The sequence below is a fragment of the Pongo pygmaeus genome, chromosome 20 (genome assembly GCF_028885625.2).
Source record: "Pongo pygmaeus isolate AG05252 chromosome 20, NHGRI_mPonPyg2-v2.0_pri, whole genome shotgun sequence".
In the NCBI taxonomy this organism is placed as follows: domain Eukaryota; kingdom Metazoa; phylum Chordata; class Mammalia; order Primates; family Hominidae; genus Pongo; species Pongo pygmaeus.
The window spans coordinates 52,321,289-52,373,688 of record NC_072393.2 but is presented as its reverse complement, the minus strand read 5'-3'; the positions used below and the strand labels follow the sequence as shown (position 1 = coordinate 52,373,688).

General features: G+C 50.0%; 1 protein-coding gene and 1 non-coding gene across 6 annotated transcripts; one reads left to right on the top strand and one right to left on the bottom strand.

Annotated features, from left to right (window-relative positions):
• Positions 1-2,280: 2,280 nt before the first annotated feature.
• Positions 2,281-50,070, bottom strand: HIF3A (hypoxia inducible factor 3 subunit alpha). 5 transcript variants are annotated; one of them, XM_054466280.1, is made up of 15 exons: positions 50,002-50,070; positions 43,070-43,260; positions 41,776-41,921; positions 38,885-38,969; positions 38,411-38,523; positions 37,826-38,034; positions 34,937-35,043; positions 34,550-34,697; positions 26,599-26,717; positions 25,193-25,383; positions 21,596-21,700; positions 17,749-18,020; positions 15,826-15,943; positions 11,640-11,721; positions 2,281-6,176 (listed from the first exon to the last, which is right to left on the bottom strand). In XM_054466280.1, exons 1-15 carry the CDS (start codon positions 50,025-50,027, stop codon positions 6,079-6,081), a joined length of 2,010 nt encoding a protein of 669 aa, XP_054322255.1. In that variant the 5' UTR covers positions 50,028-50,070; the 3' UTR covers positions 2,281-6,078. The 5 variants fall into 5 exon arrangements, with proteins under 5 accessions (XP_054322255.1, XP_063514991.1, XP_054322258.1 ...); XM_063658921.1 differs by lacking the exon at positions 50,002-50,070 and adding an exon at positions 43,471-43,539; XM_054466283.1 differs by lacking the exons at positions 41,776-41,921; positions 50,002-50,070 and adding an exon at positions 48,594-48,725.
• Positions 40,576-40,680, top strand: LOC129021270 (U6 spliceosomal RNA). Its single transcript, XR_008496000.1, has one exon. It is a non-coding gene; the product is annotated as a U6 spliceosomal RNA (small nuclear RNA).
• Positions 50,071-52,400: the final 2,330 nt, after the last annotated feature.

Here is a 52,400-nt window from a genome sequence, read left to right as displayed (position 1 = left end):
TAGTCCAACCCCATCTCTCCCACTGGCCCCCAGCACAACCAACAATCACCCTAAAGGGCAGATATTAGTATCATCTCCATTTTACAGATAAAGACACAGATTTGCAGAGGTGTTTGACCAAGGTCACAACAACATAAGAAGGTGACAGAGCCAGGATCAGGAATCCCAACTAATTCCTATGTCCTTCATTGCCACTCTACTGCCTCTGTAGGTGCCAGAGCCCATCTTGGTGGGTTAGTACATTTTTCTTTTGTTTGTTCGTATTGTTTGCTTTGGGGTTGGGGGAAAAGGAGCTGCCATAATGGATTTGAATTCTGGGTTTGAGTCCAGCGGAATCCTTTCCTGACTTTGTGACCTTGGGCAAGTGATCACCCTCTTCTAAGCCTCAGTTTCAACCTCTGTAAAGTGGGGATAATAATTATCCCCATCATACAGGCTTAGAGAAGAGTTTGATAACATGAGTACAGCATTTGTCAGGGAGCCTGACACAGAGTAGTACTTTTATATTCACTCCATCACAAATACTCAAAGTGGGCTGGGTACGGTGGCTCATGCCCGTAATTGAAGCACTTTGGGAGGCCAAGGCAGGCAGATCACTTGAGGTCATGAGTTCAAGACCAGCCTGGCCAACATGGCAAAACCCCATCACTGCCAGAAATACAAAAATTTAGCTGGGCATGATGGTGCGCACCTATAGTCCCGGTTATTAGGGAGGTTGAGGCAGGAGAATTGCTTGAACCTAGGAGGTGGAGGCTTCAGTGAGCCAAGATTGCGCCACTGCACGACAGCCTGGGCTACAGTGTTAGACTCAGTCTCAAAAAACAAACAAACAAACAAAACCAAACAAATATTCAGAGTTGGGCAGAGTGCCTAGTGCTGTGATGGGAGGGGGCTTCCAAGGCGAGCTTTTAAGGGCACTTTACCCAATTGGAGCAGGCAGGGAAGGCTTCCTGGAGTAGCTGGTACCTAAACCAAGATGTGAAACATGAGTAGGAGGTAACCAAGTTGAGGGGAGAGCGGAAGGGAGACAGGCATTTCAGGCAGAAGGAACAGGAAGTGCAAAGGCTCGAGAGTGTTTTTCTTCCCTTGAAGAGATTCCTACGCGCAACCCTGTATGGGGGGTTATGAGAGTGACGTACATGACAATAAATGCACCCACCTGCACATGAGTCCACAGACACACACTCTTGCACACACATGCTCACTTAACTATGGGGAATCATGTCACACAGACACACATTGGTACCCAGAATTACAGCATCAAGCAGTCCCACACATGTACACAGAATCACATTACACAGACATACATAGGTTAAAAAAAAAAAAAAAATCACAGCACCTTCCACACTCAGAAACACAGAAACCCAAAATAACCAGAAACACACATAAGGAAGAATCACTTCACCCAGATACTAATGTGCACTTGTAGAAGGAATCACAACCCCACCCACCCGCCACAACACAGGTTCACAGAATGTCACGAAGACCCATACACATACACAGAATGACAATGTGCGTGCACACACACACACATACAGATACACAGAATCAGAAAGTAACATGGGGCTGGCGCGGTGGCTCAAGCCTATAATCCTAGAACTTTGGGAGGCTGAGGCAGGAGGATCGCTTGAGCCCAGGAGTTTGAGACCAGCCTGGGCAACATGGAAAGGCTCTGTCTCTACAAAAAAATGAAAATAATTAGCTGGGCCTGGTGGCATGCACCTGTAGTCCCAGCTACCGGGAAGGGTGAGATGGGAGGATTGCTTGAGCACAGGAGGCTGCAGTAAGCCGTGATCACACCTCTGTACTCCAGCTTGGGTGAGATAGTGAGACCCTGTCTCAAAAGAAAGAAAGAAAGGGCCTGGCATGGTGGCTCATGCCTGCAATCCCAGCACTTTGGGAGGCCGAGGCGGGCAGATCACCTGAGTTCAGGAGTTTGAGACCAGCCTGACCAACGTGGTGAAACCCCGTCTCTACTAAAAATACAAAAATTAGCTGAGTGTGGTGGCACATGCCTGAAATCCCAGCTACTTGGGAGACCAAGGCAGGAGAATCGCTTGAACCTGGGTAGTGGAGGTTGCAGTGAGCAGAGATTGTGCCACTGCACTCCAGCCTGGGCAACAGAGTGAGACTCCAAGAAAAAAAAAAGAAAAGAAAAGAAAGAAAGAGAGAGAGGGAAGGAAGGAAGGAAGGAAGAAAGAAAGAAAAAAAAAAGACACTCAGCCACCAGTGCACCCACACTCCCAGAGGAGATCCAAAAGATGAGTCAACACACAGAGCTCTGGTGCCTACCAAGGTGAGGTCTTTATGGTGTATAGAGATTGGTGAGTTTCACAGCCAGTGTGGCCGGTCTAGTCCCTCCCCTTTCCCTAGCCCAGCACAATTCCCTCCATTGAGGGCCCACATCACCTCCAGAGGGAGGAGGGAGGGGTTGGACCCCCCCATAGCACCGATCTGGATAGGCCACCCCCTGACAAAACAGAGTGAGCAGTGCCTTCCACAAAGGGGGTAAATGGGGCTAAGAAGGGAGAGGCCTTTTCCTGTGGGAGACCAAGAGTAGCACCATTTGTAGAAAGAAAGAAAGCTGGGGGGTAAGGGAGGCACATAGATGGTGGCAGAGAGCTGAGCAGTCCTGGCCTCTCTCCTCACCCGGCAATATGCAGACAGTGCCGTGCCTGTGCATGTGCCTGTGCAGCTGGAGAAGTCTTTGGATTGCAAACCACCCAAGGGGTGAGGGAGCCCCAGGTGCCCCAAACATGTGGGGTAAAGTCAAGGTAAGTGCATGTCTGGAGGGCTGGGGTGGGAAGTGGAAGGGGTTCTGGGGCACAGAGATTGTAGGCAATGAGAATGGAGAGGCATGAAGACCAGGACCAGCGCAGCCTAGAGGGTAGGGGTCTAGAATGGGAAGACTTAAGACTGAAAGAAGGAATTGGGTAAGTTCAGTGGGGTGGGAAGCCCAGAATAGATTTAGGAGGGTGGGGTCTGGAATTAGGGAGTTGAGGTTATAAGATTCAGAACCAGAGGAATCCTTAGGGAAAAGTCTAGATTCCAGAATCAGAAGCATTTGGAGGCTGAATTATAGAATCAGAGGAATTTGGATCTGAAATCAAAGGCAGTTGGAAGCTGTGAGGCTTAGAAGCAGAGGAATTTATAGAATAAGGCATAGAATTAGAAAAAGCCTGGCTGGGCTCCGTGGCTCATGCCTGTAGTCCCAGCACTTTGGTGAGGCCAAGGAGGGAGAACTGCTTGAGCTCAGGAGTTCGCGACCAGCCTGGGCAACATGGCGAAACCCTGTCTCTATTTTTTTTTTTAATAAAAAAAGGAAAAACAAAAGCCTAAAATCTGAATTCTAGAACCAGAGAGATTTTGGAACCATAAGATCTAGAATCAGAAGGAGTTGAGGGTGGTAAGATCTAAAACCAGAGAAATGTATAAGGCAAAGTCTAAAATCAGAAGATATTTGAAGTCTGAATTCTAGACCCAGGGTAATTTGGAGTCAGATCTTGAGTGAGGAGGAGCTGGAAATGATGAAGTCTAGAGCCAAGGGAACTTACGGAATGAGGTCTAGAATCAGAAGGCACTTGTAAGTCAGTTCTAGAACCAGAGAAACAGCAGATCACCAGATCTTGAATCAGAGGACCCTGGAGATGCACCTTCTAGAAGTTGTGTAGTCTGGAACTAGTGAGTGATACAGGTCATGAGGTTCAGAATCTAAGAGAACTAGAGCGTCGTCTGGTTCTAGAAGAACTGATTATTATAAGATAAGGACAGGGTCGGGCACGGTGGCTTATGCCTGTAATCCCAGCACTTTGGGAGGCTGAGGTGGGTGGATCACCTGAGGTCAAGAGTTCAAGACCAGCCCTGCCAACTTGGCAAAACCCCGTCTCTACTAAAAAATACACAAAAAATTAGCAGGATGTGGTGGTGGGCTCCTGTAATCCCAGCAATTTAGGAGGCTGAGGCAGGAGAATCGCTTGAACCCAGGAGGCGGAGGTTGCAGTGAGCCTAGATGGCGCCACTATACTCCAGCCTGGGCAACAGAGAAAGACTCCATCTCAAAAAAGAAAAGAAGAAGAAGAAACAAAGATAAACACATCAAACTCTCTGTACTTGTCTTTGATGAGAGAAAATGAGTCTTGGTTATAGAGAACTGCAGAAGAATAAGCTGAGCCTCATAAGGTCTAAAACAAAAGTGATTTAGAAATTAAGAAGTCTGGCCAGGCATGGTGGCTCACTCCTGTAATTTCAGCACTTTGGGAGGCTGAGGCGGGTGGATCAGTTGAGGTCGGGAGCTCAAGACCAGCCTGGCCAACATGGTGAAACACTGTCTCTACTAAAAATATAAAACTTAGCTGGGCATGGTGGCACACGCCTGTAATCCCAGCTATTTGGGAGGCTGAGGCCCAAGAATTGCTTGAACCCAGGAGGTGGAGGCTTCAGTGAGCCGAGATTGCGCCACTGTACTCCAGCCTGGGTGACAGAGTGGGACTGTGTCTCAAAAAAAAAAAAAGAGAGAGATTAAGAGGTCTCGATTTGGAACCAAATGTATTACCGATCAGGAGAACTGGAACCAACAGGAAGCTTGGAGTTGTGGGGTCCAGAACCAGAGGAAATCACTGAGTATAAGATCTGGAACCAGAGGGAGTTGGAGGGTGTGAGATCTAAAACAAGAAGGATGAATTTATAGGAAGAGGTCTAGAATCAGAGGAAGTTAGTGAATTCTAGAACCAAAAGAATCTGGTAGTCATAGACTGTAGAGCCAGAGGGAGTTAGAGGTTGTGAGGCCCAGAACCAGACAATTTTTGGGGATCGTGAGGTTTGAAAACAGGCAGAATGAGAGGCTGGTGAGGTCCAGAACTAGAAAGAGCTGAAGATGGTGAAATTTGAAGCAGTGGGATTTGGAGAACGTGAGTTCTAGCCGGGTGCAGTGGCTCACGCCTGTAATCCCAGCACTTTGGAAGGCTGAGGCAGGTGGAGCACTTGAGGTCAGGAGTTCAAGACCAGCCTGGACAACGTGGTGAAACCCCATCTCTACTAAAAATACAAAAATTAGCCGGGCATGGTGGCACATGCCTGTAGTCTCAGCTATTTGGGAAGCTGAGGCAGGAGAATCACTTGAACCCAGGGCGCGGAGGCTGTAGTAAGCTGAAATCGCACCACTGCACTCCAGCCTGGGTGACACAGCAAGATTCTGTCTCAAAAAAAAAAAAGAAGAAGAGGAAGAGGAAGAGGAAGAGAAGGAAGAGGAAGAAGAAGGAAGAAGAAGAAAGTGATCTAAAGCAGACCACATTGGAGGTTGTGTGGTCTGGAACCAGTGCAGGTCAGAGGTTATACAATCTGGAACTGGAGCAGGTTGGAGGTTGCACAGTTTGGAAGCAAAGGAACTGGGAGGCTGCCCCTGAAGTAGGAGGACCATGAATGAAGTCAGTGTCCAGGCAAAGCTGGGGCAGCAGGAAGCCCAGAGCGCAAGGGGCAGGCAGAGCTGGCGGGCAGCTTGGGAAGTCGCTGGGGGTGAGGTCTGGCCCAGAGCCTCCCCGCACTGACACCTGAGGAGGGGGGAAGATCAGAGTCCCACATTCTTACAGACCCCAGGCAATTCATCATGATTAAAAACCATATCACGAAATTGACAAAAATAAAAATAATAATACAAGAAGGATAGAAGGAAACGTGATCACGTTGACCTGTGGATCATTGTTCTCCCCAGAACCTGGAAACACAGATCTGACTCCCCCAACCCTCCCCACCCCTGATTCCCCGAAATAAAGCCGAGAGAGGCAGAGAAAGGGATAATGAGGTAACCAAGTATTGAGAACCCCAAGAGAAATCCTGAGAGAAGGAGGAGGGGGCCAGGGACCCCCTCCCAGAGGTCACTGAGCTGAGACCACCCCAAAGAGCCCCCAGATTGGGAGCAGGAAGAGGGGTGAGGGCTGAGGTAGGCCCGAGGTGGGCAGAGGGCACATAGAGGAGAGAGGGGCCCCTCTCCTGGCGCCCCCATCCTGTGCGTTGGCTGCCGGCTTGGAGTGTGGTTGAGGTCCTTTCTCGGGGAGGAGAAGGCGGATGGGGAGAGGAGCTGGCTTAGTCGGCCTGGGCTGAGCCTGCCCTTGGCTGGAAGGGGCCCCCGGGCTGGGTAGTGTCCTCGTCTGAGTACGGAGAGAGCAGTGAGGGGCCCAGACCTGCAAAGATGAAAGATAAATGATAAATGAAAGGTAAAAGACAAAAGATAAATCAGAGGACAACCATAACCCCAATGTTAGGAATAATGTTTAAAATCTTAAGGAAATTGAACACTCGAACAAAGGATTTTTAGTAATTTTACTTTTGCGCAGAGGGGTGCCTCTTTGGCTAGTTGCCATGAGAGCACACTGGAACAAAGGGGCACAAAAGCCTTTATTTTTTGACGCAAGTCTTGTTTTTGTACTTTTTTTTTATTGGCTGGGGTCGGGTTATACAATTTAAACTAATTTCGGTTGGCTAAACATTTGATTTTTTTTTAGATAAGGTGGGCACGTAAAAGAAAGCAGAGAGGAAAGGGGAAGGGGTGTCTGTAATGAGTTAGAAAGTTAGTCCTTTTTTTAAATAAGGAAAGGAATGTGAGCTGGTATTGATAATGCCTGGTATTGTGGCGTGTCTGGGCATTTAACAAAGGCAAAAAGGAAAAAAAGGAGAAAAAGGGAAAAAGGTGGGGGGTACTATGAATTAAAGAATAAAAGACTGATCGGATTATTTGAGGAGGAACCTCATCATATCCCACACCAACCCGTCTCCCCTTCCTGGCAGTTAAAAGCCTGGGTGGCGAGGCAGGCCTGCCTGGACTCAAATGGCAGTGACATCTTGGGCACGTTCTGCTCTCTGAACCTCTCTGGGGTGTTCAGGGCTGTGGTGAAGAACCCGAGTCCAGAGTCAGATGCTGCCCTAGTTTGAATCCAGGCGTTGCTATTTACTTGCTGTGTGACCTGGGGCAGGTGGCTTCACCTCTCTGTGCCTCAGTTCCCTCATCTGTAAGACGGGCTAATAACAGCACCTCCCTCTTGATTTACTCCTCTGTTGTGAGGAATAAATGAGTAAATCCATGGAAGGTGTTTTGAACCATAACTAGTACTGGTGAGAAAGCAGTTAAGTCAGCTGTTGTTACTTGGGAAACCAGGATACTCACATGTACTTCATTTATGAGAGTTTATTCATTCAAAACATATTTTCTGTTGGGTGTGGTGGTTCATGCCAGTAATTCCAGCACTTTGGGAGGCCAAGGCAGGTGGATCGCTTGAACTCAGGAGTTCAAGACCAGCCTGGGCAACATGGTGAAACCTCGTCTCTACAAAACATACAAACATCAGCCAGGCATGATGGCACATGGCTGTAGTCCCAGCTACTTGTGGGGGCTGAAGTAGGAGGATCACTTGAGCCCAGGAGGTCGAGGCTGCGGTGAGCCGTGTTTGTGCCACTGCACTCCAGACTGGGTGACAAAGGGAAAACCTATCTCAAAAACAACAAAAAAACCCAACACATTTACTGAGCACCTACTTTGTGTCAGGCACTGTGCCAGGTGCTAGAGACACAGCAGTGACCAGGATGGATGAATCTCCCTGCCCTTATGGGGCCGACACTCCAGTGAGAAGTGCCAATTGGATCAGGTGCACACAGGATTTAGCACAAAGCTAGGCACGGCGTGAGTGCGTGAATCTTAGCTCCTCATTCACAAATATGTGCTGAGAACTTCCTCTGTGCTTAGCCACCGCCCACCCATGTGCACAAAGAAGAGAACAGCAGGGACTCAGACAGCCCTGGCCCCTTCCCTTGAAGGTCTCATACCCAAAGGAGAAGACAGACAGTCATCAAATGATGACACAAAGGCCTGTGTAATTATGGAGTGTTAAAAACCATGAGCGTATGAAGTCAGGGAGGGCTTTGTGTAAGGAGTAATATTTGGTTTCAGATCTAAAGGATGTGGTAACATGGCGAAGAACAGAGGGAAAAGTATTCCAGGCAGCAGGATCAGGATATGCAAAGGCCCTGAGGCAGCCTCCTCAAGCAAGGTGACTTCAAAGCCAACACAATGCCCCACAGAGGCTCCATGCAGTCAGCCCTCACCTTTCTCTCCTCTCTGCTTCAGCTACATTGGCCTTGCTTTTCCCCAAATAAGACAGAGACAGCCAGGCACAATCTCAGCACTTTGGGAGGCTGAGGCAGGAGGATCACTTGAGCCCAGGAGTTTGAGACCAGCCTGAGCAACATAGCAAGACCTCTTTCTCTACAAAAATTAAAAAATTAGCCAGACGTGATGAAGCGCACTTGTAGTCCCAGCTACTCGGGAGACTGAGATGGGAGGATCGCTTGAGCCCAGGAGTTCAAGGCTGCAGTGAGCTCTGATTGCACCACTGTGCTCCAGCCTGGGCAACAGAGCAAGACCCACCCTGTCCCCCCACCCCCAAAAAAGACAGATACAGTCTCCACCTAAGGGCCCTTGTACTTGCTGTTCTCTCTGCCTGGGACAGTCTTCCCCCCGATATCGTCAGGACTCACTCCAGGTCTTTGCTCAACTATCACCTTCTCAATGAAACCACCCTGATCATACTGTTTAAAACTGAAATCCCCCACTCCAAACCCTTTTTGCTTGCATGCATTATTTCCCCCTGTTACACTTATTTTCATCTCCCACTCTTTTTTGTTCATTTGTTTATATTTATATTTTTATTTTTTGAGACAGAGTCTTGCTGTGTTGCCCAGGCTGCAGTGCAATGGCGTGATCTCAGCTCACTGCAACCTCTGCCCCCTGAGCTCAAGTGATTCTCCTGTCTCAGCCTCCCGAGTAGTTGGGATTACAGGCGCCTGCCACCATGCCTGGCTAATTTTTGTATTTTTAGTAGAGACAGGGTTTCACCATGTTGGCCATGCTGGTCTTGAACTCCTCACCTCAGGTGGTCTGCCTGCCTCAGCCTCCCAAAGTGCTAGGATTCCAGGCATGAGCCACTGCATCTGTCCTGTTTGTTTAAATAGAGACAGGGGCCTGGTGTGGTGGCTCACGCCTGTAATCCCAGCACTTTGGGAAACTGAGATGAGTGGATCGCTTGAGCTCAGGAGTTCAAGACCAGCCTGGGCAACGTGGTGAAATTCTGTCTCTACTAAACACACACACACACACATACACACACACACACACACACACACACACACAAAGTCGAGTGTGCTGGTGCCCACCTGCAGTCCCAGCTACTTGGGAGGCTGAGGTGGGAGGATCTCTTGAGCCTGGGGACACACAGGCTGCAGTGAGCTGACAGTGTACCACTGCACTCCAGCCTGGGTGACAGAGCAAGACCCTTCTCAAAAAAAAGAGAAAGCCTGTAATCCCAGCACTCTGGGAGGCTGAGGTGGGCAGATCACGAAGTCAGGAGATTGAGACCAGCCTGGCCAACATGGTGAAACCCCGTCTCTACTAAAAATACAAAAAATTAGCTGGGCGAGGTGGCAGGCGCCTGTAGTCCCAGCTACTCAGGAGGCTGAGGCCAGCGAATGGCGTGAACCCAGGGGCAAAGCCTGCAGTGAGCCTTGATCGTGCAGCTGCACTCCAGCCTGGGTGACAGAGCGAGACTCTGCCTCAAAAAAAAAAAGGAGAGAAAGAAAATAAATAAATAGAGACAGGATCTCACCCTGTCACCCAGGTTGGAGTACAGTGGTGCAGTCATAGCTCACTGCAGCCTCGAACTCCTGGGCTTAAGCAATCCTCCTGTCTCAGCCTCCCAAGTAACTAGGACAACAGGTGCGTGCCACCACACCCACCAGGTTTTTAAAAATTTTTTGTAGAGACAGGGTCTTGCCATATTTCCCAGGCTGGTCTCGAACCCCTGGTCTCAAGTGATCCTCCCCTCCATAGTCTCCCAAAACACTGTGATTACAGGCATGAAACACTCACCCCGCCCTCTTGCACTCTTTTTTATTTGAGAGAGGGTCTCGCTGTGTTGCCCAGACTGGAGTGCAGTGGCACCATCATAGCTCACTGCAGCCGTGAACTCCCAGGCTCAAGTGATCCTCCCACCTCAGCCTCCAGAGTAGCTGGAACTATAGGCATGCAGCACCATGCCCGGCCAATTAAAAAAAAAATTTCAGCCAGGTGCAGTGGCTCACACCTGTAATTCCAGCACATTGAGAGGTCAAGGCAGGCACATCACCTGAGGTCAGGAGTTCAAGACCAGCCTGGCCTACATGGTGAAACGCCGTCTCTACTAAAAATACAAAAATTAGCCGGGCATGGTGGCATGTGCCAGCTACTTGGGAAGCTGAGGCAGGAGAATCGCTTGAACCCAGCAGGTAGAGGCTGTAGTGAGCCAAGATTTCACCACTGCAGTCCAGCTTGGGCGACAGGGCAATGTAGAGACAAGGTCTCGCTATACTGTCCAGGCTGATCTCAAACTCCTCGCCCCAAGTGATCCTCCCACTTTGGCCTCCCAAAGTGCTGGGATTACAGGCATGAGCCACCGTGCCCAGCCTCCCTCTTGCACTCTTTCTCATACTCGTTTCTTTGTTATGGTCTGTCTCCTGCACTAGAATGTCAGCTCCTCAAGGGTAGAGATTTCTATACAATTTGTTCACAGTGAGTCCCCAGCCCCTAGAACCATGCCTGGTGCTTACTGCATGCTCCATAAATATTTGTTACATGCACGAAGGAAAGAATAAACCGAACGACAGTGACTGTGGCTGAAACAGAGGGTGTGGAGCACAGTGTGCTCTGAGATGTGGCAGAGACCAGACCCTGCAGGGATCTGAGTCTAAGTGAGGAGCTTGATGTTTCTTTGAAGGGCACTAGGGAGCCATAGAAGGGTTTTGAGCAGAAGAGGGCCAGGATCAGACCCAGGCTCTGAAAAGATCCCTCTGGCTGATACCTGGAGGTTTTAAATGAAGCTATGGCTTTTGACAGCTGCACTGGAAAATGACAGCTTGTCTCATGCTCTGTGGAGGGGCTGTGGGAAGCAGCATCACCACCATAGCAACATGGGAAGAAATTTCCTTTACATTTTTTTTTTTCATCTAAAAACATTTTTAGGCTGGGTGCAGTGGCTCACGCCTGTAATCCTAGCGCTTTGGGAGGCCGAGGCGGGCGGGTCACCTGAGGTCAGGAGTTCGAGACCAGCCTGGCCTACATGGCGAAACCCCATCTCTACTAAAAATACAAAAATTAGCCAGGTGTGGTGGCGCACACCTGTGATCCCAGGTACTTGGGAGGCTGAGGCAGGAGAACCGCTTGAACCCGGGAGGCGGAGGTTACAGTGAGCCGAGATCACGCCACTGCACTCCAGCCTGGGCGACAGAGTGAGACTTCATCTCAAAAAATAAATAAATAAATAAATAAATAAATAAATAAATAAATAAATAAATGTGATCATAGGCGTGCAGGCTCCAGAGACCTAGGCTCGAGCTTCCACCCCAAAGGGCAGCCTTGGAGAGCCCCTGCCGCCCTTAGGGTCTCTCTTCCTCTCTCCTCCACAGTGCCCATGAGAAGAGAGAAGAAACAGGAGCTGCCGTTTCCACCAAGGTCATCTCCAAGCACTGATAGTCCCCCAGCACCTTTGGAATGGCTCCATCCCTCTCGCACCTCCCAGGGGAGAGGGTGCCCTGGGGCTCTGGATACCCAGGTTGCTACTCACCCAGGGGCTCATTCAGGTTCAGGAGTGGGGTGCTGGGGTCCTGCAGGCTCCCTGGGGCTGGTCCTCCTGTCAGAAGGAAACTCTGTGGGAGAGAGACAAAGCCACCACCATCATCATTATCATCATTAGTATCCAAGGAACGGCCGGGCGTGATGACTGTAATCCCAGCACTTTGGGGGGCTGAGGACAGAGGATTGGGAGAATCACTTAAGCCCAAATGTTTGAGACCAGCCTGGGCAAGATAGTGAGATCTCATCTCTACAAAAATTTAAAAATTAGCTGGGTGTGGTAGCATGTGCCTGTAATCCTAGTTACTTAGGAGGCTGAGGTGAGAGGATCCCTTGAGACCAGGAGTTTGAGGTTGCAGTGAGCTATGATCATGTCACTGCATTCCAGTCTGGGTGACAGAGACCCTATCTCTAAAAAAAATAAAAAGAAAAATAAGGCCAAGTGCAGTGGCTCATGCCTGTGATTCTAGTGCTTTGGGAGGCCAAGGTAGGAGGATCACCTGAGGTCAGGAGTTTGAGATCAGCCTGGGCAACATAACGAGACCCTATCTCTACAAAAAATTTAAAAAATGAAATAAGCTGGGCATGGTGGCTCACGCCTGTAATCCCAGCACTCTGGGAGGCTATGGGCGGATCATTCGAGGTCAGGAGTTCGAGACCAGCCTGGCCAACATGGTGAAACTCCATCTCTACTAAAAATACAAAAATTAGCAGGGTGTGGTGGCGCATGTCTGTAATCCCAGCTACTTGGGAGGCGGAGGTAGGAGAATTGCTTCAACCTGGAAGGAGGAGGTTGTAGTGAGTCAAGATCATGCCACTGCACTCCAGCCTGGCTGGAGTGAGACTCCATCTCAAAAAAGAGTGAGATTCCATCTCAAAAAAGAAAGAAAAGAGGCCAGCCGCGGTGGCTCACGCCTGTAATCCCAGCACTTTGGGAGGCCGAGTTGGGCGGATCACGAGATCAGGAGATCGAGACCATCCTGGATAACACGGTGAAACCTCGTCTCCACTAAAAATACAAAAAAATAGCCGGGTGTGGTGGCAGCTGCCTGTAGTCCCAGCTACTCGGGAGGCTGAGGCAGGAGAATGGCGTGAACCCGGGAGATGGAGTTTGCAGTGAGCTGAAATCGCACCACTGCACTCCAGCCTGGGCGACAGAGCAAGACTCCGTCTCAAAAAAAAAAAAAAAAGAAAGAAAGAAAGGAAAGAAAAAGGAAGGAAGAAAGGAAAAAATATATATATCCAAAGACAAGATGGTGCAGTAGTTAAGGGCTGCTGGGGTCCAGTGGCCATCCATTCGTGATGTGACTTTGGGTCAGTCCCTGTCCAGTCATCCTACTTGTGTTCCTCCAGAGCCTCATTCCCCCTTCTCCTTCCTCCTTCGCCCGAGGACCTGTGCACAGGGACCGTAACAGCGTGCAACTTTGCTCCGTGTGTTCCTGTTGGTTGGAGACACCAGCAGGTAGGGTATTTATTCTTCTCTGTGAGTTGGCGGTGTCCCTCCATGGAAAGTTTCAGCCCTCATTAGCTGGACTCCACTCGCTGCAGGATCCGGTGACCACCCCGCGCTGCACCTTCAGGCCAGGGCTGATGCCCACTTCCCATGCTGTGCCCCAAGGTACTGCACCAGCCTTGCTGATTTCCCTACACTATGTTAACATCTTTTTCAACAGTCCTGTTATTAAATTCTCCTCAACACTCCCTCTGAGTGTGCTACCTTTCCTGTGCAGACTCTGATACAGTTGTTTAACTTCTTCTGTGTAAGTGTGTATAACAGTAACGAGAACATTTCAATAGTAGTTGTGGGGATTAAATAAGCTAATCATGCAATGAATTTAGTGCAGTCAGTGTCTGGCATATGGTAGGCACTTAATAAGTGTAAGCTATTATATATATGTGTGTGTGTGTGTGTATACATACACACATATATATACACATATATACATATACATATATGCATATACATATGTATATACATATATGTATACGTATATGCATACATATATGTATATACACATATGGATACGTATATGCATATATATACACACACACACACATATACATATATATATAGAGAGAGAGGTTTTTTTGTCTTTCTGAGATGGAGTTTCACCGTGTCCTTCAGGCAGGAGTGCAATGGCGTGATCTTGGCTCACTGCAACCTCTGCCTCCCAGGTTCAAGCAATTCTTGTGCCTTAGCCTCAAGACTATTCTTGTGCCTTAGCTGGGACTACAGTTGTGCACCACCACACCCGGCTAATGTTTGTATTTTTAGTAGAGACAGGGTTTCACCATGTTGGCCAGGCTGGTCTTGAACTCCAGACTTCAAGTGATTCTCCCGCCTCATCCTCCCAAAGTGCTGGGATTACAGGCGTGAGGCATTACGTCTGGCCTGTAAACTGTTATATTATCAACCATATCTCATATTCAAACAACCCTTTGCAGAGTGAAGAACCAGGGCACTGCTGTAAGCACTAGGGAACCACGAAAGTTCCTAGAGGGAGGCCTTGCAGAAGTGACATAGTCCAGGCTGGCTTTTTTATTTTTATTTTTTTGAGACAGCGTCTTGTGCTGTCATCTAGGCTGGAGTGCAGTGGCACGATCATGGCTCACTACAGCCTTGACCTCCCAGGCTCAGGTGATCCTTTCACCGCAGCTTCCTGAGTAGCTGGGACTACAGGCACATGCCACCACACCCGGTTAAATTTTACTTTTTTTTTTTTTTTTTTTTGTAGAGACAGCATCTCACTATGTTGCCCAGGCTGGTCTCGAACTCCTAGGCTCAAGTGATCCTCCTGCCTTGGCTTCCCAAAGTGCTGGGATTACAGGCGGGAACCATTGCACCTGGCCTAGGCTTTTGAAAAGGGTATTGTGGTTGCTGTTGTGCAGAATGAATAGCTGGGGAGAGACTGGAGGAGGGATACTGCGGGGAGGCTGCTTTTGTTTGTTTAGATGGAGTTTTGCTCTTTGTCACCCAGGCTGGAGTGCGGTGGCAGGATCTCGGCTCACTGCAATCTCCGCCTCCCGGGTTCAAGCAGTTCTCCTGTCTTAGCCTCCAGAGTAGCTGGGATTACAGGCGCCTGCCACCATGCCTGGCTAATTTTTGTATTTTTAGTAGAGATGGGGTTTCACCATGTTGGCCAGGCTGGTCTCGAACTCCTGACCTCAGGTGATCCACCCACCTCGGCCTCCCAAAGTGCTAGGAATATAGGCGTGAGCCACCGCGCCTGGCTCTTTGGTTTGTTTTTATACACCATTTATGGTCAGCCCACTGAGTGTCAGCTAAGGGCCTAATTTCCTTTAATCCTCATGGCAGTCCCGTGAGATGTGTGAGGAAACTGAGGCTCCACGTGGTGATGTCACCTGCCCAAGGTCAGGTGGCAGTTACTGGGTGGCAGACCTGGGACTTGAACCCAGGTCAGTCTGATTCTAGTGTCTGCACTTTGAACTCTGCACTAGTAATCCAAGGCCAAGACCTGTTCTAATTTGGGGAGGGGGTCCCATGGGAGCAGAGAAGATCCCTGCAGATACCAGCTGCATGCCATTTCTCCCCTTAGCCTGCTTAATTTTTCCTTCTTTGCACTTACTGCCTTTTTTTTTTTTTTTGAGACGGAGTTTCACTCTTGTTGCCTAGGCTGGAGTGCAGTGGCACGATCTCAGCTCACTGCAATCTTCTCTTCCCGGGTTCAAACGATTCTCCTGCCTCAGCCTCCTGAGTAGCTGGGATTACAGGCATGCGCCACCATGCCTGGCTAATTTTGTATTTTTAGTAGAGACGGGATATCTCCATGTTGGCCAGGCTGGTCTCAAACTCCCGACCTCAGGTGATCCATCTGCCTCGGTCTCCCAAAGTGTTGGGATCACATGCGTGAGCAACCGCGCCCAGCTGACTTACTGCCATCTTACATGTATTTGCAGAGTTTTTTTTTTTTTTTTTTGACAAGGTCTCATTCTGTCGCTCATGCTGGGGTGCAGTGGCGCAATCTCAGTTCACTGCAGAGGTTTTTAATACCCATTAGTGAAACTAGAAGATCAAGCTTTAGTCTCAGCTGGCCCACTGACTTTCTGTATGACCCTCAACCAGCCCCTGCCCCTCTCTGGTTTCCTATCTATAAAACAGTAGGTTTAAGCCAGCTAGGTAATGAGGGCTAGAGAATCCCATTAATCCCCCAACACACCAGGCTGAGGGGAAACAGCAGAAAGTTTTCGTGTTCTGGGCTGGGGGACCTTTTGGGAGGTCTCACTCCCAGCAGCTCCATTCCCTCGTCCTCGTCCTCTGAGCTCTGGGCCAGGGTCCTGGAGGAAAACAGGAAAGAATCTCAGGACACAGCAAACCTGGGCAAGTGTGGATAACAGTGTAAGCAGGTGATGAGCATTTGTTCACTCCCCTGAGCACCTATTTATTCCTTTAGTCATACACCTACCAGTCCATCCATCCATCCACCAATCCATCTTCTCATTTATCCAATGATCCATCACCCACCCACCCAAACAACCTCCATCCATTTATCCTTCCATTCATCCACCTATTTATCCACCTAGTTGTCCTCCATCTATCCATCTATCCTTCCACCCAGCCATCCCCCATCCATCCATCCATCCATCCATCTGCCATCCATCCACCATCTGTCTGCCAGCCATCCACCATCCATCCATCCATTCATCCACCTATTTATCCACCTAGTTGTCCTCCATCTATCCATCTATCCTTCCACCCAGCCATCCACCATCCATCCATCCATCCATCTGCCATCCATCCACCATCTGTCTGCCAGCCATCCACCATCCATCCATCCATCCATCCATCCATCCATTGATCCACCCATCCATCCATCTGCCATCCATCTGCCATCTACCATCCATCCATCCATCCATTAATCCATTGATTCATCCATCCATCCACCTGCCATCCATCCACCCATCTGCCATCCATCCACCATCCATCTGCCAACAATCCACCATCCATCCATCCATCCATCCATCCATCCGCCATCCATCCATCATCCATGCATCCATCCATTAATCCATTGATTAATCCATCCACCCATCCATCCACCATCCATCCATCATCCATCTGCCATCCATCCACCATCCATCCAACTATCCATCCATCCATTCATCCATCCATCCACCATCTATCCTTCCTTTCAGCCACCCATCAATCCGTTGACCCATCCATCAATCCTTCTGTCTACCCAGACATCTATCATTCATCCATCCATCCACACATACACACATACATACATACACCCTTTCACCTACACATCCATCCATCTGTCCTTCCATCGACCTATCCATCCATCCACCTGTCCACCCATTAAAGTGCCAACTATATTCATTAATAATTCCCTCCCTCCCTCATTTAATAAGTATTTATCAGGTACCCACTTTATAGCCAGTACCAAGCTGGGAGTCTTGGGAGATACCAAGATGCATCCAAAAGGATAAGACCACTCTGGATTCGAAATAAGCACATGCTTGCAATTTAGTTCTATACAGTTTCTTTTCTTTTTTCCTTTCCTTCCCTCCCTCCCTCCCTCCCTTCCTTCCTTCCTTTCTTCTTTCCTTCCTCCCTTCCTTCCTCTCTCTCCACTCTCTCTCTCTCTTTATCTTTTTTTTTTTTTTCTGGTCTCACCGTTGCCCAGGCTGGAGTGCAGTGGCACAAGCACAGCTCACTGCAACCTCGATCTCCTGGGCTCAAGAGATCCTCCCACCTCAGCCTCCCAAGTAGCTGGGACTACAGGCATGCACCACCACACCCAGCTTAGATAGTTTCTCTGACACTGCGGTAATGTCTTCTAAACTCTGACAAAAATTGTCACCAGATCAGATATAACTATGTTCCAAAGGAAAGAGCCCTGGTTGACAGGTGGGATTTGGATAAACAGTGAGAGCAGTGGAGGGCACTCCAGAAGGGGTGTACAGCCTAGGCAAAGGCATAGAGATTGGCACAAACTTGGCATGTGCTGAGCCCACTGAGGACCTGGCTGGAGCAGAGATTAGGGTTAGAGAAATAGTGAGGGATGAGGCTGAAGCAGGAGGCAGGAGCAAGACGGGGTGAGGCGATGCTGCCTTGATGTCCCCCGTTTACCGTGGCTCACCTCTTCCGAGCACCAGCTATGGGAGAGGATGCTGAGGGGTCCCCTCTGGAAGGGCTGGAGCAGCTCAGCCGGGGGTCACTCCCCCAGCGGGGTAGCAGGGAGGGCTCAAGGGCTGGAGGTGACAGGCCATGGAAGCTCCGAGCACGGGGCCGGGGGACAGCCCCCAGAGGTCTGTGGTAGGCCCTGGGTAGCTGCTCGCTGGCGTTGAGCTGGAAGTCATCATCCATGGAGATGTAGGGGGCCAGCATCTCCAAATCCAGAGCATCGGCATCCTGCGGAGAGCAGGAGGGAGGTAAAAGGATGAGCCTTGGACTTGGGGGGACCTTGGCTGAAGTCCCAGCACCACCACTTCTGAGTTCTGTGCCTGTGGTCAACAGTCTGAGCTTCAGTCTCCTCATCTGTAAAATGGGTATAAGGACTCCCTGAAGAACACGTTAGAGAAATCCTAAACTGGGTCAGAAGCATGGTAGCTCACACCTGTAATCCCAGAGCTTTTAGGAGGCTGAGTCGGGAGCATCACTTGAGGCTAGAAATTAGAGATCAGTCTGGGTAACATAATGAGACCCCCACCTACACAAAAAAGGAAAAAAATTAGCCAGGTGTGGTGGCCCATGCCTGTAGTTCTAATTACTCAGGAGGCTGAGGTGGGAGGATTGTTTCAGCCCAGGAGTTTGAGGTTGCAGTGAGCCATGATCACACCATTGCAGTCCAGCCTGAGTGACAGAGTGAAATACTGTCTCAAAACAAAACAAAACAAAACAAAAACAAAACCAAAATGCCTCAAAGAAACCATTGGTCAAAATCTGAACATTGAGAAGACTCAGTGAGGGCTTAGAGATAAGTGAGAAACATATCATTGGAAACCAGAGGAAAGAGAATTTTTTCCTGTAGTGGCTGAAAGTTTAGCAACACTGTTGCCTGCAGTTATGTGGAAAGTAGAAAATATAACAAATACACTAGGTGATCCAGCTAAGATTCCCAGCCACAGTGTTGAAAGGGCTGCCTGATTTCTTCTTGTTACTTATAGTAAAAGGCAAGAGGAGAGAGAGATAAAAAAATATTTCTCCTAAAGGAAGAAATGTTAAACATGAAGGAGACAGTACTTGAAGGTTTTGAAGATTCTAAACCTCCTTGTGTAGTGAATAATTAACTTTACCCAAAGAGAGGTCTGGCTTTTGTCCCAGTTCCTGGAAGGTAACCTCTAAACCTTCAGAATTTTCTGAGTGATAGCAGTGTCTTTGCTATTCACTGTGGGTCCTTTGGATAGTTTGTGCTAACCAGGTGACTCATGGTGAGCCCCTAGATAGTTTTTGCTAATGAGATAACTCAGGATGGAGGCTGGCCATGCAGAAAGAACCACCATTGTGATTAGAGGGTTGGGGCTTTGGCCCACACAAAATCAGCCAGATCCAGGGAAGGCAGAGGTAGCATTGGAGACTGAATTCAATTACATGGGCAGTGATTTGCTCAATCATGCCTATGCAATGAAACCCCAATAAAAACTCTGAACACTGATGCTTTGGTGAGCTTTCTGAGTTGGCATTACTCTGCACATATTGCTACATATCAATGCTGGGAGGACAACATGTCGCTGAGGAGAAGAAAACTTTCCATCTGGGACCCTCCAGTCCCAGATTCCACCTATGAATATCTTCCTTTGTCTGTTTCTGATTTGTATTCTTTCATTATAATAAAACTACAATCTTAAGTATAGCACTTTCTGAGTACCATGAACACTTTTAGCAAATTATCAAATCTGAGGGAGTCTACAGGAGTCTGGGAATCTCCACATTAGTAGGCAGCTGGTCTAAAGTAAGGGTGGCCCTGGGGACCCTCAAACTTGTGTCTGATGTAAGAAGTCTCGGGCAGACCTGGCAGTCTGGAGAACCATGCCATTAACCTTGAGTTTGGCTGACTGCAGGAGCCCTCCAGATGGCAAATGATGCTAACATTAAGAAGTGGTCTCTGAGCCAGCCTGGTGAAACCCCATCTCTATTAAAAATACAAAAAATTAGCCGGGCATGGTAGTAGGCACCTGTAGTCCCAGCTACTCAGGAGGTTGAGGCCAGAGAATCACGTGAACCTGGGAGTCAGAAGTTGCAGTGAGCCAAGATTGCATCATTGAATTCCAGCTTGGGTGACAGAGTGAGACTCCATTTCAAAAAAAAAGAAAAAAAAGGAAAAAAAAAATGGTCTCAGAGCAATGAAGAGCACCCTCGGGCCAGGCACAGTGGCTCACACCTCTAATCCCAGCACTTTGGGAGGTTGAGCCCGGGAGTTCAAGACCAGCCTGGGCTGAGACCCTGTCTCTATTTTTATAATTTTTTTTTTTTTGAGACAAGAGTCTCACTCTGTCATCAGGCTGGAGTGCAGTGGCACAATCTCGACTCACTGCAACCTCTGTCTCCCTGGTTTAAGTGATTCTCTTGCCTCAGCCTCCCGAGTAGCTGGGATTACAGGCATGTGCCACCATGCCCAGCTAATTTTATTTTTATGTTTATTTTTAGTAGAGACAGGGTTTCACCATGTTGGCCAGGATGGTCTTGATCTCCTGACCTCATGATCCGCCTGCCTCAGCCTCCCAAAGTGCTGGGATTACAGGCGTGAGCCACCACGCCCGGCCCCCAATTTTTTTTTTAAGTCCTAATGAAAGAACTTCTGATATTTGCCCACATGGATTTCAAAACTGCTATGGACCAGGGATATATGCATGCCCCTCTTCCCCCTCCTTTTTGAATAGTAGTGGCTATTCCTGTCTCACCACTGTATATTGAGTATGTGGGCGACAGATGACTTGTCTCCATTAGTCCACAAGCCAAAATGTTGAGAGGAATTGTACTCAAGGAGCTTCCCCAGCACCAAGACCAGATTCAGATGATCAGATTCTGGACTTCAAGCTGATGCTGTAATGGGAAGAAACTACAGGAGACGTTGGGGGGCCTTGAGAGGTGGGTGAGTGTATTTTGCATGAGGGAGAGACATCAATCATTGGAAGTTCCCAATGATCCCTGCTTCTTGATGTTCACACTCTTATGTTACTGCCTCCCACAGTGTGCAGGATTGATCTATATGACCAAAACAATATGGCAGAAGTGATGGTTTGTCACTTCTGAGATTAGGCTATGAAAGACTGTCTTCAGTCTGGGACTTGTTCTTTCTGTCTCTCTGCTTCCCCATTTGTCTCTTTCTCTCTTTGTTGGATTGCTTGCCTTAGGGAAGCCAACTGCCATGTTGTGAAGACACTTAGGAGTCTATGTAGAGGTTCACATGATGATGAACTGAGGCCCCCAGCCAAAGCAAAGTGAGGGACTGAGGCCTACCAACAACCTCATGTGTGTGAGCTTGGAAGAAAACCCTCTAACCCCAGATGACTGTAGCCCCGACTGAGAGTTTTACTTCAACCTCATGAGAGACTCAGCAAAAACCAGCAGCTAAGGTGCTCCTGAATTTCTGATACTCAGTCACCACGTGACATAATAAATAGTTGTTGTTTTAAGGTGTTAAGTTTTTAGGCAATTTGTTTCACAGCAATAGATAACTAATACATCATGCTGCTGTCATTTTATGCACTCAATAAATCATCCGTCCAAATATCACCCATCCATTTTTCATCCAGCTATCAAAATATCCATCCAAACATTCATCCACCCACCCACCCATCTACCCATCCATTAAAATATCTGCCTAAACCTCATCCATTCATCCACCATCATCCACCTAATGAATACAATGGTCCATCCATCCATCCATTCATTCCTTTAACCATCCCACTACCCTTCTCTAAAGCCACATATGTGAATCCCCAGAACACAGGGCTGAGGATTACTCCTTCCACGCCAGCCCTTACCTGAGCTATATCTAAATCTGTCTCCACTGCCTCAGTGTCTTTCCCGGAGGTGAAGAGTCTGTGCACATTCTCGGTGCCCACAGGTAGTTCATCTGGGAGATCAGCCTGTGGAGAGATGGAGTAGAAACTTCAGGAAATCTTGAGTCTGGGAGCTATCAACAGTAAGACAGTCTGCAGCTCGAGGGTAGAAATGGAGATCAAATGCCAGGCATCTGGGGCACAAAGGGGGTCCAACGGCAAATGCAGATGAGTTTTGAACCTGGGTGTTCAAAACTCAGAATGCCTGGGTGTATGTAGATGGACGGGGCAAACATGGAAGTTCCAGTTAGAAGGATCAGAGCCTGGCCGGGCTCGGTGGCTCACACCTGTAATCCCAGGACTTTGGAAGGCCAAGGTGGGTGGATCACTTGAGGTCAGGAATTTGAGACCAGCTTGGCCAACATGGTGAAACCCTGTCTCCACTAAAAGGACAAAAATTAGCTGGGTGTGGTGGCACACATCTGTGGTCCTAGCTACTAGGGAGGCTGAGGCAGGAGAATGGCTTGAGCCTGGGAAGCTGAGGCTGCAGTGAGCTATGATCATGCCACCACACTCCAGCCTGGGTGACAGAGTAAGACTCTGCCACACACACACACACACTGTATATATATATATATATATATATATATACACACATGAGCTTGAGGCCAAGACTTTTTTTTTTTTTTTTTGAGAGGGAGTCTTACTCTGTCACCCAGGTTGGAGTGCAATGGCGTGGTCTCAGCTCACTGCAACATCCACCTCCTGGATTCAAGTGATTCTCCTGCCTCAGCCTCCCAAGTAGCTGGGATTACAGGCACCCACCACCACACCTGGCTAATTTCTGTATTTTTAGTAGTGACAGGGTTTCATCATGTTAGTCAGGCTGGTCTTGAACTCCTGACCTCAGATGATCTCCCTGCCTTAGCCTCCCAAAGTACTGAGAGTACAGGCATGAGCCACCGTACCCAGCCTGAGGCCAAGACTTTCAAACAAATCCTCTGGGGTTAAAGGTCTTGAAGCCTGGAGTTTAGCGGGGAAACAATGGAGAGTTCAGCTGTCTCAGGGGTAAAGGATGAGGTCAAAGGTCACAGTCTGTATTTCTCTGGAGAGAGGATATTTTCTTGGGGTGGAGAGTGGGGATGAAGACAGTCAACACTGGATAATATGGACCCACTGAGGTCAAAGGTCAGACTATCTTCACAACAAATAGTGATAGTAACTGGTATGATCTATTGAGCACCAATAGGTGCCAGTCCCCTACTGAGTGCTTCTCATGAATACTCTCACTTAATGCTCAGAATAACCAATGATGTGGTGACATGTTATTATCTTTCTTTTATAGGTGAAGAAATTAAGGCCTCAAGAACTTGCTTGCCCAGCCAGGGTAACGTGGCTGATAAATGGCAGATTTAGGATTGAATCCAGGTCTGTATAAATCAGGATATTAGACATTTTGACTCTTTGAGGTCAAAGTTCAGAGAACTGGATGCTTAGTCACAAGCTGGATTGGGAGGAGGGTCATCTGTGCCAGTTCCAGACATCCCAGGTTAGGGGCTTGACATGGTTTGGCTGCGTCCCCACCCAAATCTCATCTTGAACTATAGTCCCATGATTCCCACACACTGTGGGAGGGACCTGGTCAGCGATAATTGAGTCATGGGGGTGGTCTCTCCCATACTGTCCTCGTGATAGTGAATAAGTCTCATGAGATCTGATGGTTTTATAAGGGGAAACCCCTTTCGCTTGGTTTTCGTTCTCTCTTGCCTGCCGCCATGTAAGACGTACCTTTCACCTTCCGCCATGATTGTGAGGCCTCCCCAGCCATGTGGAACCGTGAGTCCATTAAATCTTTTTTTCTTTATAAATTACCCAGACTTGGGTATGTCTTTAGCAGCAGCGTGAAGACGGACTAATACAGGGCCTGTGGTGTTATTTTATACACACACATATATATATATATGATTTTGTGCATGGTTCCTGGGTCAAACTCTCATGGTCCTTGTCTTTTGTTAGAACAGTCTTTTATTAGAACAGTCTAATAAAACAGTTCTAACAGTCTTTTGTTAGAACACTGGGTGTGTTAGGCCTCAGGAAACAGAACCTCTCCAGCCTTCTTCTGCCCTCCTTTCACCTGCCCAAAGGCAGGTCTCTAATCTTCCCCTGCCTTTTTGATTGTGGGTCATAAGACTGTCCCCAGAGGCCGGGCATGGTGGCTCATGCCTGTAATCCTAGCACTTTGGGAGGCCGAGGCGGGCGGATCATGAGGTCAGGAGTTTGAGACCAGCCTGACAAACATGGTGAAACCCCGTCTCTACTAAAAATAAAAAAATTAGCTGGGCATGGTGGTGTGTGCCTGTAATCTCAGCTACTTGGGAGGCTGAGGCAGGAGCATTGCTTGAACCCAGGAGGCGGAGGTTATGGTGAGCTGAGATCATGCCATTGCACTCCAGCCTGGGCGATAAGAGCGAAACTCCATCTCAAAAAAAAAAAAAAAAAAAAGACTGTCCCCAGAGAGGGTCCTGCCCGATACCCTGGGGGAAGGAATGCTGACATCATGAAGCTTCCATAAAAACCCAAGAGGACTGGGTTGGAGGGGCTTCCAGATAGCTGACCCATAGAGGTTTCTGGAGGGTGGTGCCCAGGGACGGCATGGAAGTTCCAAGACCCTACATTCCTCCATACCTCACTCAATGTATCCCTTCATCCGTATCCATGCAATATCCTTGACAATGAACCAGTAAACCTAAATAAGTGTTGTCCTGATTACCGTGAGCTGCTCCAGCAAATTAATCAAACCCAAAGAGCCAGGTACAGTGGCTCACACCTGTAATCCCAGCACTTTGGGAGGCCGAGGCCAGAAGATCACTTGATGTCAGGAGCTCGAGACCAGCCTGGCCAACATGGTGAAACCCTGTCTCTACTAAAAATACAAAAAATTAACCAGGTGTGGTGGCACACACCTGTAATCTCAGCTACTTGGGAGGCTGAGGCAAGAGAATTGCTTGAACCTCGGAGGTGGAGGTTGCAGTGAGCCAAGATTGCGCCACTGCACTCCAGCCTGGGTGACAGAGTGAGACTCCATCTCGAAAATAAAAATAAAAATAAAAAAGAAATTCTGGAGGCCCAGACTTGTGACTGGTGTCTGAAGAGCAAGGAGCAGTCTTGGGGACTGAGGCCCAACCTGTGAAATCTGACACTATCTCCAGGTAGATGATGCCGGAATTGAATTGGAGGACACCCAGCTGGTGTCTGCTGCTTGGTGTGTGGGAAAACCTGCCCACATTTGGTCACAGAAGTCTTCTTCTGTGTTATTGATTGTTGCATTGTTAGGAGAGCAGAGGAAAAACATAGCTTGAGAGAGTTTTTCCCTAAACAGAGCCAGACTCTGGAAGTCTAACAATTGAAAAATCTGGATCTGCGTCTTAAAGGAAGCTCAACCCCATCTCATCCCAACCTCCCCACTACACAGATGGAGAAGCTGAGGCCCAGAGAACAGTCAGGTTTAAGTCACAGGCCAAGACCACCTGAAGGACTGAGCACTGGATGCTGAGGGCTCACGTGGGTGGGATGGCTTACCGAAAGAGGACTTTGGGGGCGCCGCGTGGCCAGCGGGGTGCTGGGAGTGGCCGCTACTGAAGCCCCATCCAGGATGGGTCCCAGGAGGCGACGGAGGTCAGGGCTGCAGAAACGGCGGGGGTCAGCGGCCAGGGCAGCCTCGCTCAGGGAAGGGGGGTGCAGGAAGGCGAGGATCTGGGGGCCAGGGGCATCTGCAGGACACATGGAGATGGGGAGGACATGGGCTGGTGACTGAGGGCCGAGGGCCAGAGCCCTCCATACCAACCCCAGGAACGCAGTTGACATCTTCAGCAAGTCAGGATGGCCACTGTTCTTAGTGTGAGGGTAAGGAAGGGGCCTGGAGGACCCCTGCTGGGCCAGGTGTAAACTTTATTTTTATTTTTGAGATGGAGTCTTGCTCTGTTGCCCAGATTGGAGTGCAGTGGCACTATCTCAGTTCACTGCAGCCTCTGCCTCCTGGATTCAAGCGATTCTCCTGCCTCAGTCTCCAGAGTAGCTGGGATTACAGGTGCCTGCCATCATGCCCAGCTAAGTTTTGTATTTTTTGTAGAGACAGGGTTTCACCATGTTGGCCAGGCTGATCTCAAACTCCTGACCTCAAGTGATCCGCCCACCTTGGCCTCCCAAAGTGCTGGGATTGCAGGCATAAACCACTGCTCCCAACCCGGGAATGAACTTCAGTGGCCAGATTGTGGTGAGGCTCTGAAAGGTCCCAGGGGAAGGGATTGGTGGCTCAGAACAGCATTTGGCCATTCAGCTCTGGGGAGCTTTCACCTTAGGAGAAAAGACTGGCCCCAAGCCCTCAAGGAGGCTGTAAGGTCCCCAGAGGTTAAGACAAGGCCCAGAGCCAGTTCTGAGCCAGAAAAGGAAAGGATATTATATCAGCAATCCCACCCCACACCCAGGAGCATGGGTGGCCAGCAACAGCTTGGAGAAGGTAAGGTCTTGAAGGACAGACTGGGAGGGAGGCTCATCCAGGATGGCAGGAGAGTGAAGGAAGAGGGAGAAAGGAGCCAGACTTAGGAGGATCGAGATTACTGGAAGCCAAAGAGCAGCAAAGCCAGAACAGGGAAGAGGCAGAAGCGTGGGGGCAATGTGGAGCCACAGCAGGATTTAGAGCAGAGGCCAGCAAGAGACTGAAGCAACTGCGCCATAGCCACAAAAGGGGAGGGAGGACAGGAGAGAGAAAAGCATTCTGGGGAACCTGCATGTGCAAAGGCCCTGAGGCACGAGGCTGGAGTGTTCCAAGGGCTTTTAGGAGGCTGTGTGTTTTGGAGGCTGAGTATGCAGGGAAGGGAGGTAGGAGGCAGGTCCCACAGGGCCTGGTGAGCCATGTTAAGGTGCTTGGGCTTTCTCCCAAGGGCCCTGGGGACACAACCCCTCCCGGCCCCAGCCCTGCCCCATACCAAGGCTGTCCCCAGGGTTAGGGGTGTCCTTCTGAGAGGGGGCGCCCTGCTGAATGGGTCTGCGAGAGTGTTGCTCTGTTTGCTCCAGGGACAGCACCACTTCGGTCTCTTCCACCTGGCTGGGGTACAAGGCAGAAAGGGAGGTGGGAGTCAGGGAGGGTCGTTGGCTCCAGCCCAGAAAGCCTGTTCAGGTGATGTCCTATTACAGAAGGCAATGGCGCCCAGGGGCTTGGAGGGCGTTTTGCAGAAAATAATTGCCCACATTTATTTGTCTCCTATAAGGGTTTCATTTTTGTTGACTGCTTTTTATTCTGACAGCATTTTTTTTTTTTAAGACAAGGTCTCACTCTGTCGCCCAGGCTGGAGTGCAGTGGTGCGATCTTGGCTCACTGCAACCTCCGCCTCCTAGGTTCAAGAGATTCTCCTGCCTCAGCCTTCCGAGTAGCTGGGATTACAGGTGCATGCCCCCACACCCGGCTAATTTTTGTATTTTTAGCAGAGACGGGGTTTCACCATGTTGGCCAGGCTGGTCTTGAACTCCTGACCTCAGGTGATCCACCTGCCTCAGCCTCCCAAAGTGCTAGGATTACAGGCATGAGCCACTGCGCCTGGCCTATTCTGACAGCATCTTTAAAACAAAGTTAAGTTTGTCCCTTCCCAAGCTCCTTCTGTAAAAGGAAAGGCAGAAAAAAGAGCTGGCATTTAGCACAGCCTGGGCAGAGAGGAGGAAGAGTGAGGGAAGGGGGTGGGGCAGCACTGAAAGACAGAAGCGGGAGGAGACCTAGGAACAGAGAGGGGAGGCCCAGGGGCAAAGATGGGGTGAGCGAATGGCTTCAGAATACCTAAATATTCTCTTTATAGATTTTTACTTATAAACATAGTCTTAGAAAGGTATTGATGAAAAAAATATTTTAACATAGTCTTCATTACATGACCAAATAGGAAGAATTCATAGGGCTGTAATTTTTATGAATAAGATTTTATTTATGCTGTTTCTATTCATAGATATTTTTCATATTCAAGGGAACAGGTTTAGAAATACATCCTTATGTCCCCGGCACCTCCCTTCACACAGTCTCTGGCTGCAGAGACAATCTAAATTCTCGCTGGGCAAGTTGGTTTTTGGAGAATTGGGTGGGGCTGAGGATCAGGCCCTCATTTGTATCTCATCTGCATAACCCCCTTCAGGACAGGAGGCAGGTGGGCCTGGTCTTCCCACCAGCTCCTTGAGAAGCTATGACCTCTCCCCACACTCAATAAACCCTCCCTGGGCTGGAAACATCCCAATTTAGGCTGGATCAAAGCCACCCTTATTCCCCTGAAAGATACAAGCACACACAATCGAACTTGTACACACACTCGGTACACACAGGCACAAACAGGAGCGCTCCCATGCACCTGAGTGCATACAGGGACACATATGCTCACATGCTCCATACACTTGGGCTCAAATATGTGCACATGTGACACATTCAGTTCACTCATTCATCATTCCACAAATATATCCTCATCAAGCACTACTGTGTAGTGGTTCATAGCAAGGACTCTGTAGTCAGTGGCCTGGGTTCAAATCCCAGCTCTGCTACTTACACAGTGGTGTGATCTTGAATATGAAAATAAAATGTATTATTAAAATTAGGCCAGGCGCGGTGGCTCACACCTGTAATCCCAGCACTTTGGGAGGCCAAGGCGGGTGGATCACCTGAGGTCAGGAGTTCAAGATCAGCCTGGCCCACATGGTGAAACCCCATCTCTACTAAAAATACAAAAATTAGCTGGGTGTGGTGGCATGTGCCTGTAGTCCCAGCTACTCAGGAGGTTGAGGCAGGAGAATCACTTGAACCCCAGAGGTGGAGGCTGCAGTGAGCCGAGATCATGCCACTGCACTCCAGCCTGGGTGACAGAGTGAGACTCAGTCTCAAAACAAACAAACAAACAAACAAACAAATAAAATGAAATTTAAAAAATAAATAAAATTAATTTCACCTGCTTCTGTTTACTTTTTTTTTTTTTTTTTTGAGACAGGATCTCACTCTGTCGCTCAGGCTGGAGTGCAGTGGTGCGATCTCGGCTCACTGCAGCCTCAATCTCCCAGGCTCAGGTGATCCTCCTGCTTCAGCCTCCTGAGTAGCTGGGACTACAGGCATATGCCACCATGCTGGGCTAATTTTTAAATTATTTGTAAAGATGGGGTCTCTCTAGGTTGCCAAGGCTATTCTCAAACTCCTGGCCTTGGCCTCCCCAAGTGTTGGGATTACAGGTGTGAGTTACCAAGCCCAGCATTCTGTTTACCTTTTTAACGTGCTTCCAGCCTGGGTGGCAGAGCAAGGCTCTGTCTCAAAAAAAAAAAAAAAAAATTCAAAATGACATATGTGGCTGGCATCATGCTTTTATTGGACAACATTGGGTTAGACAGTGGTAATACTAGGGAGGGCCAGGCACAGTGGCTCACGCCTGTAATCCCAGCACTTTGGGAAGCTGAGGTGGGTGGATCACTTGAGCTCAGGAGTTCAAGACCAGCCTGGCCAACATAGTGAAACCCCATCTCTACTAAAAATACAAAAATTAGCCAGGTGTGGTGGTGGGTGCTTGTAATCCCTACTTGGAAGGTTGAGACAGAAGAATCACTTGAACCCGGGAGGCTAAGATTGCAGTGAGCTGAGGTTGTGCCACCGCACTCCAGTCTGGGCAACAGAATGAGACTCTGTCTCAAAAAAAGAAGAAGAAAAAAAAAGATAGTGTTAAGTACTACGGAGAAAATAAAGCAGTGATGGGAGTTTGCAGTTTTGAAAAGGGTGATCGAAGAAGGCCTGGCTGAACACACAAGTTAATAGGATAATTACAAATGGTTTTAAGTGCTCTGGTGCAAAAGTACAGGATACCAGGAGAGAAAATGGGGATGGGGGGCACCTGAACTCATGTAGGGGCTCAGGAAAGAGGGTCTCCAGAAGTGATGTCTGAGCTGAGACTGGAAGGATGAGCGGGCATGACTCAGGAGAAAACGGAGGAGGGAAGAGAAGAGAGCATTCTGGGAAGGAGGGACTGCCTGTGCAAAGGCCCTGAGATTTGGAGGGTGAGTGAGAAGGGGAGGGAGGCAGGAGCTTCACAAGGCCTGGTGAGCCACGCCAATGCCCTTGGCCTTTCTCCTGAGGATACTGGCGAGCTTTAGAAGGGCTCTGAGAAGGGTAGAGACATGAGGCATAAGTTGATTTGTAGGCCTGGCATGGTGGTTCACATCTGCAGTCTCAGCACTTTGGGAGGCTAAGGCGGGAGGGTCACTTGAGCCCAAGAGTTTGAGACCAGCCTGGGCAACACAGTGAGACCCCATCCCTATTTTTAAAAAATTATAGGCTGGGTATCAGGGCTCACACCTGTAATCCCAGCACTTGGGGAAGCTGAGGCGGGTGGTTCGCTTGAACTCAGGAGTTTAAGACCAGCCTGGGCAACATGATGAAACTCCATCTCTACAAAAAAGACAAAAAAAATTAGGCATGGTAGTGCGTGCCTATAGTCCCAGCTACTTGGGAGGCTCAGGTGGGAGGATTGCTTGTGCCCAGGAGGTCAGGGCTGCAGTGAGCCCTGTTTGTGCCACTGCACTCCAGCCTGCATGACAAAGCAAGACTTTATCTCAAAAAAAAATTTATATACATATGTATATGTTGATTTATATTTCAGAACATTCCTCCAGATCTAGAAAAACCCCTAAGAAACCCCTAAGGCTTTAGAAAACTGGTGCATGTCCTATAAGATAACCTTCAAAGAAAAGGTGTAATTCTTTTTTCTTTTCTTTCTTTCTGTCTTTTTTTTTTTTTTTGAGATGGAGTCTCACTCTGTCGCTCAGGCTGGAGTGCAGTGGTCTGATCTCTGCTCATTGCAACCTCCACCTCCCGGGTTCAAGTGATTCTCCTGCCTCAGCCTCCCAAGTAGCTCAGATTACAGCACACGCCACCACACCCAGCTAATTTTTGTATTTTTAGTAAAGATGGGGTTTCACCATGTTGGTCAGCCTGGTCTTGAACTCCTGACCCCAAGTCATCTGCCTGCCTCAGCCTCCCAAAGTGCTGGGATTATAGGCGTGAGCCACTGCACACGACCGAAAAGCTATAATTCTAACTCTGCCTCATAATGTTGTCATGGATACCTCTGCATTTCTAAATGGTGAAAAGCTTCTATGACACATGATGGAAAAAAAAAGCCCCATCGTGATTTTCCCACTGCACATCTATTGGAATGACTAAAAGTAACACCAAACCCAAATACCCAGACAATGCGAAATGCTGGCATGGATGTGGAGCAACTGGAACCCTCACACATTGCTGATGGGAATGCAAAATGATACAGCCACTTTGGAAAAGAGTTTGGCTGTTTTTTTTCCTTTTCTTTTTTTGGAAATGGAGTCTCCCTCTGTCACCCAGGCTGGAGTGCAGCGGCGTGATCTCAGCTCACTGCAACCTCCGCCTCCCAGGTTCAAGTGATTCTCCTGCCTCAGCCTCCTGAGTAGCTGGCACTACAGGCATGCACCACCACGCCAAGCTAATTTTTGTATTTTTAGTAGAGGCAGAGTTTCACCATGTTGACCAGGCTGGTCCTGAACTCCTGACCTCAGGTGATCCACCCACCTTGGACTCCCAAAGTGCTGGGATTACAGGCATGAGCCACCGCACCCTGTCCTGGCTGTTTCTTTCTTTTTTTTTTTAATTTTTTGAGACAGAATCTCACTCTGTCACCCAGGCTAGAGTGCAGTGGTGTGATCTCAGCTCATTGCAACCTCCGCCTCCTGGGTTCAAGTGATTTTCATGTCTTGGCCTCCCAAGCAGCTGGGGTTACAAGCATGTGCCACCACACCTGGCTAATTTTTGTATTTTCAGTGGAGATGGTATTTCGCCATGTTGGCCAGGCTGGTCTCAAACTCCTGGCCTCAACTGATCCGCCCTCCTCGGCCTCCCAAAGTGCTGGAATTACAGGCGTGAGCCACTGTGCCCAGCCATGGCAGTTTCTTAGATTAAATATACACTTACTATATAACCCATCCATTCCAATCCTAGCTGTTTACCCAAGAGAAATGAAAACATGTGATCTCATAAAATCTTGTATGAGAATGTTTACAGTAGCTGTTTTTTTGTAATCACCCAAACTTGGAAACAGCCCAACGTCTTCCAACTGGTGAATGGATAAAAAAACTGTGCTCCATTCATACCATGGAATACTATTCACTATTTACAAAGGAACTACTGACATAAACCACAACATGGGCCAGGCGCGGTGGCTCACGCCTGTAATCCCAACACTTTGGGAGGCTGAGGCGGGTGGATCACCTGAGGTCAGGAGTTCGAGACCAGCCTGGCCAACCTGGTGAAACTCCTTCTCTATTAAAAATATAAAAATTAGCTGGGCGTGTTGGTGCGCGCCTATAATCCCAGCCACTCGGGAGGCTGAGGCAGGAGAATCACTTGAACCTGGGAGGCGGAGGCTGTAGTGAACCAAGATTGCACCAGTGCACTCCTGGGCAACAGAATGAGACTCTGTCTCAAAAAACAAAACAAAACAAAAAAAACAAGAAAGAAAAACCACAACATGGAGGAATTTTAAATATATCAAGCTAAGTAAGAGCCAGGCCCCAAAGGCTACATACTGTACGATTCCCTGTATGTGACCCTCTGGAAAAAGCAAAACTCTGGGGTCTGAGGACAGTGGTTGCCAGGCACATGGGAGTGTGGGAGGGGTTTACTACAAGAGAATATTTTTGTGTGAAAAATCGTGGTAATGGCCGGGTGTGGTGGCTCATGCCTATAATCCCAGCACTTTGGGAGGCTGAGGCGGGTGGATCACCCGAGGTCAGGAGTTCGAGACCAGCCTGGCCAACATGGTGAAACCCTGACTCTACTAAAAATACAAAAATTAGCTGGGCTTGGTGGCAGGTGCCTGTAATTCCAGCTACTCGGGAGGCTGAAGCAGGAGAATTGCTTGAACTCGGGAGGCGGAAGTTGAAGTGAGCCGAGATTGTGCCAGTGCACTCCAGCCTGAGTGACAAGAGCAAAACTCTGTCTCAAAAAAAAAATAAATAAATAAATAAAAATAAAAATAAATAAATCGTGGTAATTGTGTAACCACACTAATTGGTCAATAGCTGGATTGTGATAGTGGTTACACAATTGCATGCATCTGTCAAAATTCACAGAACTGTGTACCATAAAGAGAATTTACTGCATGAAAACCATATATATTTTTGTGTGTGGTTTTTTTTTTCGGTTTGTTTCCAGGTTTTTTGTTTTTCTTTTTTTGAGATTGAGTTTTAACCACTTTGCCCAGGCTGGTCTTCACCTCGGAGGCTCTAGCCATCCTCCTTCCTCGGCCTCCCAAAGTGCTGGGATTACAGGCGTGAGCCACTGCCCAGCCACGGCAGTTTCTTAGATTAAATACACACTTACTATATAACCTATCCATTCCAAATCCTAGCTGTTTACCCAAGAGAAATGAAAACATGTGATCTCGTAAAATCTTGTATGAGAATGTTTACAGTAGCTGTTCTTTTGCAATCACCCAAACTTGGAAACAGCCCAACGTCTTCTAACTGGTGAATGGATAAAAAAACTGTGCTCTATTCATACCATGGAATACTATTCACTATTTACAAAGGAACTACTGACATAAACCACAACATGGGCCGGGTGCAGTGGCTCACGCCTGTAATCCCAACACTTTGGGAGGCTGAGGCGGGTGGATCACCTGAGGTCAGGAGTTCGAGACCAGACTGGCCAACCTGGTGAAACCCCTTCTTTATTAAAATATAAAAATTAGCTGGGCGTGTTGTTGCGTGCAATCCCAGCTACTCAGGAGGCTGAAGCAGGAGAATCGCTTGAACCTGAGAGGCAAAGGTTGAAGTGAGCCGAGATCGTGCCAGTGTAATCCAGCCTGAGTGACAAGAGCAAAACTCTGTCTCAAAAAAAAAAAAAAAAAAAAAAAAATCATGGTAATTGTGTAACCACTATTATAATCACACTAATTGGTCAGTAGCTGGATTGTGATAGTGGTTACACAACTGCATGCATGTGTCAGAAATTCACAGAACTGTGTACCACAAAGAGAATTTACCGTATGCAAACCATATGTCTTTTTGTGTGTGTGGTTTTTTTTTTTTGGTTTGTTTTCAGGCTTTTTTTTTTTTTTTTTGAGAATGGGTCCTAACCACTTTGCCCAGGCTGGTCTTGAACCCCGAGGCTCTAGCAATCCTCCTCCCTTGGCCTCCCAAAGTTCTGGGATTACAGGCGTGAGCCACATCAAATTTTAAAAAGCAAAAAAGACCCCATGATTCTGTTACACTTCTTATTTTAACTAGAATATAGGGTCCTTTTGTTTGTTTGTTTGTTTGAGACAGAGCCTCACTCTGTCGCCGAGGCCAGAGTGCACTGACGCAATCTTGGCTCACTGCAACCTCCACCACCTGGGTTCTAATGATTCACGTGCCTCAGCCTCCCGAGTGGTTGGGATTACAGGCATGTGTCACCACACCTGGCTAATTTTTGGTATTATTGGTAGAGAGAGCATTTTGTCATGTTGCCCAGGCTGGTTTCGAACTCCGGAGCTCAGGCAATCCGCCCACCTCAGCCTCCCAAAGTGCTAGGATTACAGGCATGAGCCACCATGCCAGGCCAAATAAAGAGCCCTTTCTAATTTGAATTAACAGTCCACTTAAGCAGAGGTTCATGCAAAAAAAAAAAAAAAAAAAAATTAACAGTCTACACACCCATACACATACCTGTGTCCATGCAGACACATACACCGGCATTGACATGGTGACAAACATTCCTCATATGTGTACACATGCACACTCCCTCACATACACTTATGCATGATACGCATGCATGCTCATATGCACACACACACACGTACACCTGTCCACACGTGCAGATCAGGCCCACACACAGCCACCCCAACCCCTCCTCCTGCTTACCTGATTAAAAAATGGACACAGACGATACTCTCCGACTGGGGGCCCCGTCCCCCTGACACCACTGTGGCCTGGGTCTGGGTCCACAGGTAGCCACCGCTCCGGGCCAGGAAGCGATACTGCCCTGTTACTGCCTGGCCCTTGCTCAGCACTGAGGAGGGGGATCGGGAGGGGTCAGGGCCGCCAAGGGGGTGAATGGGAAAAGAAAGACCTGGGGACTGGGTATGAGGGGGGCAAGGAAGGAGACAGTTCCTTGGGGCTTGGGGAGCAGGGAGCTGGTGTTGAGGTGGCGAGGCAGTGCATCCTGGGGTGTGGGGAGCTGGGGGGTCCTGGTGTCAGCTGGGGGCCATGCGGCAGCTGGCTTCACACCTGGGGAAATGGGATACATACAGGTGTGGATGCTCTTGCTGACCGCATCGGAGTCCAGCGCGTGGATGTACTCGTAGGCGGAACAGCCGATCAGGTCATCGGGACTATAGCCAGCCACTTCTGCGATCCTGGGGGTGGGGCGGAGTGGGGTCTCGTCAGAATGCTACTGGATGAGAGGGAGGGTAGGTAGAGGGAAGTAGCAGCAGAGGACACAGGAACAAAACCAGCAAGATGTCGAGAAGGATTGGAACCGAGAGAAAAGGAGTAAGAAACAGAACAAGAGTAGTGTGGTGGGTTGAATAATGACCTCCAAAGATGTCCACATCCCAATTCCTGGATCCTGTAGATATGGTATCTTACATGGCAAAAGGGACTTTGCAGATATGATGACATTAGAAGTTTTTTGTTTGTTTTGCTGTTTGTTTTTTGAGGCAGGCTCTCGCTCTGTCACGCAGACTAGAGTGCAGTGGTGCAATCATGGCTCACCACAGACTTGACCTCCCAGGCTCAAGCAATCCTCCTGACTCAGCCTCCTGAGTAGTTGGGACTACAGTTGTGTGCCCTGCCTGGCTACGTTTTGCATTTTTTTTGTAGAGATGGGGGTCTCACTATGTTGCCCAGTCTAGTCTTGAACTCCCAGGCTCAATCTTCCTGCCTTAGCCTCCCAAAGTGCTGAGATTACAGGTGTTAGCCACCTCGCCCAGCCTGCCTAACGTTAGTCTTGGTATGGGGAGATGGATGCAGGTGGGCCCAACTCTAGGAGCTGGAAAAGGCATGGAAACAGATTCTTTCCTGGAGCCTCCAGAAGGAACACAGCCTTAATTTGGCCTGTAAAACTCATTTCTAATTTCTTTTTATTTCTTTAAGATGAGGTCTCAATATGCTGTCCAGGCTGATCCGGAACTCCTGGCCTCAAGCCATCCTCCTGCCTTGGCCTCCCAAAGTGCTAGGATTATAGGCGTAAGCCACAGTGCCTGGCCTCATTTCAAATTTCTGACCTCCAGAACGGTAAGACAGTGAGTTTGTGTTGTTTGGAGCCACTGAGTTTGTGTGGTAATATATTACAGCAGCAATAGGGAACTAATACAAGGGAAGAGAAGGGGTGGAGAGGGGAAGAAGAGCTAAGAAAAGACAGAAAAAGAGACAACATGCATGACATAGGAGGGGAAGAAAAAAACACAAAAAGAAAGAGAAGAATGAAAATAAATAAAAAGTAATGAGGATGATAGGCCGGGTGCGGTGGCTCACGCCTGTAATCCCAGCACTTTGGGAGGCCGAGGCGGGCGGATCACCTGAGGTCAGGAGTTCGAGACTAGCCTGACCAACATGGTAAAACCCCATCTCTACTAAAAATACAAAAAGTAGCCAGGCGTGGTGGCAGGCGCCTGTGATCCCAGCTACTCGGGAGGCTGAGGCAGGAGAATCACTTGAACCTGGGAGTTGGACGTTGCAGTGGGCCAAGATCCTGCCACTGCACTCCAGCCTGGGCAACTGAGCAAGACTCCACCTTGACAACAACAACAACAAAATAATGATGACAATAATGATTTAAAAATTAGATAGTTGTGCTTTGCACCGGGAAACTCACTGAGCTGCTCAGAACGACCGTACAAAGCAGGTTCTGTTATGATTCCACAGGATAGGTGAGGAAATTGTGGCACAGAGAGGTGAAGTCATTTGGCTAAGGACACACAGCCAAGACTGACACTCAGGCAGGCTGAATCCAGAGTCACCGTTCCTAAGCATGACACCAGGGCAAGGGAATAGACAGAAGAAGGAAGAGAAGGACAGAAGGAAGAGAGGGGGAGAGAAAAAGAGATGAAAGGAAGGATAGAGGGTGAACAAATAATAACAGTTTATTTTATTTATTATTATTATTATTTTTAGAGACAGCGTCTCATTCTGTTGCCCAGGCTGGAGTGCAATGGTGCAATCATGGCTAACTGCAGCCTCAACCTCCTGGGCTCAATTATTCCTCCTACTTCAGCCTCCTGCATAGCTAGGACTAAAGGCATATGCCACCCACCTGAAAAATTTTTTTTTTTTTTTTTCGAGACAAGAGTCTTGTTCTGTCGCCTAGGCTGGAATGCAATCTCAGCTCACTGCAACCTCTGCCTCCCGGGCTCAAGCAATTCTCCAGTCTTAGCCTCTCGAGTAGCTGGGATTATAGGCATACGCCACCACGCCCAGCTAATTTTTGTATTTTTAGTAGAGATGGGGTTTCACCATGTTGGCCAGGCTGGTCTTGAACTCCTGACCTCAGGTGATCCACCCACCTCGGCCTCCCAAAGTGCTGGGATTACAGGTGTGAGCCACTGCACCCGGCCCCGCTTGGCTAATTTTTTTGTAGAGACGGGGTCTCCCTATGTTATCCAAGCTGGCCTTGAACTCCTGGTCTCAAGCAATCCTCCCGCATCGGCCTCCCTAAGTGCTGGTACTGCAGGTGTGAGCCACTATGCCTGGCCTAACGACAATTTATTGAATGCTTCCTGTGTGCTGGGCACCATACTAACTGCTTGACACAAATTGACTCATTTAAGAAAAGGGACAAAAAGAGATAGACACTAAGAGAAAGACTCAGAGACAGAAAGAGAATGAAAGATAAAAGGAGGCCAGGTGCGGTGGCTCACACCTGTAATCCCAACACTTTGGGAGGCCGAAGTGGGAGGATGGCTTGAGCCCAGGAGTTTGAGAGCAGTCTGGGCAAATGGCAAGACAGCGTTTTTACAAAAAAAGAAAAGATATAAAAGACATGTAGAAAATTCAGAGACAGGCAGGCACACAAAGAGAGAGAGAGATGGATGAAGTGAGAGAGAGAGAGAGAAGGAGAGAGAGAAATGTGGGGGTGTGGAGGTGGGCAGGGAAACAGCACTTGAACTTGGGCAGAGGGAAGAGGGGGCCCCTGCCCACCTGTCGTCACAGTAGGTGAACTTCATGTCCAGGCTGTGGCGGCTGAGGAAGGCCCCTCGGCCCAGCGGGGGCTCCAGGCTGCCTGGGTGGGGGATGGCTTCGCAGATGAGCACCAGGCACTGCAGCGGGGGCTCTGAGTCAGGGCTCCCAGCTGGAGAAGTCTGTGCAGGGGGCTTGTAGGCCCTCATATGTCCAGAGCAGTGCAGCACCTGGGGGCCGAGATGAGGGGACAAGGCAGTGGTGCCTCTGGGCCTGAGACCACCCATGGGGTTGGAAGATGCTTCCTGAGGGCCCATCAGGGAGCTGAGATTCCAACCCTGTGAAGACTCCAGGTTCAAAGGGACTGAGGATCCCCAGCCCCAGGCCCATAGGAACCCATCCCAAGAGAGCTTACAGGAGCCCCAGGTCCCAACTCCACAGACACCCATGCTCCTCGATGCCCTGAGGACCCGCTAGACCTGACCTGAGTCAGCCCCGCAGGGTCCCCAGCCCAGGAGATGCCTGGGCTCCAGCACCCTTCGAGATCTTTTGGGGCTCACACCCAGCCCCAGCGTCCCCGCCCTCCTCTGGCCCGGCCCTGCGCACCTTCCAGGTGGCCGCCTTGAGGTTGAGGGTGCGCCCGCGGCTGGTGAGCGTACTCTTCATGCGCAAGGAGAAGCACCGCTCCGTGGGGGCCTCCACCTTCCTCCTGGACAGGGCTGGGGAGGCCCGGGGGCAGGGGGCAGGTCACAGGCAGCTACACACAGGCCCAGTGCCCTCCGGCACCCTGGCTGCTCAGGCCTCCCCAGCTCCATCCCAACAATTAGGACCTGGAACCAGAGAGGGTCCCCCAGGGGTAGTATGTGTCCCCTCGGACCCCCCAGGGCAGGGCTGTGTCCGCTCAGACCCCCCCAGGGCAGGGTCTTTGTCCCCACAGACCCCAGGGCAGGGTCATCTCTCTCTCCTCTTCCTACTTGTCTTAGTCTGGTATTCCACAGGAGGTGGGGATATGCTGAGGGAGGGGTGGAGCCTCAGCTTCCTCCTCTGTATGGTGGGGACAGAGGCCTCCAGGGAACTCACTCTGCTGGGGGGTCAGGGCGTCCTGAAGCTCCTCTTGGTCACAAGGGTGGATGAAATCAAAGATGCTGTGTCCGATGAGCTCCAGCTGCCAGGGATGAGAGGAGTGGGGGTCTACCAGGGCTTCTGACCCATCTCCTCCATCCCATCCTCATTCCCCTGTTCCAATTCATGAGCCTGGATGATTTCACCAGTCTCCCCATTCATTTATGTATCCATTTGTCCATCCATCCATCCATCCACCCACTGAGAAAGCATTTATTCAGCACATACCAAGTGCCAGGCCCTCATCTATCTATCTATCTATCTATCTATCTATCTATCTATCTATCTAGAGACAGGTCTTGCTCTGTTGCCCAGGCTGGAATGCAGCGGTGCAGTGGTGCGATCATGACTTCCTGTAGCCTCAACCTCCTGGGCTCAAGCGATCCGATCCTCCCACCTCAGCCTCCTCAGTAGCTGGGACTACAGTCACACGCCACCACACCTGGCTTTTTTTTTTTTTTTTTTTTTTTTTTTGAGATGGAGTCTCATTCTGTTGTCCAGGCTGGAGTGCAATGGCGCGATCTCGGCTCACTGCAACCTCCGCCTCCCTGGTTCAAGCGATTCTTCCACCTCAGCCTCCCGAGTAGCTGGGACTACAGGCATGTGCCACCACACCCGGCTAGTTTTTGTATTTTTAGTAGAGACGGGGTTTCGCCATGTTGGCCAGGTTGGTCTCGAACTCCCGACCTCAAGTGATCTGCCTACCTTGGCCTTCCAAAGTGCTGGGATTATAGGCGTGAGCCACCGCATCCAGCTCTTGGGCTAATTTTAAAAAATTTTTTTTTGTAGAGATGGGGGTCTCACCACGTTTCCCAGGCTGGTCTCAAACTCCTGAGCTCAAGCGATCCTCCCACCTTGGCCTCCCAAAGTACTGGAATTATAGGTGGGAGCTGCAGCACCTGGCTCTTCTAAATGGTATGGACACGGTGACCGCACACACAAATCCCTGTCTTGAAGAACTTACTGGCCAGTGGGGTGAGACAGACAGTGAATGAAAGAACAAATAACAACAATATAACAAGTAACATGAAGAAAACAAAAGCAGTACAAGGTGACACAATGATGGGAGGCTGCTTTAGACAGAGTGGTCTAGACAGTTTCTTTGAAGAGGTGACATTTAAAAAAACTGCTGAACAAAGCAAGTGAGGTGGCCTTATGGCCCCCTGGAGTAAGAGTATTCTAGAAAGAGGGAACAACAGTAAGCGCAAGGCCCTGAGATGAGACTCCATTCAAATCACACTTTTCTGGCAGGCCGAAAACCCAACTCTTCATTTCAATTTAGGAATGAGCCTGGTGCTGGGAGGAGGGGACACAGATGAAGGTGGACCCTATTGGCTCACCATGTGAATGGTGCTGGTGCTGGTGAATAGGGAAAGAGGGAGATCTCGCTCCTCTGACAACATCTCTTGTAGCTGGAGTCGAATCCTGGCTGTGCCACTTCCTGGCTTTGGGATCTCGGGACATTCATCTCTCTGGGTCCAAAAAGCTCACTCACATTAACAGAGAAATTGGTACCAGGAGTGGGGTAATGAGGCAGAGAAAAGGAACAGATAGCAACTATGGAGCCCATTTATGTGAGATAGAAAAAAGAATGGGAACTTTCTTGTAGGCCTTGCTGTAAGGATGAATTAAAGTTAGTTCTACTTTCTATGCTTGCTTAGGCAGCATGTATGCTAAAAATTGGAAGCATACAGAGATTAGCATGGCCTCTGCGCAAGGATGATATGCAAATGCATGAAGCCTTCCATGTTAATTAAAAAAGTAAGTTCTACTTTCTAAATGTCTTTTGTTCCTATTTTTCCATCCCCATGGTCCCTGCCCCTATTCTTCTTCTCCCACCTGAGATTGGCATCCACCCATTGCTGATCTTTCAACTTCTGATTTCACTCCCTCCAAATCTACCTCCATGCCGTACCTAGAGGATCTTTCAAAAATGTAAATCTGATTCTACCTTTCTGGCACAACCTCTCCACTACTTAAAATCCTTCTATAGCTCCCCGGGGCCCTGGAGATAAAGATAATTTGGCCTTAAATTTGGCCACAGGCTACCCTGATGACCTCTCTAGCCTTTTGTCTCTCAGCTTCTCCTATTGCACTCTGCACCTAGGATAAACTTTTCATTTTATTTTATTTGTTTGTTTGTTTGTTTGTTTGCGACTGGGTCTTGCTCTGTCACCCAGGCTGGAGTGTACTTGTGCGATCTTGGCTCACTGCAACTTCCACCTCCCAGGCTCACGTGATCTTCCCACCCCAGCCTCCCAAGTAGCTGGGACCACAGGCGTGTGCCACCACATCTGGTGGATTTTTTGTATTTTTGGTGGAGACAGGGTTTTGCCATGTTGCCCAGGTGAAACACTGAACTCCTGAACTCAAGCTATCCTCCCATCTTGGCCTCTCAAAGGGCTGAGATTACAGGTGTGAGCCACCGCACATGGCCAACTTCTTTATTTTCCCAAATTATTCTGGTTTTTTTTTTTTTCTCACCTCTTGGCCTTTGCCTCCTCTGTTCCCTCTGCCATGTACATTCCTGATCTTCACTGATCCCATCCATTCTCCATACCCCTTTGACCGGCTAAGTTCTTCAGATTTCAGCTCAGATGTCTTTTCCTCCAGGAAGCCCTCCATTCCCACCCAGGCTGGGTCAGGTATACCCCACCCCTGTGCTCTCACAGCCCCCTAGACTGTCCCATCCCAGCCCTGACCATTCTGGGTCTTCCTGTCTAGTGACATACCTATATCCCCTTTGTATTGTGAGTCCCATAAAGGTAGGGCTATGGCTGTCCTGGTCACCACTGTATCCCCAGCATCACCAGTACAGGGCCAGGCACAGAGCAAGGAGCTCCTCTCACCTGACTGAGGCCCAGGTGTTTGCTGACATTCTCCGACAGGTAAGCCATGTCTCCCTCGGCGGTGAGCACCATGACGAAGCCCTCCAGGGCCTTCAGGTAGCAGGCATCCAGTGGTTCTCCCCCTGCTCTCACCTGGTTCCACTCCCCTGGTGCCCGGGGCAGGGGGATGGGGCATCTCTAGTCAGTTATGGACTGAATTATGGACTGACCCTGGGCTAGCCTCCCTTTGCCTTTCCTCATTCAGAGAAACTTACATGCACCCCCAAGGAAGTGGGGGTACATCCTAGTGACCTGGATTCCCAAGGAAGAAAGCAGGACCAAGAAGCACTGGAATTAGAAGCAGGGCCTCCCAGGGTGGCAGAATCGTAAGGAAGTAGGAGTCTCCCAAGGGAACAGAATTCTAAGGATGTGGGTGGGCCTCCTAGGAGGACAGAATTCTAAGTGGATGGAACTCCCCAGGGTCAAAATATGACGGGGCCAGGGACTAAGGGGAATTGTAATATAGAGCTGAGGGGGAAGCCTCGAAGGGGTTCAAAACTCATGGAGGGCAGGACCTTCCAGAGGGACAGAACTCTAGAGAGGCAGGGACTCCCAGGGAACAGACTTCTAAGGGGGTGAAGCCTCCAAGAAAAGTAAAATTCTATGGGGCAGGGAAGTCAAATGGACAGAGCCTCCTAGAGAATAACGCTACTTCCCCCGCTTTCAGGGTCCTGGGATTCCACGGGGTTTATGTGTGAGTGTATGTGTGTGTGTGCACGCGCGCATGCACGTGCGTGGCAAAGCCGGCTGCAGGATGCAATTCTAACTGGGTGGAAATTCAAGGAGATGCCTACTAAGAGAACAAGTGATGTAGAACTAGAGGGGTGGGGAAGGGACAAGGGACTCTCATGTACAGTAACGAAAAGTTGGGCGGCGCAGCCTCCCAGTGGATATATTATGAGAGACCAGGGCCTATCCATCTGGGAGAGTCTCCTAGAGGACCAAATCGTAAGTTGAAGGGTTAGGGGATTCTGAGTCCTAAGGAGGCGGGGCTTCCAAAGGGCGCGTTCCAGGGGCGGGGCCTCACAAGTGATAGACTGAAGGGGGCGGGACTCCCAGCCCGCCAGGAACTCAAAGGGGGCGGGACCTCCCCTGGGAAGTAGATTCCAGGGGGGTGGGGCTCCGCCGAAAAGGCGTCACCAGGGGGCGGGGCTTTGTCGGAATAAGGCTTCCCGGAGGAGGGGCCTCCCTGGGATGTAGTTTTTTCCGTGGGCGGGGCCTGACCAAGACGGGAATTCCCGCGGGCGGGGCTCACCTGCGGCGCAGAGGCGGTGCATGCGCAGGTAACTGATGGTGAGGCGCATGATAGAGGCCTTGTCCAGGTGGGCGCTGACGCCGCGGGTGAAGGGCAGCGTGTGAGCCAGCTGGTACAGCACCTCGGTCTCCTGGCTGCGCCGGCTGCGGGCCGCATCCCGGGACTTTTCCTTCCGCAGCTCGGTGGTCGACCTGAGGGCATGGGCAGCATTCACTGGTGGTGACTCGGGAAAGACAAAAGGAGGACGGGACGAGCACGTGGGGAGCTGCCACGTGGGGCCGGGGCTCGTGGACTGCTGGGCCACGGCTGCGCAGGCTTCGATGTGTGGCCCTGTCGAGTTCGCGGCGCTCCCTGGGCCTGGAAGGGCTACACTGTGGAGCCCTTCCTAGCCCTGATTTTACCTGTGGTCTTGCCAGTCCATGGTGCCTCCGGCGCCTCGCTCCTCTCTGTGGCGCGCCTAGGGCCGGTCTGTCCCCTCCCTGACTTATCTGCAGTTTATTTCCCGGGCTAGGGACGCCTGGGGGACAGGGAGGGCCCCTGCTGGGAGGGGGCTGGCTGAGCTGGCCAGGGGCCAGAGGAGGGAGGGCCCACGAAGGAGAGGCCTACAGCCTCCCAGGCCCCCTGCCCTGCAGTTTCCCAGAATCTCCTCCTCTGCCCTTTTCCCTCAACTGAGCCGTCCTGTGAATCTTGGAACATAGATCTCAAAGTCTAACGACGAACCACCAACAGGGGCCCTAAGAGGGGCAGGGACCCGCCAGGGTGACACAGCAAAGCACCTGTTCTGTTTACCATTCACCCTGCCCTGTAATCCACTTCAAATACCTACATTTTGCACGTGGGGTTGGAAGAATAAGTGTCGTTTTATCAGAAATATCTGCCACTTATCCAGCTTTTACTATTTTGTCACTCCCAGTGCCAAGTGCGAAACTTATATTAACCCGCCTAATGCTCAGGCAACCCAGAAGGAAGTTGATAACGTCCCACTGAACAGATGAGGACACCGAGGCTCAGAGAGGTGCAGTGCCTGCCCACAAATAGGGAAGCCTGCCTTTAAACAATGGTCTACCTAAATTCTGAAATGTTCTCTCTCTCTATGGGCCTAGGTTTATGTCCAGAATTTTAGCTCTTCTCCCTGTTTCTGCCACTGTCTTCAAATTCAAACTCCAGGTCTGTCTGAACCCAAAGTTTCTCTTTTCTTTTCTTTCTTTTCTTTTGAGACAGGCTGTCGCTCTGTTGCCCAGGCTGGAGTGCAATGGCATGAATATGGCTCACTGCAGCCTCAATATCCTAGGCTCAAGCCATCCTCCAGCCTCAGCCTCTTATGTAGCTGGGACCACAGGTGTGTATCAGCATGCCCAGCTAATTTTTGTATTTTTTATAGAGACAGTGTGTCATTTTGTTGCCCAGGCTGGTCTTGAACTCCTGAACTCAAGTGATCCTTCCACCTTGGCCTCTCCAAATTCTGGGATTACAGGTGTGAGCCACCACGCCCAGCCTCTTTACTTTCATACAAAATTACAGCTGGAAGCGGCTATAATTTGGGAGGGTGAGACGGAAGATCACTTGAACCCAGGTTCGAGGTTACAATGAGCCATGATAGTGCCCCTGCCCTCCAGCCTGGGTGACACAGCAAGGCTCTGTCTCTAAAAAAAAACAAAAAACAGGCCAGGCGCAGTGGCTCACGCCTGTAATCCCAGCACTTTGGGAGGCCGAGGCAGGCGGATCACGAGGTCAGGAGATCGAGAACATCCTGGCTAACACAGTGAAACCCCGTCTCTACTAAAAATACAAAAAATTAGCTGGGCGTGGTGGTGGGCACCTTGTAGTCCCAGCTACTCGAAAGGTTGAGGCAGGAGAATCGCTTGAACCTGGGAGGTGGAGGTTGCAGTGAGCCAAGATCGCGCCACTGTACTCCAGCCTGGGCGACAGAGTGAGACTCTGTCTCAAAACAAACAAACAAACAAAAAACAAAAAAAGACAAAAAACAAATTAACAAAAATAGACAAAAAATTATTATATGATGTATTACATCTACTATATTGTATATATAATCTAGTGTAATATATGGTATATATAGTCTCATCTGCATTTATATTGATAAATATTACCATTAGTAATAGGCAGCTGTCATTTGCTAAGCATTTATGTGCTTGCCACTGTACTATGTATTCTACATGTATTCATCCAATCCTCAGGGGACCCCTAAGAGGGAGCCATTTTATTTTTTATTTATTTTTTAATTTTTAATTTTTTTTTTTTTTTTTTTTTGAGACAGAGTCCCGCAAGTATAATTATACTCCAGGCTGGAGTATAATGGCATGATCTCGGCTCACTGCAACCTCCGCCTGCCGGGTTCAATTCTCCTGCCTCAGCCTCCCAAGTAGCTGGGATTACAGACATCTGCCACCACGCCCGGCTAATTTTTGTATTTTTAGTAGAGACTGGGTTTCGCCATGTTGGCCAGGCTGCTCTCAAACTCTTGACCTCAAGTGATCTGCCCACCTCAGCCTCCCAAAGTGCTGGGATTACAGGCGTGAGCCGCCATGCCCGGCGGAGGGGGGCATTTTAAACTTCCACTTTACAATGGGGAAACTGAGCTCCGAAAGGTGAAGTCCTTGCCCAAGAAGTCCCAAAGCCAACAACTGGCCGAGCTGGGATTTGAATCTGGGCGGTGGGTTTCCAGTCTTCAGGCTTTTTCTCATCCCCTCCTTGGGACCCATCCGAGGGAAGCAGAACCTCTAGGAGGGGACACTGTCCCTTCTTAAATTCAAGAGCAGAGGGTGCTTCTGGGATGGCATCAACCCCAGCCTCAGGCAAGAGACCTGCGGCCCCACCCCCCAGGACAAGGGGATATTTTCCTGTCTGGAGGCAGAAGAAAAATAAAATCCTCAGTACGGCCAGGTGGGAGGCACAGAACGGGGCAGTTTGGATGGAGGGTTGGAGCAGGGGAGATACGGCCCCTGTCCCCATCCCCTCCCTCCTGGCTGGTGGGGGCAGGGGCCTCAGTCCTGCCTGCCTGAGAGGACATTCCGTCCTGTTCTGTTCCAGCCCTGTTTGTCTTCCTGCCCAGAGGGTGGAGGCGAGAGGGCCTCACGGAGCTAGGGGCCCGACAGAGGGAACAGGGAGTGGGAACTGGCAGGGAGGTGGGGCCAGCGCCCCACCTCCCAGGCAGCTGGGCTCTGTAATCCTCTGTGGCTGGGCTGCTTCTTCCATAGAAGGAGCCAGCTGGTGGCTGCGGAGGGACCCTCCCTCCTTCCAGCTCCCAGCCTGCCCTCTGGATGTTCTACTGGGAAGTGTGGGTCTTTCCCATTACACAGACTGGGGGCTAGTTCCTCTGGCTCAGGGTTCCAATCCCGACTCTACTACTTACAAACTTTACTACTTATAAGTTACTACTTACAAGCTCCACTACTTATAAGCTGTGTGACTGCTTATAAGCCGTGTGAATGTAATCTTGCTCTGTTGCCCAGGCTGGAGTGCAGTGGCTCGATCTTGGCTCACTGTCACCTCCGCCTCCCAGGTTCAAGCGATTCTCCTGCCTCAGCTTCCTGAGTAGCTGGGATTACAGGCTCCTGCCACCACGCCTGGGTAATTTTTGTATTTTTAGTAGAGACAGGGTTTCACTATGTTGGCCAGGCTGGTCTCGAACTCCTGACCTCAGGTGATCCGCCTGCCTCGGACTCCCAAAATGTTGGGATTACAGGCATGAGCCACCGCGCCCAGCCAAGGTTAGACTTACTGTTCTGCCTCTGTGCGTATCAGAGATGGAAAGCATGGGCTTAGGAGCTTCTTGGGCTTTAGAGTAACCTGTGGATTACTCTACACACCCCATAGTGTGGTGTGTGCATGCAATTACATACATGGTTTTTACACAAGCATCTTAAAAGGAGGACTAAATAACAGTGATACTGTAATAATGATAGCATTGGTGTGTTGAACACTCACGGAGCTAGAGAACCCATTAAGTCCTTACTACTACCCTATTGAGCAGGAGAAGTGATCTCTCCCTTTAAAGAGGCAGAAACTGAGATTCGGAGCAAGGGCATCCCCAGCCCAAGTAACCCAGCGCCCTCCATCGACACTGAACTATGAACTATGTTCAACCACTTCTCAGTGAATCCGACCAAGTTCCTACAATGACTTTCCCCATTTTCCCGATGAGGAAGCAGGCCCAAAGAGGTGATGAAACTTGCCTGAAGCCACACAGCTTTTAGTAGCAGAGCCAGGATTCAAGCCAGGTCTGTCTACTGTGACTTGAACTCAGTTTGTGGCACACCTGTTGGGTGTCCCGCCCCCCACCGTCTGCTTCCTCACTACTGGCTCCTCATCTTGATCTGGGGTGGTGGAAAGGGAGCGTGATACCCAGTTTTCTTTGTTTGTTTGTTTGTTTGTTTTTTTTTTGACAAGGTCCAGCTCTGTTGTCCAGGCTGGAGTGCGGTGGCCTGAGCACTCACCACCATGCCTGGCTAATTTGCGTATTTCTAGTATAGATGAGATTTTGCCATGTTGCCCAGGCAGGTCTTGAACTCAAGCAATCCGCCCACCTCAGCCTCCCAAAGTGCTGGAATAACAGGCCTCAGGCACCGCGCCCGGCCTGCCCGTATTTCCAGGATCTGAAACTGAGGCTCACAGCGGCAGTCACTGACACAATTCCACACCACCAAGAAGTGGGTGAGATGGGATTTGAACCCTGTCTTTGGGGCCTGTGCTCTTGGCAGGTGTGCCCACCACCCAAGAGGCCCCTGCCCTGCCCCTGTTTTGCCTACCAGCCTCGGTCCCTTCCCCCGTCACACCCCTGCTGCCTCCAGATCGCCCCAGCTGGCCCCATGCCCAGCCCTGGTCCAGCCCCCTGGCACTCTGCCCAGCTTGGGACGTGCAGCTGGAACCCTGCCACCCTTCCTCCGTGTTCCAGCCAAGAACAGGGGGTGGGGCCAGGGCCTGGCGGGCTCAGGGTGAGGCCTGAGAATGGGGGTTGGGGCCCAGTGCCCCCCTCCAACCAGGAAGGAGAGAAGTTCACCTCTTCCCTGCCCTGAAGAACTTGCCACCAATAAGGAAGGCATAATAAAAGCAGGGAGTCTCTGCCCACATTCAGGGCTACTTCTGGGCTTTTCTATTCTGACACCCAGCTGGGTATTGGGGGGGTCTTACGAAAAGCACAGAGGATTTGGTGGGTGGGGGCTTAGGTTGTAGCTGGGCAAGGATGCCTCTTGGCATTGCAGAGAGGCGTCCTGAGAGACCAGAGGCAGGGTTTGGGTTTGCAAAGGGACTTGGCATGGGGGTCTGGGGGAGTCTCTCTGCCCCCCGACTCTTGCCTGCTCCCAAGGACATGGTAATCCGGTAGGGTGCTGGTCCCCAAAATCCTATCTTCTCCGGGAACACTGTACGTCACTGGGCATTCTGGGCTGCAAGCCGTACCCACCAGGGACTTCTCAAGAGCATCCTTGGCCACAGTGGGATGGCAGCCAGCCCCAGCTAGAGGAAGGGAAGGGGGAAGGGGGAAAGGGGGTGTGGGGGGCCCACTCACCATCACCCAGGCCCCCTTTGGCTGAAGGGCCATCCAGGGGGTGCAGGAGAGGATGCGGCGCAGCCAGGACCCGGGTGCGAGTTACGAGTGGGTGCGCAGGGCGGTGAGATGACTCCACAGGAAAGGGCCGGCCTTGGGTGGGGAGGGGGGGCACCCCAGCTCAGCCAAGAGGGGCCCCCACCCAGCCAGGAGGGGGCGCTGAGAGGGGCGGGACGACAGCTGGCCCAAAAGGGGTGGGATAGAGTTCCCTGGTAGGCCCAGAGCCAGGGCCTGGAATAGAGTGGGAGACGGGGGAAGGATGCGGGGGGTGGTTAGAAACATGGGGTGTGCACAGATCCAATCAGGCCTGAGAAGCCAGGGAGGAGGGAAGGGGGTGAGGCTTACTGGGTGCCTCACATTGGACAGGGAAAGCTGAGGACCTAGAACATTTTCCAGGGTCCCATAAGAACATGGCCAGATAAGACCCCCTGGCAGCGGCCCCAGGGCACAGGTTCCCCTGTGTTCCAGCAGAGCTGCACCTGCTGGGAGGTGAACCCAGAAACCCACCCTCTGCTCGGGATGACCCCAGCTGAGTACTGCGGCAGGGGGCGCTCCCATCACAGCCTGCAGGCTCACAGCACCCCGCCATGGAGTCTCCCCAAAATAAAGCTTGGATGAGGCTCTCCTGTCTCTCAGGATGGGGGTGCAGGGGTGAGATGAGGGGCTGGACTTTGGGAAGTGGGTCCAGCTTGTTTCCCTGTTATTTAAGGGGGTGACTCTGGCTTTTGAAAGGATACAAAAAGTCTCTTGGGAAGGGTCCCAGACGGCTTCTGAAAGGGGCTCCCCTCTGCCCATTTCTAGGGAAACCCAACGTTTAGGAGACTGTGTCAGGAAGGGTACTATCCAGAGGAGATCTCTCCTCTGTTGAACTCAGGAGCTGAATGCCATTCCAAGGGACTCCCTATATGTGGGAAGGCTCCATTTAGGGGTATCCCATATCACCTAGGATCCCAGGGACCTGGTGGCAAAGAACACTCTCAATTTGGGGGGTTCAGAGGCCAGAGGGATAAATATGTGGAGGGCGAATATCTCCCGCAGAAGCCTGGGGACTGCTCAAATGCAATCACCCCTAATTTATCAGGAATCCCAAGTTCCACCCCTAACCAGGAGGGTAACCGAGCCTTGGGTAGCGAGAAATCGGGAACCCCGAAGCCGCTCTTGGCCAGAGGGGCGGGGCAGCCGGAGACGTAGGGAATCCCCCACCCCTGCAGTCCCTAAGGGTGGAGAGTGCGGCGGCGATGTGCCTCCAACTGCGCTCCCCGGGGCGTTCTTGGCTCGTACCCGCGAACCCCCCCACACAATCCAGCTCAAGGGTCTCCAGGAGGAGAGACCCCCAATTCCCAGAACTCCTGCCCCCGAACTTCAGTACCTTGCGCGCTGCAGCCCCAGCGCCATGGCTCGCCAGTCGCCGCTCCGGAGCCCTCGGAGGCCCCTAGCCCCCTCCCCTGGCCTTGCGAGCCCCCTCCCCAGCTCCTCCCCACGCCGCGGGGTTGGCTGTGCCGCGCCAGGTCCGCGGCTCTGATTGGACGAAGATATGTCACTCCTGAAAAGGAGGCGGAACCAGAGGAAAAGACTTGGACAGGCAAGGAGGGGGATACCGTGTAATACACACCCCCCAACCACGCCCCTCGCCGCTGACTTCCTCGGCAGTGTAGCCCGCACCGCCGGCTGGCTGCGCCTTCTCTAGCCCAGCCTCTGAAGTGCCAACGCCAGTACTCTTCTGAACCCCAGTCGCCAGCCTCTAACCCCCACCTCTTCTCACCTTTCCATTTCCTAACCCCAGTTGGGCCCCTCTGACGTCCAATCCCACCCCTTCCAACCCCCTAGCCCTGCCTCCTCTATACCTTCTAAGGTATTCACAGAGTACCCCACTTCCCCTCCTCACCCCCCAACTCCCAACCCCACCCCAGTTCCACAATCCCTGGCCCTCTGGCACCTACCCTTCTCTCTCACTCCCCAGCCCCTCCCTGCCACCCCAGTCCCATACCTCACCTCGCCCCCATTCCTCCAGTCTGCACCCTCTGCACCCGAGCTTACCTTCCCTACCCCCTCTACTCCACCCTAACCTCTTGGCCTCTCTGACTCCCTTTTCAGGTTCCCGTTGATGAATAATTAAGCTTATGTCAAGTAAATACGTTTTAACTCAATCACACCTACTTTAAAAAAGAGCCGAGAAATATATATTTTTTAAACTAGTCAACTATGAAGGGAGAAGTACAAAGTTACCAAGCAAGGGTGAAAGCATTACAGTTGGATAAGGAACAGAGTGTGTGTGTGTGTGTGTGTGTGTGTGTGTGTGTGTGTGTGTGTGTGTGTGTGTGTGTGTGTTGGACCACTATTGTGGATTTGGTCGTCAGGGAAGAGGATACTATAGCAGAAGTGGCCTTGTTGAACCTTGAACTTGCCAGGCAAATTGCTCACCTTAGGGCCTTTGCACTTGCTGTTCCCACAGCTTAGAACACTCTTCCTCCAGGAATCCACACGGCTCCCCGGCTCACCCCAGTTCCCCACTCTGTTTTCTTTTGGGAAACCACTTCCCTCTCCTCTTCATCTATTTAATTTGAATAGGGCTTGGCCACTGCTCTGTCTTCACCAGCTCCGGGGATGGACATAGGATCCAGACCTGGCTAATCAGTTGAGTCTGCTTCCCTGGCCACAGTGATTGGTTCAGGGAAGGCATGTTACCTAATTTAGCCCAATGAGAATCAACCCTGAGACATTTGCTGCAACCATTAGGAAAAAGGATTTTCTATTTCTGCTGGAATTGCCGAGCAGATGGAGCAGATGGGGCTCACAGTGCCACAAAGAGAGGAGAGGCTTTATGAGATGAGGTTCAGTGCAAAAGAGATTGTGCAGAAATGAACAATTGTGAAAGGCAGTTTTGACACCGGCACTTGAGTGCCTGGATCCAGCCATACCTGAAATCCAGTTTAATGCTTGGATTTTCAAATAAAACCCACAATGGGCTTTTTTTTTTTTTTTTTTTTTTTGCTGTTGCTTTTGTCAAATATTGCTTCATTCACTATTGCCTTATTTGCTTTGTGCTTAGATTTGTTTGAATGGATTTTAGATACTTGCACCCAAAAGAATCTTGATAGAGAAATTGGCTCTCAACCCTCAGTGTGGAGGCACGTGAGATGTTAGAAAAGGAGCAGTCTGAATTATAAAGGGGGGCCGGCCATGGTGGCTCATGCCTGTAATCCCAGCACTTTGGGAGGCTGAGGCGGGCAAATCACCTGAGGTCAGGAGTTCAAGACCAGCCTGGCCAACATGGTGAAACTCCATCCCTACTAAAAATACAAAAGTTAGCCGGGCGTGGTAGCACACCCTTGTAATCCCAGCTACTCGGGAGGCGGAGGCAGGAGAATCGCTTGAACCCAGGAGGCAGAGGTTGCAGTGAGCCAAGATCATGCCATTGCACTCCAGCCTGAGTGACAGAGTAAGACTCTGTCTCTAAATAAATAAATAAATAGTAGAAGGGGCTGCAGAGGAAGCATTGTTCTTAGAGCTTCTTAGGGTTTAGGTAAGGACATGGGGTAGAAGAAATGTTCAAGGGAGAAACTGAGGAAGGGGAGTAGTTGTTAACAAGGCAATGAGCGTTCCAGTGAGTGTGTTGGAAGAGTTTGGAGGGGGCAGTAGTTGGATGATAGATTCAGTGGAAGAGAAGAACTCGTTGATTTTGGTATGAGGGAGTCGTAGCAGAGAGCCAATTGGAGGGATTTACAGTGCCCAAAAGCTGGCACTATTTCAACAAACATTAAAATGGAA

What these genes read in the sequence shown, in the direction of transcription:
- HIF3A (XM_054466280.1), bottom strand. Translation starts at nt 50,027, where the DNA reads ATGGCGCTGGGGCTGCAGCGCGCAAG. An exon ending in GCACCGCCTCTGCGCCGCAG is followed by an intron (nt 41,922 to 43,069) that starts GTGAGCCCCGCC and finishes CCCGGGCACCAG; the next exon opens with GGGAGTGGAACCAGGTGAGA. An exon ending in TTCACCTACTGTGACGACAG is followed by an intron (nt 35,044 to 37,825) that starts GTGGGCAGGGGC and finishes CCCCACCCCCAG; the next exon opens with GATCGCAGAAGTGGCTGGCT.